This window comes from Spea bombifrons, chromosome 1 (assembly GCF_027358695.1).
Source record: "Spea bombifrons isolate aSpeBom1 chromosome 1, aSpeBom1.2.pri, whole genome shotgun sequence".
Taxonomy (NCBI): domain Eukaryota; kingdom Metazoa; phylum Chordata; class Amphibia; order Anura; family Pelobatidae; genus Spea; species Spea bombifrons.
This window is the reverse complement of record NC_071087.1, coordinates 95713525-95779464: the sequence shown is the minus strand read 5'-3', so window position 1 is coordinate 95779464 and position 65940 is coordinate 95713525. Positions and strand designations below refer to the sequence as shown.

The following is a 65940-nucleotide window of genomic DNA, read 5'->3' as shown; positions in this document are numbered from 1 at the left end:
TTCTGAAAGCCAGCTAATCTGGGATTTGTGTTTAATTTTTTAATTATACATGGAAGACTCAATATTTTCTGGATTGCTGGGCGATTATTCAGATTAGATGTTTTATGAATTATCTTCAAAGTAAATGGAGCATACCAGGATGCACTGCTGACACTGCAATTAGTTTGTTTTAAACATAACACTATGAAAACATGTAACAAAATGAATTAATAATTAAAAACCCAAATTCCATCTGATGTTCTTCTCCACTCCCAAGTGGATGCACTATAGCTTCGCCTGCAGAGCTCAGTCAAAAAACAGGAGGTGCAGGAAGTCTCACACAACATTTGAAATGTGATAATTCCAGTAATGGCGGACACCCGCCTACTACAGATTCCATAGGTCCCCAGTAATCAGCCATTCCTGTGTTGCCTGGACAACGGGGGCGTTCCTTGCTCCTGCGGGCTTTAAAGCCCAGCCTGTTGCTTGCTTCTACGATTTATTCTGCTCCCTTGTACACAGAGATGAAGCGCTATAACCTTCATCCTCGCTCTTGTTACCTTCCCATATCATTGGATTCTCTCGGTTTTGACCCTTGGCTTCCTGTTTTGACCCTACATCTCCATTGCCAGCCTTGACCACAGATTGGACTGAGCACAATATCTCTTACGCCTCTTGTCTGTTACTACGTTCTGGACTATTTTATTTATCTGGTTCTCTGCCACTGGGTACCACTCTTGTTATAGGGAAGCTCCCCTTCCCTATAACCCTTCTGGCTATAGAATAAGACAACTAGAAAGTATAGATAGACACTAAATCTATACCAGAGATTGTATGTAACACGGTGATGTTACTTATTTATACTGCAATAGTGTGTTCAAGCTGAATATCATGTACCCTAATAAATAGCATTTGTAAATGTAAATTAATATATGTGACAAAATTTATATATTGACCAAGCACAAAGGGAGAGGGGAGCAAGTCAAGGAAGTTGGGCTAGCCATGCACCATGGCTAAATGAAATTACCTAACAAATATAAGTAGTTTAAGTAGTCACGTACACTGCTCATATGTGCTAGGTAATTCCAATTACTGACATAGAAAAAAAAACACAATTGATTTCAGACCGTGGTTGACACCATTCTTTGTGATAAGGGTTAAGTAAAAAAAAAAAGAAATTGTTTCGAGGATTTTGTTGACGCAAGATTTTATTTATGGTATAATAATGCAACAATGCTGTCCTTATGCTGTAATTACTGTATATTTAAATAGAATGTTGATGATTTTAACAATTGGAGAGACAGAGGATTTGAAATGATTTGTTATAGAAGTAAAAAGCCCTGAACTTCTTCCATTACAAAGAGTTAAAAGTAAAGACTAACTAAAATTACATTGATTTACAATCGCTTGTAGATCAAAGGGATGATTTTCTCCACAATATAAATAATCATTGCGTGGGTTTAATGACTGTGCTTTTCTTAGTGCTGTGATTTGGCAGTTGGAAAACTAGAAACAGCTGGCAAAATATTCAATTCTACTGGAAAACAACAGCAGACATTAAGAACAGTGTGATAATATAACACATTTTATACGCTACAGAAACAATATGCTCCTCAGAAGTATTTTCATGTAAAGTGAATGTCAAGATGGAAGAATATCTACAGTCATGTGAAAAAGAAAGTAAACCCTCTTTGATAGTTTTACATATCAGGACATAATCACAATCACCTGTTCCTTAGCAGGTCTAAAATTAGGTAAATATAATCTCAGATGAACAGCACATGACATATTACACCATGTCATGATTTATTCAACAAAAATAAAGCCAAAATGGAGAAGCCTTGTGTGAAAAACTAAGTACACCCTTACTACTTCCATAGGAATTAAGATGCTAAGTAGCAGACAGGTGCTGCTGATCAAATGCCCTTGGTTAATTAACATCAGCAAGTGTGACCATCTTTATAAAAACCGAAGTTTTAGCTGTTTGCTCATCTGGGGCATTCAGGTGTGTGCTAACACAAGGACCTCACCGATGAGCTTAGAGAATAACATTGTTGTAGCCCATCAATCTGGGATGGGTTATAAGGCTATTTCTAAACAATTTAAAGTCCATCATTCTACAGGAAGATTATTTAAAAGCGGAAAACATTAAAGACAGTTGCCAATCTTGCCAGGAGTGGATGTCCCAGCGAATTCACCCCATGGTCAAACCCAAGAGTTACATCTCAGACTCTACAGGCCTCAGTTAGCATGTTAAATGTTAATGCTCATAAAAGCACAATTATAAAAAGACTGAACAAGTATGTTTTTTTTAGAAGGGTTGCCAGGAGAAAGCATTTTCTCTCAAAAAAGAACATTGCAGCACTGCTTAGATTTCATCAGAACAAACCACAAGACTTCTGGAACAATGTCCTTTGGACAGATGAGACCAAAATGGATATGTTTGGTCATAATACCCAGTGCCATACTGGGCAAAAACCAGCAACTGTCAAGCACGATGGTGGAGGGCTGATGATTTGGGCTTGTTTTCCCAGAGGAGCTCCCTGCCGGCAACCTATACAGTCGCTCTTACGGGCCTGGCACGATCCTACGGATGCTACATAGGCAAGGTAGGCTAGAGGTTGTGGGAAGAGACCAGGGAGCTTAATGAAGACGAACACGAAGATCCTTCATTTTGTGCTTCTTTGTTCCGTGCACGTTTACCCGCCGCCATAGCAGTTTATTCATATTCTCCTGAATACGAATGCACAAGTCTACTTAGCATTCTATGTAGCCATAGCAGGTGTTGGGTATAAATATATGTATAGTTTTTTGTTTTAACTAAACATGTTTGTTGGGGGATACATAAAACAAGGAAATTTGCATTGTGCACAATGCTGTACATTAGTGCAAGCTCTACCTGGAAAAAGTAAAAGTTATTGATTAATATTTGTTCTAGAGGAAATTACATCCTCTGGATCTACCACAAACTACTTTAAAAAAAATACATAATGTGAACGCATGAAGAATATGCTTATGTTAGTGTCTTCACACACACAAAAAGGACCAGCTGCAGAGGTTCCCCTCTATGAAATGTACTTGTTCCAGCTGAAGCACTATGACACATACCACCACGGAAACTACAAACATTAGATATGTATAGACTATGTTTAAATAAAACCTATATTTATTATTTTAGTTTAAACAATTTGAGGCCTTGCAAGGAACTTTTAGTGACGTTAACTATTGAGATTCCATTCTGAGCAAAATTATTTTAGATGACATGCAGCCAGGGCCGGATTAACATTGGGGCTGATGGAGCTCCAGGCCCCTACCTGGAAATAGGCCCAGCATCAACTTGAGCTGTGGTGTAATGGTTAAGTTGCCTGATTTCCATGGACAAGGTCATGAGTACGAAATAGGCCCAGCCAGGGCCGGGCTGGCCCACCGGGAAATTTCCCAGTGGGCCGGCCATGCACTGAAGTGGCCAATGCGGTTGCACTGCCAGGGCAGTCTTTAATGTAAGGCTAAAGCCCGCAGCAACTGCGAGCAACACAGAGGGAAGCAGTGGCCCCTGCAGAAGTCTGCAAGCGGCATCAAGAGCTCTGCAGTTCAGGTAAGGGGGTGGGGGTGGGGGAGGGTGTATCAATAAGTATGCGTGATTGACAGAATGAATGAGTATCTGAATGAGTGAATATCTGTAAATGACTTAATGAATGATTATCTGTGAATGAGTATATAAATGAGTGAATTAATGTTTTTGAATGAGTAAATAAATGAATATGTGTGTGATAGCATGGATGTGCAGGCTGTTTGGGGGCAAACATGGCAAGTCTGGGTGTTGGGCTGACATGATACTAAAGGGGGAGCAATATACAAGGGTTTTAGGGCATTAATTCACAAGGAGGTGCTTGCTGGGGCATCACATAAATCAGTACTAAAGGGGGGGCTGGGTGGTGGGATAAATATACAATGTAGGGCTGGCTCGGGGCAATTCACAAAGGTGTGGGCCATTAGGGTGACCACATTGACCATGTTTTCCAGGACGCATATAACTTTTACATATTGCTGGGGGCATACATACACATAGTGCTGGCTGTGGGCGATACACAAGAGGCAAAAAAAACGAATGGGGGGACAACGACAGTGTGGAAAATACTTTTTATTGTTGTAGCCTAGCCTGTCCGGATGGGGTCAGTGTGGCAGAGCCTGTCCTGGTGTGGGTGTCGGTGTGGCAGAACCTGTCCTGGTGTGTGTATTTGGGTGTTAGTGTGGCAGCGCCTGTCCTGGTGTGTGTGTTTTGGCGTCGGCGTGGTAGAACAAGTCCTGGTGTGTGTGTGTATGGACGTTGGTGTAGCAGAGCCTGTCCTGGTGTGTGTTTTGGTGTTGGTGTGGCAGAGCCTGTCCTGGTGTGTGTGTTTGGGTGTCGGTGTTGGCCCCATAGCTTCCGCAAAACATGCCTGAACTATACATGTGAGGCATCGTCATATTTGGGGGGATGCAGGTCAACACAATTTGGTGTTTTGATTCTGCGGTTGCACATATGCTGTTCAAGTACACACACAACAAAACGTTGCTGCAAACTTTGACAGACATCAGTGAAGAAATGGCTGCCTGAAAGTGTCAATAGTTTAACACCTTGAGTTGTCTTATGTTCATAAACATATAGTTTCATGGTGGTAAATTGAATTTGATGCTTCCTAGGAGATGGTCTTTTACTTTTCAGCTGCTGTGGCAGCCCGGGACTTTATTTTACTCTATTCCAGTTTTGGCCCCCAAAACATGTCTGACCTATGCATATGAGGCATAGATGTTGGTGAGCACTAACTCAGTTGCGCATATTATAGAAAAAATCCAATAAGACATCCAATACAATATTTGCAAAAAAACACAAAAAAAGAAAAATGCCACACATTTTTTAAGCAATTGGTGAACAAATGGCTGCCTGAAACACATCAAAATGGGCATAAGTGGTTTCCAAATAAGGACAAATTAATGAATATATATTTTTTCCCATTGGTTCCAATTGTGTACAATTCATATACCGGTATATACAAAACTGTGAAAAAAATATGTTTTTCCTTTTTTTCCACTTTTTACAATATTATTCATACAAAACAATGTATTACACATTTTAATGTGCTTTCAAAAGAAAGCACCACCTGGTCCTGAAGGGGTTAAGACTTGTAAAGTTGGCCCCGCCCCCGCATTATAACCCGGCGAAGGAAACGAAAACTACAAGTCCCAGAATGCCGCGCGGCGTGTGAAGCCTGTTGGGAGCTCTGTTAGTGTTCCGGGAATGGCTGCCGTTGTAGATGCGAATGTGCCAGTGTATGAGGTCACTGATGCCAACACCCGGGTAATCCATGTGGGTTCTTTCGGGAACTTGTGGAGGGAGAGGCTGAGCAGCTGTGATATAAGTCTCACTGATGATGCCGGCCACGATCAGCTGCTTAAGGAGGTCGATGTGGCCAAAGAGCTGAACTGTACACTGGAGACAGTTGCTGAGCTGGAGATGCTTTGCAGGTATCAGCACCAAGATTTATCACTCTAAAGCACGAGTGACACTGTATTAGCCTCTATCTCCTCTGCTGGGAGGCTGATCTCTAGTACCCTTTCAGTAACAAAAAAAATAAAAATTAAATAGATGAACTATTAACAAATCTTAAAAAAACACTACAGCTTTTGGGTAATCACACTTAAGGTTAAGTTTTAATACTATGAAGCCATGAGGACATGTTACATGTCATAGGTCTCATGCCCCAGCAGTTTGTTATATACATATATTTCTTTAAACCTTTTAGTAATTAGTAATGTTAATCACATATTTTTGCTATTTTTTTTTTTTAACCAGTACCCATGTGTAATTTATTATGACCCGTGATCATCGTTATTAACATATCAATAAGACCCTTTATAGGTATTGAATGCTTAGAGTGACACTGCATTCCTTTGTAGGGTAAGAAACTTCACCTGTTCCAGGGGTGTAAAATTAAAAATGTAATCGCTTGTACAGTGACTGGTTTAGGCCTCTGACATTGATTAGTAGGACCGATCAATAAGCAGTGACTAATAATAGTTGATAAGCATGCAATAATTATGTATTAAAATAAATCAAATGGTTTTTTTTTTTTTTCTCATAATTTGTGTGTGATTTATTTTTCCTTTCCTTGGATGATAAGCTGTCACTTATGGGAGGGGGGCATCAAGTGGCTGTCAAAATGATCTGGACCTGGAAGCACCTCATTGCTGCTCAAGCCTTTTTTTTTTTAATTTATTTATTTTTTTACTCTTTTAATGCTGGTGGTCCATAGGAGCGATATTGGATCTATCAGTCAGCAGGGGAGGGCTGCAAAAGCCTCCCATCAAAAGTGTTAATACAGTGAGGGAATTTATGGGATGGGCATAAAGCTATCCTGGATCTAAGACAAGACCAAGGACTGATCAAGAGTCTCTATATCAGGAACAACAGGCAGACCAGATGGGGCTGAATGATTCTTATCTGCATCAGATTGTTATGGCTGTTCTACCCGTTGTACAGGGCTGCAGAATATGATGGTGCTATATAAAACAATGAATAATGTGTTTCTAAGTTGAGCATCAGTACTGCTTTTTTTTTATACATATCAGGGATGCATACTTTGAAGAAGAGTTAATTTGCATGTGATTTTAAGTAGCAAAGATAATTAGTGTCTACAGATACAATCAGGTGTATGTGTGTGTGTGTAGGGAAATTTACATAAGGCTTGTGTGTTACTGTAATGCTAGAATAAAAAAGGTGCACCTTTAGTTTGAAGTTGTGAAGTTTTGTGAGTGTCCGGAGCTAGGAAGTTCCTGAGATACGCAGAAAGCCTTTAGTCGAGATGGAGCAGTGAGCTACCTGCTTCTCATGGGGCGCAGAGGATGTGCTGGTCTATGGTGGAACATATATAGGATGGAGAGAAGAGTTGGAGAGTGTGGAAGGTAAAAAGTGTGATTCTAAAGGTGTTAAACTGTGCTGGTGAAACTGTAAAAAGTCATACAGAAGCTGGGGTCCAGTGGTCTACAAGAAGGTCATCTGGCTTGTGAACATCCCCATAGTCCTTTGTTGGCTGGACACATCTTCGGGGGTTATTCATTAAATAGACTTGGAGAATTGTGTTTCTGCTCCTTAACTTCACGCTATTTTACACCTTTTTTTGTGCAAGAAGAGCTTCTCCAGCCCTGTATAATACAGTTATATTTCTCCAAAGTCTCCTCACCCATTGAATTATGAATTATGCTACAGAAACTTCCCATTGTTGACCCTTCATAATGAACAGTGAAGGTTTAAATCACAACCCTCTTGCAAACTCTTCCTTGACTGAAGTCCCTCTGGCCATACTGCCAGCTAGTTGCGAGCATTACTCGTGTTTCAGTAGTTGTGATCTTGTCATGTTCTAATGACCTCTGCTGAGGTCATTTGAGGTTTCTTTCTTTTTTTTCCATGGCTTTGTATTTATATGGACAGTCAAACATTTCAAAACAATTTAGCCACTAGCCAAACAGTTACTCAATAATAAATCAATAGGTGCAAATGGAAAAGCGTCTGTGGGGAGGTTGAGGCTACAGGGCGTTGTGCGGTTTCCTTGTTTGGTGTACGCCGAAGGCCAGTTGAATTGATTTTGTTGATGACGCACTCATATTGCGTGTTGGCGTGATCCATTTTGTTAAGGTTTAGAATTCTGTGGGTTAAAAGGGTTGGATTGAAGTTCAGTTGACAAACCGTACCAGGTGAATTTGTGTGAGCTCATATAATGTACTTCTGATTTGATATTGACATTTTATTGGGGCTTTTTAGCCTAGTGTGCCTTCGTGTTAATAAACATTAATCACGGTTCTTTAAATATCAAAGCCACAGCTTAACGGTTTAGATGGCAGTAAATTTGCAAAGCAACGCTAGTTATGCTGAACTAACGGATTGCATCCTGACAGTGGAAACATTATTTGATTCAAACAAACCATGCCATGTGTTGGATCATATGCCACCAGAAGATGATACGCTTATAGTAATGTTTCCTTGATGCTTTGGACCTCTTTGCTCTCCGGCCACTAGGTTTATCTTCTAGTCAATTGTACGTGTTAAAGGGACACTCCAATACAGTTGCCCGAACACATCTCCTACACAGTAAGGAGCTGGAGATGGGGAATTCATGCATTAGGGATCCCGATGAATCCTTCCATGCATATTTGCAAGGAAAAAATGCATGCGTTTCCCTTTAAGCTGTTTTATAAGGATGAAGGGAAGAAAAAAACTGTTAGGTGAACAAGTTAACCATCACCAAACAGGAGGTTTGTCAACAAATAACTGTTACATTTTTACAGATGTACTAGTCTTGTATTCTATGTCCAAAAAAACAATGCCTCTGCCAGCATACAGGATGGAATCCATTATGTATTTTACATGGGGGGGAAAAGTTGGAGTACTCCTTTAATAGTAAAGTGGCTATTTTTAGAAATCTTAATTCCCCAGTCTGCCGTTGTCTATTTTTGGGGTAAATGTTCTATAAACACTTGGGCAGCAAAGTAAACATGAGTGGCTCTTCATTCACATGTTGTGCTAAAAATACCAGCGCTTCAGCGCCGAGTCGATTGTGTGTCTTAAAGTAACAGTGTGTGAGTAGAACCGATTTCAACATATCCGTTGCATACACTGTATTGATTTTGAATAGGAAATTGTGGATGTACAGAATTGGGAAAACAGTATATATTATACAATAGCCAGAGGTTCTATAGAAGTATGCAACGAGTTATCACGTTATATATTAAACGAAGAGACATCTCGCTAGGGGCTGCTCGCATAATGCTGACCTTCTCTTTGCAGTCTTGTTTGGCTTCTGGTGTGCAGCATGTTCTGTAGGAGGGGAATCGGGTTAGATGGCATGTACTCTTCAGTGTGTGTGTCACAAACCAAAGAACCAAGAGATCATAGGAAACTTAACAAAAAAAGAAACCACAAAATGTAGTGAGACAAGGTTGGACTTGACTTTGGCTTTTCATAAGGCACAGAGAAGATGGTGAGATGTTCAGTTCTCCAGCAACTTCTCAGTTTAGTGAATATAGGCCAGCTTGTATTTTAATATAGTAACCGGTTACTGCTTGGAACTCAGTCACCTAAAGAACTCATTCCAACCTGGTTAAGGAGGGGCTTTATCTATCTCATACGCTTCTGTAATCTCTACATCTGCCTCAGCTGTAGCTGTTTCAAAGCTGACCTTCTGAAAATGCTTTCCCATTTGACAGCTGTCACGTTTTGAATTATTAGAATTCTTTTCTTGGGCTTTCTCCCTTTCAGTGTGGAAGAATTGAAATGTGGAACTGTTGAAGAGGGCGCAGATCCAGACTTTGTGCCAGAAGACACTGACCTAGTAACTTTGGGGTATGTGCTAACACATGATGTATACATACTGTATGCAAATGTATATTCTATGAAAATAGTAAATAAAAACATAAAATGGTACTTTTGTCATTTGCGCAGGAAAACACAATTGAGACATATATATATATATATATATGTCTCTATATATCTATCAGCGCTACGGAATTTGATGGCGCTATATAAAACAATAATAAATAAGAAGGTGAGAAGTCACCTAAGCAATGTTTCTATACTTAGGATATATGATTCAGTCGAAAATGTTGCCAGAAGGGTTTTAATAGCAGTATTTAATCCGATATACATTAAAATACTAATGGTAATCATTGCTTTATCATAAATTGTAATTGTAAAAATAGAAGCACTGAATGCCTTTGAATGACTACACTCGCCGTGCACTAAGGGGAATAAGTAAACCTAGTGTGTGCTGCTTCTCTCTCCGCTGCTCCAAATGCATCTGAAATGAAGTTGGCCATTAACTGGTGAAAGATGAAATAGGTTTCCATGATGTACGTGCAGAGCAGTGTAAGCATTAAATACTCATTAAAAGATTGATCCTAGGATTGTGGGCTGCATCGTTTTTCATGTTTACTGTAAAGTATGTTTCTGTTTTGTAAAATTATTGCTTTGCCATTAAAAAAAGAAAACAAAAGAAAGAGGGGAAAAAAAACAGACTGAATTCAGTTACAATTCAGTTAACTGATAAAGGTACAATTTTATATGCGTGTTATACAGTGTAATAAATTGTGCATTACACTCCTTTAATATATTTTTTCTGACAAGTTGTCTGCTTTTTTTTTTTTGTTTTGTTTTTACATTTTATCATAAACATTTTGAGATGATTGGCATGAATGGTAAAATGACCCTACCGATATATACATTTATTATTTTGATTATAGCTATACCAGAAAAACTGATAAACAGTTCAGCAACAACACATAGAAAGCTACTTGTTGACTACCTGTGCTCTATAACCTAAAACCACAAGATCTCCGAAGGTTATCTATCCCCCTTTAAGACTGCTGCATGTGATAAGGGACTCTTCTGCTTTGTGTCTCTCATTCAGGATCCGCAAAAAAGTTGTGGAGAGGCGTAAAGAAACTCTGGTTTTCAACCGCGTGTGCCGACAAGAGATGTTACGTTATGAGATGGTGATTATCGGCAACTGTATTTTCCTGAAACCCCTAAAGGGGGTGACAAATCGTTTATTCTCCTCTGCGTTTTCTACAGCCGATAAATTGGGTGGATACTGTATTCATTTCTCAGCTTTTCTCTTTACACTGTCTACAAACAAGCAATGGATCTTGTTTAATGTTTTGCCACTTTTATTCCATTGGAATATGTTTTATATGTACTATTTATATTAAGTTTCATGTCTATATTATTGGACATACCCTGTGTTTTTAGTCCTACTCACTATTAGCGCTATCACCATCATTGATATAACGTCATTATTTTTATAACTTTGTTGTTACTGTGGTGGATCCATCATGGGTGATTAATAGTTTGTTTTTAACTTTGTATCAGGGTACTATGAACATTTTAGCACATTAAGATTTTAACAATCTCCTTTTGTTGATTAGGAACATCATTCTGTAGGAAAAAGGCCACAGAGTCCCACAGATTTCGTAGAAGAAGGAGAATTGTTACTCACGCTCAATATCCTATACCCTCTCATATTGTTCAAGGTTTGATTTTTACGGTGGAAAACTGACTTTTTATATTGCTAATAAAATGTTCCGATTACAAGATTAATGAAAGGGGCACAAATATAAAAGCTTTATATGTTTGTAATATCTTATGCTGAGCCAGTTTCGGAATTGTTCTTGTCCATTCTAAAGGTTCTGCCATTTGCTCATGAGAAGCGGTCAGTAATCAGTAATTATGGATATTTCATTATAATTATTAGTGGGTATAATGTGTTCAGTCATTAAGGTTTTGCATATTAAACTTATGTGATGTTTACCAAAGCAAACAATCAATATCTGGTTCTTGGCAACCTGTATTATATTGGGATGATATAGTAATTGCATTATTATTGGGGGCAGTAATCTACCCCTTTGATATATTCCTACATTTTACTGCAAGCTGATTGGTCCTTGCATATATTGGGGGGGGCGCACGGCATCTATAAGTAAGTTAATAAAATGATGCTGAAGGCTTTTATGATAACTTCAGTCAGGAGAAATGGAAAAGGATGAGTTCTAATGTAGAGAAACATCAAATGTTCTAAATGGTATTGGTGTCCCACCAAACCTAAAAAAGATCAGGCAACAAGGCACATGCCTATGCCTTGTTGGGAAGAACATGTTTTATGACAGATCTCGGGATTGTTTAGATACAATTTGTGAGTTTCTACTCGGTATTATTTCAAGAAATAAATATTAAATATTTTTTGTAGCATTCAGGTTAGAAGAAGTTAAAAATATGTTTGTGTTCCCATTGCTTATTGTTTGTCCATTCTTGCAGAGCAGGGAGTATAAGCCTTATCAAACATTATTGGTGCTGGGGAGCCAGAAGCTCACAGAGCTAAGGGATGGCTTGAAGTGTGTCAGTGACCTGCAGATCGGAGGAGAATTCAGCAGTAATCCCGACATGGCCCCTGAAAGCATCTGCAAGGTACCAGACTGGGCAGCGTTCTCTACAAGTCTTAGAGTTCCAACTAGGGCCGTCTCGTGTGGTTGGCAAAATGACCCTGAAATGCCATATACTTCATTTTCATTTGCTTGGGTTCTTGTAGGGTCTTGTTATCAGGGGTGAAATTATTCAAAACAAGTACAACACTACCAAAGCAAGCTTCTTATCGCTCACTAATGGCTCTACATAATTCAATATAGTGAAATACACAGATTTAACTGAGCATTACACAGGTCAACTTTTGTCCTTTTTTATTCTTTCATTATTCATAGTTGGGTCAACGCGATGAAAATATTTCAACTCACTTGGTCAACAAACCCAAGTGTCTAATGGTGATTTGGGGAATTCCACAATGCGGAAAAGTAACATACTTTCATAAATCTAAGTTGAAAAATGTTTTCCAGCAACCATTCACCTTCAATTATACATGTAAACACACGCCTATTAACCTTTTAAGGACTGTTTATGAGGACCTTATTGGAGACAGTGCTCCCCGCATCTCAGGTTTTTACAACACACAAGCCATAATTATCACAAAACCATTATTTGATTATAAAGTTGCGTTTTCCCCAAAACAGCGGACTAGCTGTACTAGTTGAGGATCATGGTTGATCTGTGTAGTGCACAGTTACATCTGTGTATTTCATCATATTGAATTATGCAGAGCCATTCCTCCAGGAGAAACACTCCATGGTTGCCCCTGCATAATACATAGTTTGAAGCAATGCGTAGGTTATTGTGTAAACACCAATGAAATTAAATTTAATTTCACCTAAAGTGTATTGCTTAGTGAATATATCCCGCTGAATCAACCATTTATTATGAAGACAACCTGCATATTTAATTGTGCTAACATTCTGTGTTTTTCCTCTTTTAAGGACCTCTTCAAATCGGCTTTCTTCTATTTTGAAGGTGTGTTTTACAATGACATGAGATATCCAGAATGCAGAGACCTCAGCAGGTGCGGTATTCTTGCTTTAATCTAAACTACAGTCATGTAAGAGTGGCTGAAATTCTCACTCTGTAGTGCATGTACCAATCTAAATAACTGTGTTCTCGGCCGGTAGCAAATATGGAAATTTTGAAAGCTGATTTGCAGATCGTTAGAAGAATATTCTGTAGAAAGTGTATTGCATGTTTAATGTTTATATGTTGTGTCTTGGGCATAAGTCCTTGTTACATCCCTATGTCTGACAGGGGGTGCCACTTATTTGTGGCAAGCATAAATAAAGCTTGGGGAAAAATCTGCACATACAGTAATATCTACTGTATTTTATATGTGAAAAAATATCACAAAAATGTATGTCTTTAAACTGCTGTCATGCCTTAATGCCCATGTAACAAGTGATCGATGATGAATTCTACCAGCCAAGGCATATCAATCTATGTTTAGCAAATTAACTCCTTTGCGAGAATTCTTGTTCCATTTACCAATGAGCTGTTCTTACAGGAGAAACCTTCTTAACGCATAATCATTGCGTTATAACTAAGATATTCTCATTCATTTAGTCGCTGCATTGAGATAAAATTTCAGTTAACGAGTGTACGTATCTATATATGTATATATGGGCGTATTGCCGCTTCTGTGCCTAAACCTCAAATATTGTAAGCATTACTTGGCTGCAGCTTCCTTCTCCTACAGATGTCCCCAAATGTGGAATATTCTTCAAGAAAATCCAGAATCTCTCCCCTTTTTAAAATCACTGAACATTTTTATATTATGCATCAAAATGCCACTGCTGTTATCTGTATAAAATCAAATTACCGATATTAGATGACCCCCCCACAATTTGAATATAAATTTAGAAAAAAAGAAAGCCTGAATATAAGACTACCCTATAAGAAAAACATTTTATTAGTAAATATTAATTCACGTTATCTATTTTTTCATATATAATGAAAACCATGATTGAGAAAAATGCATTTTTTTGTTTTTATTTCCTTTTATTTGCGAACCTGCCCCCTAGTTATGCACATCTGTACCACTGCTTGCTACTCTGCCCCTTGATATGCCTTATACCCCCTATTTGCCAATCTGCCCCCCTGATATGCCCCTATATGTCCCCTCCAACTTACCGATGCATGCCTAGACTTGTCCCTGCTCCAGACTCCCTGGTGTCAAGTGGGGCAGCCGGTGGATGTCTGCGCTCAACCTCTGATGCTATCCAACGCTTCTGCCGGGGCTTCTATGACTGCGCACCGGAAGGCCCATCACAACGGTGACCCAGGTCCCCTGCAGCGCTGCGGGGGATCCTCCTCTCTGGCAGCCAGATGAACGTCTGCGCGATATACGTATACAACCTCCGCTGCTGCTGGCCTATACTTCCCCCGGGGCATCAATGGTGGAGCACCGGAAGTTCATGTTGCACTGGCGCTCTGTCATAGAAGAAGTACCGGCTGCAGCGGAGGTTGTCTGTGCACATTGTGCAGACGTCCACTGGCTACCAGAGAGGAGGATCCAGGTGCCCTGCAGCGCTGCGGGGGCTCTGGATCTTAGTCTTGTAGTCAGACCTCTATTTGAGGTCTGATTATAAGAGGGCCTTGAAGATAAGATGAGGGGTATTTTTCAGAGCATTTGCTCTGAAAAAAACCTTGTCTTATAACCAAGCAAATACGGTATTTGGTATTGTTTTATATATGTAATCTTCTAAATTCTATTTCAACATACTTGAAAACCAACTATTCTTTGTGATGTTTTCTAAATAAATAAAATACTGCTGTTGGAAAACCCTGGAAGTAATCTAACCCCTATTTTAATGTTTAATGTGTTTCTAGAAATACTATTGAATGGGCAGAATCCCGTGACAGAGGTTATGGAAAATTTCAGAGTGCTAAAATGGAAGACTATACATTTAATGACTTGCAGATTAAAATTGGCTACCCGTACCTGTACTGCCATCAAGGAGACTGTGAACACATCGTTACCGTAACCGATATAAGGTAGGATGTGATTAGCCATTCAATTCAGTGCTATTGACAATAGCAGTAACTCAGATGTGTTGGTTCATTAATATTGTTTCTTCCATAACATTTTGGAACAGAAAGTTTCAGTTAAAGCAATCCTAACGATGCAAACATTGGATAAGCACCATTTCACAGCTCCTGAAATTGAGTATTGCGTGTACAAAGAAATGAATATTCATTATCCATTTGTTTTGGTGCTTACTTCACCATTTATCTTGTTAACTAATGTAATAATTTTCTGGTATGTCATCCAACTTATTAGTAAGGTATTTATATAAAAATATAATGTATAAAGTACAGCAGACTGTAGTAGGGAGTAGTGTGTTTGCTTTTGGTATATTTCATCAAACATCCATGCAAAAGCCTGTTGTTGCCAGTCCCTGACACGGACTTAGTATAGTCTTCCCATGCCCAAGCTGAGAATCAGTTTGTGCCTAGCGGTCCATTTTGCTGCTACAAAAGATGTCTGGAAATAATGCCTCTTCTAAAATAATTTCCAAGCTTGGAGCTGACATTTTCTGGTAAGATGTGAAGAGCATACGTCAGGGAAACCTACACCATATGACCAAAAGTATGTGGACATACCCCCTAATTATTTAGGTGTTTGAGCTACAGCCATTGCTAACAGGTGTATTAAGTCAAGCACATACTCATCCCATCTCCATAGACGTGCACTGACCGTAGAATGAGTTGTACTGAGGAGCCCACTGTTGTAGGATGCACAAGTCAGCTCATGAAATTTCTGCTCTGCTGGATCTGCCCCAGTCTGTTTCTTTTATTTGTGGGATAGGCGAGAGGGATGGACCGTTTTTTACGCCGGGACATTGGAGCAATTTCTGCAAGGCCCCTTAAAAACACCCTCCCCTAAAGTAATTGCTAAGTGTGACCCACCATTATTCCTGCCCTTAGCCTGGTGTACAATAAACTCAACAGCAGCAGATGGGCCTGTTAAAGAGACTGGTGCTCAACCAGACTCCATCTACTATTATTATTATTATATTTTTTTTGTTGTTGTTGTTGAAAGGTTGATACATCATGGAGACTGTTTGGATAGGACCCTCTACCCAGTGCAAACCAGGAAACGTTGGTTCCGGACTAGAAAGTGCTACGTTTGTAAATTGTATACTGCCAAGTACGTATCATTGTATGTATTTATTGTGCTTGTCTGGAATTATGCTTCATGAAACAGCTCTGCAACTTTTATCATCCATTTTACAAATGCATACCTGCAGACGGATCTTGGAACCCTGTGCTATCACCAGGTCTGATATACGTGATGATGTATAGAATCTCAAAATATGCATGATTACTGAACATACTTGATGAGGCTAAAGTTTTTTGTTGTTTTTTTTGTTAAATTTTCTTTTTAACTAGTTAGCCCACCATTTGTATACAGAAGGGTGTCCCAAGATCATTTGGTTTTCATAGTATGGTCTATGTACTCGTAGTCAATAATTTTATTGGTGTAGGTTATTTTTATCTATTTATCTTTAAAGATGCTGTTGCATTTAGTCAAAGCATTTAACTATCTCATAGTAAGTAAACAAACCCCTTGCGCATCTACCATTTTATATCTTTTCTCCTGAAGGTTTAGTCACTTAAAACGCCACAAACTGCCATAACCCTATGAAGCTTTGTAGAACGCTATATAATCTATTTTGAGCCACAAACGTAGGTGACATCTTACATATCAATGCCTAGAATATTAATATAATCTAGCGAATACAATATAATTTAACATGCCCCCCCCTTATGGTTAACTTTTGTATCTTAGTATTTGCCCTACTCTGTCTTGAAGTATGCATGTTTTTGGTGACAATACTTCTTTATACAATGCTCTGCGTACTTTAGTGTACAGCTGTGTACCAAAGGGTATACTTTAGTGCTGCTGTTTTTATATACTCTCTCTACAAGTATATTCTTATATTTACACTGAATTCTCTAAATAAATGTTTTGCAACTTTTCAGGTGGGTGACCAATGATGACAGTCTTGCTCCAGATGACCCTTGTTTTTTCTGTGATGTCTGCTTCAGGATGATGCATTATGACACAGAGGGCAATAAACTAGGAGAATTTTTGGCATACCCTTATGTTGATCCAGGGACCTTTAACTGAAGACTGAACACTTGCATGCAGCCAACTATGTTTTATGAAGCATGAACTAAAAAAGCAACCTGTATAGAGTCAAGATTCTCTGCTGGCGTCAAGTAGAGGTATCCACTTTGGATTTACCTGCATCTGAAGAATCGCGGGAGGTGTACTTCAACTTGCACCTTGTGTCACTATTCTTAGTGGGAGAATACGATGAAAACGATATATAGATCTATTTTTTTTAAAGACGGTTTTGTAAGTTAGTGATGTGATTTCAAACTCTTGTAAAATGTATACATTTAGCAAATGTTCCTGGTCATGTAAATATCTTTGCGGTCTGGACTGCACCACGCACAGCAGAGACTATATAGTAGCAACGGCTACTTTCGGACTACTCCACTCACGCATCCAGATTCTCATGTTCGCTACAATTTACTGCGGACACTGTAGTACAGTCACGTGGACCATGATGCACAGCTTGTCCATTACAATGTTGTGTGGACCATGCTATGTGATAGCCATTGCTAAGTGGAGCTGTTCAACATATTACCTATGTCAGGAATGGATCATAATAAACCCTTTTTTTTTTAGTGCACATGTTGCTGTAAAGTACTGGCTTGTTTGGAAAAGCAGCTTGTGTGATCTTTGCGGTTTTACATCACACTTTACCAAATAAACTGCAGGTATAATGCTAATGATTGTAGGACTAGGCAGTCACATAATGTGGGTGGCAGGGCCGGCCTTAGGGGTGTGCAACCTGTGCAGGCGCACAGGGCGCCATGGCAACAGGGGCGCCGTCCGGGACTTAAGTTAAAACATAGTTTGTTTTTTTTTGTAACTTTATTTAACATCCTCCATGTTAAATAGTTTTTTTTTTTTTTTTTTTTTACTTTATTTAACATGGAGGATGTGAAATAAAGTTAAAAACAAACAAACTGTTTTCATTTAAGTCCCGGGCAGGGGCGCCGAGCGGTTGGTCGTGAAGTTTTCAGCAACCGCTCGGCCCCCCTCACTCTCCGTGACTCGGTTGCGGTGCCAGCGTTTCGTGCTGAGCGCCACAATTACTCCCGCTCCCACCACAGGACTCCGGCAGCAAGGTAAGTAAGGATAGGGGGTAGATGCAGTGATAAGGGGCAGGGGGGGGCAGTGATAAGGGGCAGAGGCGGTAGATAGTGAGATTTTTTTCCTTTTTTGGGGGGGATGGGGGGGCGCCAGAGGAGTAGTCCGCACAGGGCGCCAGAACACTTAAGGCCGGCTCTGGTGGGCGGATATGAATGAGATGGGGTAGGGGACCCAAGCTGGCCATGAGCCCATTCGTTATAACAGTGTTACTGGATCAAGACGCCCCTGGAATATATTCTAGCAGTAGGTGGATAGCCAATCTAAGCAGAGGTTGGCTAGAAACCATGAGGTGGATAGCTAGGTATTTGTATTTACATGAATCTGTGAAACCCTACCACTTCTACATGTCAATGGGTTAATTAACAATGATGCAGTTCAGAAAAGACCAATGAATTTGAAGTGAGCGAAATACGTTACAGGCCGATACTTCTTATATGCACTTCTGTAAAACTAATAAATCAGTGCTAAAAATGCCATACACATCTTACCTACAGGCACCAAAGAGGTGGCACGGGTTGGGTCTTTACGGTTTACTGCTTGGCTAATCATAGGTTTATGATATGTAATGTGTTTGATAATGAATCATTGTGCATGTAAAGCACCCATACCTATTAGGTGTGTTTTTCCCCCCGGGTGAAAATGGGTCAAATCTGATGTATAGAGAACCATTAATACATATGAAAAGGTGATCAAGGAGAGGGAAATATTTCTAATATATATTAATTAATTAGTGTACTTGAAGATATGCCTTAAACACTCCTCAGCAAAGATCCATGCGCAAACTACACTGATCACAGTATTGTACTGTGAACAGAGCAGATTATCCTAAAAAGGGTTTCATCTGAACCACTTTATTTTGTTAATATTTCTAACTGTCGACATTGCGCATTCTTCTTTAGTTGGGTTTAATACATTCTTGTATTTCTATGTTGACCCTGATGTTGCCATCAGTCATTATACTAAATCTTTTCAGCATTCTTATAAGATACAGTTATGGTCAACATCTAAAATATTAAATACAAAGTAGGAACATTTCCAATCATGATATTTTATTAGTATGTTGAAAAGGTATAAAACAAAAGCAAGCCTTTTCAACTGACTTAGTGATTTCACAGAAGAAACCTAAAATACAACCTGAACACCGTAATATTTGGCAACAGCCTCCTTTAAGCTTCCCACACCTGTCTTCTGGCAGTTTCTCCCACTCTTCAAATGCAATGTGTTCAGGTTCTTGAATGTTTGCAGGATCCCTTTTCCCCCAATGGCAGATTTCCACGCTTTCCAAGGTTTTTCAATGGGATTGAGATCAGGACTCGTTAATGGCCAGTCTAAAAACAGTTAATTGTTTTTCTTTACTTTTCAATTCTTCTTTTAATTGCCATGCCGTAGGACCCATGATCTTCAACCCATATCTTTTTTTCATGCTGGGGAGCACTTTTTGCTGGTAATGCTCTGATTTCATTAATTTACTTGATCCATTCAAGGTCTCCAGTACCATATTTAACCGTAGGTAAAGTGTTCTTTTCTTTGTAAGCTTCATGTCATTGTTAATAAACATATCACTGTCTACTGGGAGGTTGAAACCATCACACAGTTTGATAAAGAAATATAAAATTGTTGCAGCAACCATATTCTATAATCATTTTAAACAGTTTTATTTGAGCCTTCAATACAAAAGCACAAGAAAATAAGTTTGACACAGAATTCTATTTACATAGCAAGCTTACGTTCCACTGCAAATACAAAAAAAACAAGCCAAAACATTTAAATCCACATAACACCTTTCACTGCTATATAAAAAATATACTGCCTCTAAATTATCTCCATAAACACAACATAGAATAAACCAGTAAATGGGTAAAATATTAGTAGCACTGTTAGAACACATGAAATCCCACACTTTTGCTCCAAAACAGTCCCCCTGTAGTTGCAGAGAAATAGCCTTCTTGAAGCCGTAATGAAAAAAAACAGTTTTTTCCCCACCAATGCCACTTTTCTTTTCACACACAAAAACTTACCTCCATAGGTTTTGTAAGATTATTACGCCAGAGTATACAATAACCTACCCTAAAATTACATTTGCTACTCCTTCCATAGAGGAAAGATGTAGCCAAAAGAGGGGAGGGGGGGAACCCCAAACAGTGGGAAAAACTGGAATGGCACATTTGTAAGGATGCAAAATTCTTGCAAATAGAGGGACTCCACCTAGTGGCTAATTGGCAAACTTTTGAGCACACAACTCGACAACATAGTAGCCATAAAGCTCATTAGATTCTTTGACTAGAAAAGGGATATTGCAATGGGTCTGAGATCCAGGAACATACATTATGAATTTGCATTGTGCGTCTCGGATCAGTGTTCTTGGAGACAATAACAGGCACACTAAGCTTTGCTATTGTTGTCGTCTACAGCCTCATGACAGGTTCACGATGGACATCAAGTTGAAAGTGCTCTGTAGCAGCTGTGTCTGAGACAACAATAAAACGGACTAGTATTGTGGACTTTGTAAGCCTAGAGGGAGTAAAATACTGAAGAGCAATTGCCCGAAGGCAATAACAATATAATACAAAATGATGATTGGTTAGGAGGCCCTTTGTCCCAGATCTAAAAATAAAAAGTGTTCAGATGTAAACCCAGCACAGAATAAAAACTGAAATAGGTGCTAATATTTCCAAAGTTCCTCCAACATTGCCGAGCAATTTAACAAATAGGCATTTTGAAAGTATTTCTTGTTTACATTTTGGACAGCAAAACACTATTATAAAATGATTTAAAAGTATCATCAGTCTAAAACGAACCCGCTGGCAAACCGCCACATCAGCCCTTTCCAAAGTTAGGTCTTTCATCCATCAGTTGTCCGAGGCAGAATCATCACCTGTGTGTTTGTTGGGCTCAGTCCCTTTTGATCCGCTAAGAACACTGTGTATGAGAAAAAAAATGTTAACGGGAAAACGCTGCTACATTTTTTAATTGCTCACAATATACACATTTGATACAAAATGACAACCTCAACAACATGGACTGAATGGTGTCACTGCTTTAACCCCTTAATGACAAAGCCTGTACATGTACGTGCTTCTTTATGCACCCATTGTCCTTAAGGGGTTAAAGGGGCTCTCCAACCTGCAGAATCCCCCATATGCAGTTGCACATCAGCTCCAGTACAGGCTTGGCAACGTGGCTGGTGGAGGTGGGGGTCTGATTTCAAAGGGAGTACTTTCCTGCCGATGATTGGCAGCTTGAAACAGGCAAGCAGTCGTGGCAAATGTTGGCCCACATAAGAGGAGGGCTGTTTTTTCTTTTGGAAGAATGCATATTACTCAGAGTACCTTAATATATATTCTTTTTTAGAAAGGGTGTCAGGGACATTAGGCTGTGCCATTAAACAAAAAAAACAAAAAAACCTTGAGACCTGTACCAAATCCATTTTCCTCTAGGAGGGTTAACCTTGCACATTAGCCTGCTGAAAGCACTCTGAAATGGGCAGGACTATGCAGCTTTGCTCTCACAAGGAGAGATTGGGGGAATTCATATGAATTTCTATTAAAAGGAACAAATATTTGTTAATAATAATTTGACCTGACTGCTTCTGGTAAGTTGCATTAATGAAGTCTAGCAATCACAACAATGTGTAAATAAAATCTATTTATATGACGGACAATAGATGTATATTAGAATGGCAAACACAAATTACATATTTAAAGCAATAACAATCCCTAATAATTGCCACAGTTTTGAAGTAGAAAGTGTACGACTGGGGTGGTTAGAAAACAGTTCGACACTAAAACTTGTCTGTATAAGTATTTACGCTTGTCGGATATACTCTCCTACACAAATAGAAGTAAGACAATACCATACTGCGAAGGTCCATGCAAGCACAAGCTGCTCCTCTACTACAAAGCAGAGCTCTGAATTAGATTATTACTACTGTGACCTGATATTATATACCATGCTGGAGAGCGTCTCTAAAGCTAGACTCACACAATCGGTTTCTAGCGCACCTGTACGATGTACTAAGGCATAAATTAATTAAAAGGGACATGAGAGACTGATGTTAGCAAAGGAAAAGGGAACTAGGAGCAATGCCTGAGGCTTGGAGGGCATATTTTAACTCACATGATTATACGTGCTTGTTCCCAATTACCCATTGCACTGAGTCTCATGAACTGAGTCTCCATTGGAATCAATTGAATGTTGAAGTTGCTTGCTGAATTAAGTCACTAAGCAAGGGGTGACATATCCTGAGCCTTAAGGACACGCAGATCATTGCAAGGCTCTTTCCACAATACATGACACAAAGATGGACGGGAGCATGAGATCTAGCTAGGATGTGCTTCTCCTCTCCAGGTACATATCTACCCTAGTTCTAAATTACCAATCTCTCTAAATAGATACAGAATATTCAATATATATATTCAATATACAAAATGCCAACTCAACAAAGAAATATAGTTGAAAACAGCAGGATTCCTCACCGTTTTTCTGTCTTGTCTTTGCCCTCACTCTCTTCACCACTGTCCCCGTTTTGTTGTGCTTGGTCTTGGGATTCTTTGCTGCCATTAACAGCTTTTGTCTCTGCTCGCATATCAAAGAAATGATGTTAATGGTGACACTTACAGTAAATCTCGGCACATATGCTAGATTAATTTAAAGACTTTATACTTAAATCCCTTGAATTCTGTCTTCAGGAAGGAACATGCCCTGTTTTGATCTCCATCTACCAGAAGCACCATGACCAAGATACAGACTAAATTAATTCTCAGCACAAGACTGCAATTAAAAATTCCTGATGGCATTCATACACACAAAAAAATAAATACTGGCATCTTTCCAGCTTAATCACCAATGAATAAATATTCATACGTAGTCAGAATAGAAGCTCTCATAAGCCAAGCACATTTCTTTTCTGATGTGCACCAGAAAAATGGGCGCTCTAGTCTTCCCGTCACATACAATCTGGTTCTGAAGCAGCTTCTACCTACATCATCATTATGTAGTGACAAGCTGCTTATTTTTGAGGGGTGGAGGCAGATTTTGTTTACCATTTCTTATTTTACTGGTTTTTGTTTACCATAATGGCTATTTAGTACAATTATCGCAAACTTATAGAGGCTATGGCTGCATGCATTTCTTTATACATTTCCCTACCTCTTCTTTGAAAATATCATTTTAAAGAGTATAATCTGGGTACTGTTGTTCACAAGCTGCAGAAAAGGACAGTTTGTGCTAGTACGACGGAAAAACATTTTTCCTCCTTGAACTTAAAATACAGTGGTATATTCAGCAATGCAGGTTAGCATTTAAAAATCTATTTCATGTTGCTCCAACAAACATCTTTTATCTGCAGACATGAGGCTGCTAATGTTATCCGTTATATTATACTTTGGGTGAATTTGCCTGCTCCAATACCACACTGAGCTGATTACATATGGCAACGGTAGTTACGTTTTGCTTGTACAATGAAATCCTTTCCTTCCTAGGATTAGTCAGAAAGTCAAACTGGGTGATTGAGATCAAGCTATTGTATTTTATATACCATAGTCAGTATTATAAAAGGAGTCTGGGTGTTTTATAGTAAATTGGACAAATATAACAGAAAACCTATAAATGACTAATATGAAGTTTTGCAAAAAAAAAAAAAAAAAAAAATGTAAAACTCAGGACCTGCGTCCCAGTGCAGTTCTCTACTCCAGAGGACTGGAGGTGACGAATGCCATTAACTCAGACTTTAAACGCACCTAGTTTGAATACAAGATGTATATCTGTATGGATTGGCCAGCATTCATTGCAAACAATCCTATCTGGCTTACCTGAACTTTGGTCCTTTTCTATCTTCTTATGAGGCCCTCTCTTCCCGGATTCCTTGGCTTTGTTTGCCTCCTCATGCTGCTTCTGTTCTGCTAGAGACTTGTTCAAAACTTGAGTTATAACAGTGTCACCTTCACCAACCAGGAACATGTTTTTGAACTTGTTGTACAACATTGTAGCTTTTTCCATAACCACTTGGCTGGCTTTGAACCGTCGAATCTGTCAAGAGCAAAACTTTAATTGTATGTGGAAATCACATTCTCTCGCTTTAGTACATAATTAACCACACTGACAAATGACTCCTTTTCATCATATGCATTTTAAGACTGGAGTGTCCCCTTTGAATTATTGTTTCTGGTTCCATTGGACACAAAGTGCTTGTGCAGAACCCCCCATGCATTGGCACTATTTCACTGCCCCAGATCCTTGGCTTGCAGAAGTTCTGAGAGTGCCATCGGTTCCATCCCCATAAATAAGCATTCTTATTGCTTGGACCACACAAGGTTGTAAGCATTGGCCGGTCTTAAAAATCTCTTTGATACTATTTTGAATTTTGTCCAATAATGGAAAACAATGGTCTACAACACACCCAATTTACATATTAACAGTTTATTAAAAAAAAACATACAAATTCACAGGGGGATTGTGGAGTATTCACTCATAAGCAATTTCCCCCTTTTGCCACTCTTTTCCATGCAGAAGATGCGTTCGGCCAAACATCTCCTGACATGGTAAACTCACGGCTACTCAGCTACACCACTGGTTTGGCATAGGTCGTTGGGACCATGGAGGATGTAGGCAGCTCCACTTTATCCCTAAGGAAAGTATTTATAAATAATATTTTTCAAATAAAGTATTTTAATATGCATTTCTTTGGCATAGCTCCCTGAGACATTAAATTGCCCTTTTAAGTGTATCAAGTTTAAAATGTGTGTTTACATTCAAGGGACCATTTTATTTCAAAGTACGCTTCGACTCCTGCATTTTTTTTTGTAACAAGGCATGACAAGTCTGGCTCCTACCTTTTTTAGTGTAGTAATCATTTCTGTGTGCTTCTGAGCTTGCTGCATCGTTACTTGGAGTGAAGCCAGTTCATCCAAGGCATTAATGCATCTATTCACATCCTGCGTTTTAAAAGGACAAGCAGCAAAACTGTAGTTTACATAAGAGTACCGTGTTTTAGATCATACATTCAATAATAGTCTTCATAGTATTTGTGCTTTAGTCTTTAGTTTTTATAATATTAGTTTTGTTGTGATAACCAAGGCTACAAGATGACCCAAAGGTTGACAAGCAGTATAAACATGTAACACTTGACAGCCCGACAACCAGATGAGAGAAAATCCTCCCCAGACTTTTGTTATGACAAATATAAGTCTAATTTGCGATATAAGATACAGATGCTGGCCAATGCAAGAATTTCTATAATAATACCAGGTATAACAACATACCAGGTGGTCAATCTTTAAGGAGCTTTTAATCTCTGCGTGTATCCGTTGAAGTCTGGCATCTGTAGATGGTTCTGTGGGAAGGAAAGTCAGCAAAAGTGTAAAAATGCCAAAGTGCATAAGCTTTCCAACTTTGGGTGTATATGGTATAACAGACCAACCTTTTTTCTTGTCCAGATTTTTAACTTCAAGTTTCCTCACTTCCTCTTTGCTGTGGCTATAGGTGACAAAAAATAATATTGTAACTTATACAATACATGAATATTAGCAGGGTGGACACAGACAAAAAGATCGAGACAGCGAAGAAAAAAGGAAACAATGACATTGTTGTCAACCTTTCTGTCTTAGTGGCATCATCCACTTTATGCTTTTTAACAGCTGCTTCTTTTTCGGGCTTTAAGCTGCGCTTCTGGGTCACTTGTTTGCGTCCTTTGCCCTTCTAAGTGACAAAAAAGAATTGGCTCAGTCAGGAAAACCAAACAGAAGAAACGCCCCTCAATTATGCTTCATGTGCCACCTTGACAATATGCTTTATTTCTATTTTCCCTAACCAGGTCACAGACTAGAGAAGCAGCTTAATGACTTCCTGATGTGTGAAATAACAACATGCAGGGTGTTGGGTGTAATATGATTGCTTAGATACAGCAAAACTGTGGCCTTCACCTCGTGTTCTTATGCTTTATCATCAGTGCTGCTGGTGTGCAACAAAACTTGACAACACACAGATCTAAATATAGGGGATGATAACCAGAAGTTCACAGTTACAGAAAACACTAAGGTTTAGTGAACTCTGAGCTTCTCCTGTAAGAAGGCTTGTGCCAGCTCTGTATAATGCACAATTCAATTTGTAAGATCTTCCACAGCCCTTCTAGTGGGAGAAACTCTGGGGCTGGCCCCTTATGATGTATAGTAAAATCAGCAAAAGGAAACATGAAGCTTTTCTTAACATACCTCATTGTCATTTCAGACTATGGTCATTTGTATTGAAAGAATTTACCAGGATGTATTTAGCATGCTAAGAAACAATTCTCATTTCATGGTTATACAGCATACATGATGTTTAAGACAAACTAGAATAGCAGATTGCTGGGGGACAGGTAGGGGTAGTTATTAGGTCCCTGCTGTACTCGTGATGTTACTATACAACACAACTGCAGTGAGCTCACTATTTTTAAAAACAATTCACAATTTTTCAAATCATACTCTCACCTTTCCTTCTTCTTGATCCTCCGAGTCTGAATCAGAGTGAGAAGGGGAATCAATCTTGCCTGTAATCTTCTTTTTAGATTCAGTCTCTTTTTTATCAGGCTCCTTCCTTTGTTTATCAACTTCCTGTTTTGCACCCTCATCATCCTTTTTTTGTAAAAGCTGCTTTTGCGCTTTGTTTTCTAGTGCTTTTTTATTGGCCTGATCTTCTTCACTTGTGCTGTAAAATAGGTCAAAATTAGGGATGCACCGATATATCAGTGGCAGAAATATATTGGTCGAAAAGGGCATTGTCCGTAAAATGCCGAAATAATAATTAAAAAAAAAAAAAAAGGCCCAAAATAATTGTCCGCAGGGGCCAGGCTGCTTACCTGTGCGTTGGTGGCACACAGTGTGCGAGCAGTGTCTCTTGTACCGGCCAGGAGATACAGGAACTCAGCAGAGTCACATGAATGCACATCACATGCCTGCTCAATTCCTCCTTCCCCTGGAAGGGCAAGAGAAGTTGCTCACACAGCAACATAGAGGGAAGCAGCAGGCCCCCTGCAGAAGTCTGCGAGTGAGAGATCTGCATTTCAGGTAAGGGGGTGGGGAGAGTATGAGCAAGTATGCGTGATTAAGGGAATGAATGAGTATATGAATGAGTGAATGAGTGTGTGATAGCATGGATGTGTAAATGTGGGGGGGATAGCATGGCATAGGGAGCCTGTAATCACTGGTCTGGCGTTTAACCCCCCTCTGGGGCATCGCAGGCTTGCCCCTCACCAGATTTGCATCTGTCTCAGGGGCATGTTTAACAGACCAGTGATTTGCATTCACAGGGGGGGGGGTCATTTTTGGTTTCGGCCAAGTGAATCCTGAACTTTTGGTTTCAGTCCAGAATTTTTATTTCGGTGCATCCCTAGTTAAAGTATCAACTAACAAATCCCCCAAGAAAGTCAGAGTTCCTGCTCCAGGAATGCATTAAATCTGTTCCGTTTTTTAATACACAGACATTATTCAAGTTATTACTTGAAGGATTACTTATAGATGTCTTGCCACTGAGTTTACAGTTTTTACAGAATTAGTTGTTTTTCATTGTGGCATGGGTACTGCGAGCCTTTGTTTAATGTAACCTAGGTGATTCAAATCATTCGTTATGTAGACATGAACACTTACACGCCATGCCCTGGAGAAGGAGGTGGCTTGATTAATCTTGGTCTTCCTCTTGGTTTAGGAACCTTGACTTCAGCTGAAGCTGGTATGGGAAGAAAAGTAGAAAATGTCTGTCTAAAATCTAAGTCTACAGTTCTCACCCTGCTTTTTTTTCACAGTTTGAGCCCATATGCAGGAAGGTGCACAAGCTAAATTTAGTTTTGCATTCTGCATAGTCATTTCTGAAACAAGTCATCACGGTTTCCTTTACTAAGAGTATAAAGAATAAAAATCAGCAGCACACAAGAACTCCACAGATCAATTATGTGAAAATGGGGGGGGTTGGTGACTTGCACTACTGCCGCCAAGAAGTATATACTCACATTACTAACCCACAACAACTACAACTGATCATGGAAAAAAACTTGTTTGTAAAAGCACACCAAACTTGAGAGACTTGTTTGTGGAAGCACTCGCCCCCCCAACAATTTAAAATTGTTCAGGTCCTCTGCTTACATAGCTGTATGCACACATTTCACATGGCGTTCATTTTGCAGAAGTAAAACAAATTTGATCTGCTTTGAAATAATGACCAAACACTGGCATACATTACTGCAATGGAGACAGGATGTCCAAAAAGCAGCCTTGTGTTTTAGGGAGCAGTCCCAAACACACAAGATAGGCCTTTCTACACAACATGTCCTATATAAGAATTGGGATAGGAAAGCATTGATTGCCTCTTTTGTCAGAATCTACATATGTGAAACTGGAGAGAACTATAGAAGTAATAATCGCCACTCTTCCAAACTACAACAGTTTCCAAAAGTTTGGGTATTTAGCACCCCTTACACTCCCATTTCAGCAATTACCTGGTCTGCCTCTTTTGGGACTTTGTTTTGGTGGGCTCACAGGTACAGAGGCGGAATCCTGGTCCGGCTCTACCAATTTATCCGCCTTCGAGACAAAAAAAACCATTATTTGCAAGACCCCTTTATATGTCACATACATATATATTTGTACCATCTATTATGCTTGGTCCTCTCTCATAACATATGTAACTGAATAACACAGAGCAGTGTGTTACCTTTCTTTTTCTCCCTCTTTTTCCTTTAACAGGGGACTCTTTTCCCAAACCAGACTGCTGACAGAGGACAACACAAGAAAAAAGGCAAATGTTATTTAATAACCAGATACCCATGGAATATGATGGCGCTGTACAAATCAATATTACATTAAATAATATTAAAATGATGTTCAAAACAAGTGTTTATGAAGAACAGATATAGGAAGCTGTATCAAAAGCTCATACATTTTTAATTGCCTACAGCACATACTCATGGTGTTCTGTAGCTAAATTGGAACTGTCATCTGCTGATTGGAAAATGCCTGAACTGCTACAGGTACACTATTAAAATAATGAGCTGTACACTGCGCTGATAGCCGATTTATAGATCATGTCCTTTTTTCTATTTAATTATTTCTCCTGTGCATGGATTGTATCTGCAATCTGCCATTGTCATGCCACAATGCACCTCAGGTACTCACTGCTACTTGAAGTGTTTAGTTACATCAGTGTCACTGGCGCTTAAACAAAAATAATTAAACTTAGCAATATATCTTGCACAAGGTAAAGGCCAAATTATTTTCATTAAGGCAGCAACCCTGATAAGGTAGGAATGGCTCACTTCGTTTGCAGTTTGCTCAGAGAAGCTGGTGTCCTCTTTTGATGTGCTCAAATCTTTTTCTGGAGATCCAAGTCCACTGGATGATGTGTCAGATTGTTTGCTAGAAATCTGAAATACAACCATAAGCAGTCTAGTTTTAAACACAATTTAAACAATGATCAAGCATTAAAAAACAGTAGATTTTTTTTTTTTACACTCAGCTATACAGTATTGCTAGAATTTGATGCTAAACAAAAGAAACAAACAAAAAAACCCTTAAAAAACCTTTGTCTACAGATCCACACTGTTAACCATATTACATTTTTAATCTGTGTCAGTTCAATGCACTAAGATCATCCATCATCCAAATGTTGGATGGCTGTATACATTTATATTTTGGACACCTTCAGCCACCCACCAGGACCAACCTCAAGGAGCGTCTCTTCCCCATGCTGTGCATTCCCTGTGCTGAGTGCCTAGACAGGACATCATACACAATATTGTTCGAACACATGCATATTCTCTGTTCAGGTCATACAATATTTTAAAATAAACTTATCCCTACTAGCAAAGCAGCAGAACAGTGTAGTCAAGAGGTGTCATTGATGTATTTTCACCCTCAGTATCTTATATAGAAAAATCATGAGGCAGAAAAGATAGTGCCATTAAGATGCATCAGCTTCATAAACTCTGTGATGATCAAACTACCAGTTTAAATTACAGGAACCTGGCATACACAAGATGTCAGAGGAATAACATACAATCAGGACATGGAATGACCTTTGCGTTTGCCAACAGCGGCATAAAAATTACTTTATCCGACATAATATAACTGTATGATTTCACTTTCTAATATTGTATTCGTCTTTTGTCAACAATCAAAAATACAAAACATTTCATCAAATTGTCCTCCATTACCCACGGTTTCTCCATGAAGATCACACAACAATCCTCCTGTCAGCACAAGTAGGAAGTTGTATCACACTTCCAGGGACAGCAATTTTTGTTTGTTTTTACAGGACAGCGTATAAGCCTCTAGTTCCCACATATGGAATCAGTATTTTCTTTTTTATATTAGTAGTTAAGTGGAAAAAATCTGCTTAAAAGTTTCAGAAAAGACAAGGTTGAAACAGTTCCAATGTTTATTGAGCAGCTTGCCAACATATTGTCTCTTATTGTAACAAAATTATACACTTACACACAAGGCTGTCTTTAATGATAACTGGCCCCTGGACAAGCACCCCCCCCCCAGTAGGCCTTCCTAGCCACCTTCACATGATGTGCTGTGGATGAACATGTGCACAACACCAGGGGCCCAAGTGACATCTGCTGGGCGCCAATAAGATAAACTAGGGCAACTGGCTCTTTTGCCCACTATCGGGCAACCTTGCACACACCAACAATTAACCGGTAATGCACAGAGAGGCTAGTACACTCATTTGCAGTCTATAACGTATATGTAAGGGACCAGGTAAACAATGTTGTATATGTATAGTAGCCCCATTCAGGTATATATTCTATGCAACTGCAATTTTGAACTGTCAACATTTTCTATGCCTACAAAAAAGGTACCTTTCACTTTTAAACATAAGAAATTCTATGAGATTCCTTACTTTTATGTGTGGTGTATATATACAAATGTAACAGTTACTGAATTTACTGTATTCATACCTTTGATGCACTAGATTTCCTTTTCTTTGCACCTTTCTCCTCACTTTCCTCAACGCTTTCCTCCTGCGCTTCTTCTGCCTCTTTCAGTGCAGCATTCGTAATTGCCAAAATATTCTACACCAAAAACACAACAGTGGCTATATCACAAGTTGTGAAAAAAGGGCTATGCAAATTGACTGGGTAACTGGGTAAAAAAAATAGAGTATAGAGCAGGGGTTTCAAACACTTGGAAAGAAGGCTGATTTGGGTCTACAGACAATTATCAAGGTCTGCACATTTCTAAATGCAATTGGCACAATGTAGAATAATCCCAATCAAACACAATCATGCTTCATGATATGATGCATTTTCAACCCATCAGACAATCACATGGCCGATTCTTGTCACAACTCACATCACGTCATAAAAGAACAAAAATTCACAGCACTCCCAGACACACACAATCATACAACTCTGAGCCCTCACAGAAGAGTACAACTGACTGCATGCAAAACTCAGCACTCTCAGCACTCATTAACCTACATGTCATCTGATAGCTTAAGGTCTTTAACACTGCTCCAGGACTGGTTCCTCCAACCTAGAGTAGAGTAGTTTCTAAAGTCCTGGGATAAAGTGTTTGATCATGCCACAAAGTGCTGAGCACAACTGACTTTGGAAGCAGGAGGAACTGAATAATCAATCACCTCCAGCTACTAAACAGAGTACTCACAAAATCTGTAATGCATTCTTGTCAAGGGTCCACTATGAATCGTAACCACATTTATCAAACATACATCCTATAAGAATGTGGGATTTAATTTATATCACATTGCAAGCAAGAACTTGCATAGTGGCGCCTTCTTCAAATCTAGTAGTTACAGACATACAAAGCTTGTTATGTAATCTTACTTTTTTAACCAGGAAGGCAAAGGCAGCAAAGCATCAACTAAGGTGATTTTATTGTGTTTCGAAAGAAGAGGCGGTATATGTAAAGAAAACCAATACAACTAAGTGCACTAGATGACCAATAGTATGTGGCCACCTGACCATCACACCTACATGAGATTGTTGGACATGCCATTCCAAGACCATGGGCTTTAATTTGAAGTTGGTTCCACTTTACGGCTATAACAGCCTCCACTCTTCTGGGAAGGCTTTTCACAAGATTTTTGGGTGTTTCTGTGGGATTTTGTGCTCAGTCAGCCAAGAGCATTTATGGGGTCTGGCTTGCAAATAGTGTTCTCTATGAAGATCACACAACAGTCCTCCTGTCATTCATCCCAAAAGTGTTCAATGGTTTGAGGTCAGCTTTCTGTGCAGGCAACTAGAGTTCCTCCACGCCAAACCATGTCTTATTGGGCCTTGTGTTGCAGACAGGGGCACAATCAGACACAATCAACTCAATAATTAGGAGGGTGTCCACATACGTTTGTTCATATATCATTGAAATCATAGAGAGCAACCACATGATTAAACCTATGTTAAACAATAAAAGCACGGCAGATCGTTAACTAGAAACGTATTATGTTAAGTGTATAAGCTTTTATTCCATACCATACGTCAGATGGCCATGATGTACTAAAGCCATGCACTCTAGCCACCATTGCTTTTAAGCTGAGAAATATGAAGCACTGTTATGGCCAAAGTAAAAATATGCTCTTATAAACAGTAAAACATCCCATAAACGGGAGACTGTATTTCAAATAATTGTGAGCACGAAAGTGCCTAAGCAAGTTAATTACCTGTGGACTCGAGAATTTTACTTTAGGGGTGTTATCAATTTCCCATAATCCTTCATTAAATCCCTTCCGCTTATTTGGTTTGCCATACTTCTCCTTATTTTCCTCATAAGGGAATATGTCCTTTGGTCCCAAGAATGCCCTTAAAAAACAAAAATTAAAAAACAAAAAAAATAAATAACAAAAGTTTCACCTTTTTTGGAAGGGTGGGGTGATCTTGCTTTGTGTAGAAATTTTTTTTTTTCCAATTTACACCCATGAGAAATATACCAATTCTTTGGGCCGCACAGACCAATTCCCAGTTATCCTCCATAATACTAATTTACTGCTACACATACAACAACCCACAACAGTGGATCAAGCGAACGCTTGTAAAGGTTACAAATAATCACATTATCGAATCAATCTATAAAATATGTGCTCAAACGCTGATCTACTCAAAACCTCTATAGTGCATATTAAACAATCACAATAATTAGAAGTTAACTATTTGCATATTTTGCAAGAGAAACACATATACATCTTTGTTATTGTAGCCAACGGAACATTAAGAGTCTAAAGAGATGAACCTATGCTTATGTAGATTTAAAAACCCCAGCATGATATGCGTACAAATATGCAACATGGCAGTATTTCTAGGCGTGTTGTACCTTCATGTATTCTGCTTTCTTTAAAATGTAAGATGAAACAAAGAAGAAGTCTCATCATTCATAAATAAGACATCCCTGACTATGGTCCAGCCTGGAAATTACATCAGTGCACATAATACAGAGAAGTGTGTTCACTAAAGAATGTATTGTATTGGAATAAACCGCTAAGTTACTAGCAAAGGCCTAGAGAGCTATCAGACACTTCAGAACGATTTGCCTAAAAAGATCTAAAATGTAATGAGGCAAATGCAACACAAGAAAGAAAAAATGAAAGCATTGAAGAACACCCCCCAAAAAACATTGTTCCTATAAAATAAAAATCATAACTGCCATTATCTTATTTGGTTTAGTGAGGTGCTTCTCAACGATTTCTAAGTGCTTTGGATCCGATACATGATTCATGCTAAACGTTATAAATATATTATTACCTTATAAAGTTAAACAAGCTTTGAGTTAGTCTATGGGGTTCATTTCCTAAAGAGGGAGCAGGGAAGAGAGTTGCACTGATTGAACTATGCATTATATGGGGCCAGCTCAACCTTTCTTGTACATAAATCAGCTAGTGATAGCACACAAAGAAGCTCCTTCTAAAGTAAATGAATCTCTATACGCAAAATGAACAAGAGGTTTAAAATACTATTTAAGGAGACCCTCCTGTACTGAAAATACACTCAAAATCAAACTTGTCATGCATTAGCAGGCTATTTTTGTGTATTTGTTTTTATGGGATGTATCAGTTACTTAACCACAAGCAGCGCACTTGAGTTTACCCACTCATCTGAAGAGACACCTGGATGTTTAACTCAACTTGCAAAATGTACTAAATACAGCAAATCTAGATTCAATGTGTGAAATCATCTCCATGCATTATTTACAGAGCTATTTCTTTGGTTTTGTTTTACCGTACAACACAGCAAGATTATACTGGAAATAAAATAATTACAATGTTTTTGTTTTTAGAAGCAAGCCCACACGAAGATGTCCATGCTTTGCCTCCCACCTCAGTACAATAACAGAGACTGCCTTACAAATATCAGAATGTAAATACAAGCACCTCTGTTACTCCAAGATAAATTAGAGATCAAAATGAGGCTTAGCAAAGAGCATCTGTTGGAAAATGGACTGTAACATTTTGGAAACGTATATTTTTTGAATGCTTAGATTTGGATAAGGGGGTTGGATGTTCAATTTTGGCTCAGTGTTACATGGCAGATACGGTTCAACAGTTTTTTGTTTTTTTGTTGAGAAACAATAAAAAAATAAATTGTAGCACTCAAGCTGTGATGAATGTACCTGGGTGCTGACGAAGGAAAGCATCTCATAATCTCTCTGAAAACCATAATTACTTGACAGATGCACCCTCTTGTTGGAGAACTAGCTGAGCTCCGTGTCTCTATGAGTTGCCCCCTGGAGCTCCACAATGTAATAACAATTGCCAGCTCTTGGCACTGTTCATAGCGGCAAGCCAAGTTTCTTAATGTACTTAAGAGCACATATTTCTCCCTACTTGAGGGCTGCCCTACATGGACACTAAGATGGTACCATCCTATGCCTGAATGCGCCACGACTCCTGGCAAGATGCAAAAATTCCCAAAGGTCGCTTAAAAGATTATCTTTTCCCATCAAAAACAAGGAGTTTGCATTAATGCATCGGAGACATTTCATACTCTGATAGTACTAAATATACTTAATGATCTTATTTGAACCATATAATCAAAATGTGTATGGAAAATAAGATCCATAGTCTCCACTGACCTAATATTTGTATTTCCTTGTTCCACTCTATTCAGAGGGTGGACACAACTACATTCCATTTTCCATACAAGAAAGAGAAGGATACACTTAAAACTGTATCACATCATAATTACAAAATGAAAACTAAACAGTTGACTAAGACACTTACGTTTCATGAGTGCCGAAAAAGAAAATAGGCATTTTATTGGTAGGAGGCTTTACAGCCCCATCAGGAAGTTCATCCACCTGTAAGTGCAAATTGACAAGTTAGAGAGATTTCTTTTTTCTCTCATATGTATCACATATCGTGACTACTGTAGCCAAAAGCTGGTCATTTGCAGTTGTAAGCAACTAAATATTGCCATTCAAAAGGATGTAAAAATCTGTATAAAGAACATTTCCGATTATTATAATTATGCATTAAGGAGAGCAGAATAAAGAGCAATATTCTACTGGTTTGCAAAAAAAAAATCTCAGCAGAGTACAATGGATACTAAGTTTGACAAGATGGATGTTGTTGAGTGGAGCTAATTTTTAATGATGATCAATTTAAAGTTGCAATGTGACAAAACTTGTTTGGATATTTTCCACTATGTCTGAGTTGTTGTGGAGATTTGTGCCCTTCAAACATTCTACAACCATTGTTAACCGAGTCTCACTCTTGCTAAACGTGTAAAAAAAACAAAAAACACCAAAATGTTGGGTGTCACACAAGGTTCTGCTGCTTCGTGCTGCATTTTAGGCAGGCATCATCACTCTCTGATGAGTTAATACACAGGCATTTAAAAAATTCACGTTAATAAACCAGCCCACGTACAAAAGATGCAGGGCATCAACAAAAGCTAGAAACAAATTCATAAAGGAGAAGTTACTCAGAGATGAACCCATCTCTCTCTCCATTAACTTTTCAATATCAAGGACCGTTTGGACGAGTGACTCTCCAGTACTTCTTGCAATCTCATGCATATACACACACAAACAAAAAATGGACTATAACAACAAGTTAGGTTAAAATGTTCTGTTGCTAATCAAGTGCTTCCCAATCACACATACATACGCATATGGCTCACAGTAGTTGTATAAGGTGACTTGGAAGTAATGCACAGACTGACAATTGTTTTATATAAAACAAAAAGCTTTTGTCAAAATAAAGATCAATATATCATTAAAAAGGCCATACCCCCACTTAATTAACAAGGACCTAACAGCACCTAATGGTTTGGATGGCAGCATCCAGCAAACATTGAATGAAGATTTTTTTTTTTTTATTTTATGAGACAATAAATACAGTTAACGATCACTAACCAAATTCTTTGCCACAAGAACTATGCAGAACTTCCTGGACCATCAACGCATAAGACAGATGTGTCAGAAGGGGAATATTTTATTTATTTATTTTTACTTACTGCTTCATTTCACCAACTGGATTGAAATATAATTAACACTGTTTTTTTCCCAGGCACTAGTGATGCAAATAGTTTTTTGCTTCAATTTTGCCTTTAATTCAAGTAAACAACTGTTTTTTTTCCCTCAAAAAGTTGAAAAGCAGCTGCTACCTGCTGGGTACTAATCATACTAATTCAATTGGGAAAATGACGGGGCTCCATGCTAAAAAGGCTAATGTGCCATCAGCAGGGACAAAAAAGTCCACAAGCAGCACAAAGCAGAGTAAAAGGAGCAAAATATGCTTGCTAAGGGGAGAATTCCAATGTAATTGCTCCAGGACCCATAACTCCTAAACTCCTTAATCTGGCCTTGACCATCACACCAAAGGCAGCAGAGCCAAGCATAGCACAGAGGAAAGGATGATTTAATATAAAGGATACTAGCAAGAAGACTGTTTCATTGGCTGCTACAATGATAAGGCTACTATTCAAGTTTTGCACCAGAAGGGATTTTATACATAACCCTCAATTCATGGAGAGTTGTGGATCCACCTATTAATAGAAGGACACTCCTGTCATCATATAAAATTATTTGTTCTTTCCCCTTTGCAAATGCATGGAAGCATCCATCCATGTATTTACACTATTTGGCCAAACACACCTGCTTGCCCGTACACATGTGTGGAAGGTGCATCCACCGATTTAAAATCAGAGCACTCTTCCGCTAGTGACTGCTGTTCCAAAGACTGGGAAGACTGGACAGAAGTGGCTTTTATCCTCCCCCCCTCCCTTAACAAGGACAGAATGTATATTAAAGTGCTTATAAAGTACTTTAACATTATTTACTGGTAAGGGCTGCATGGGACATTAAATTGTCCTTTTAAAGGAAGGCTTTGAGGAGGACAGGATAAAGAGCTTCCATGTCCACTCTGTCAAACTCTAGCCCATTGAATTTCTCCAAATCCATATTAAAAAGTAGTGCACAACGTAACTTATGTTCTGTTTGCCCAGTGTACTATGCTGTGGAATGACAGCACTACATAAAAGAATAATAATATTTTACCCCAGAGAATAATGCAGCCAGAGGGATTAGCATCCACCGTGTCATTATCCTTACTGATAATGGAGCGCAGCACCTTCCTTCCAGCACCAAGAAGAACAAACACCGTAAGAAAGAATGTTCCACCTGTCTCAAAAGCAGCCGCTCCACATTTCCAACCCATTCCCTAAGAACTAACTTACAATAAGAACGATAAGGGTTTCGTTTTCTAAAAATGCATACACTATGCCGCCCTCTGAGACCAACAGCTAGATGTTCTGTGGCATCTCCCTTAATCTTTGGAGAGCTCAAGTCCAAGAATGCCTAGCCAGAAGGCAATGGATGATCCAAGGTTTGCATTTTCCAAAAACCTGGCGCTCCATTTCACTATGCATCCAAGGCAACGTTCAGATACAGTACGGCGATGCGCATAGATGAATAGCATACAACAGAAATGAGACATCTTGGACACATCTGCGCCACAAGACTATAAAGTATCAATGTCAAGTGTGTTACAATGTGTCATGCTCACTACTAGCTAGTAATTAGTAGGCTTAAAGTCTCTAATTTCACTGGCACTAAAAGCCATCATTAGAACATGCACTCACCCTAGCCGGCCAGTGAGGGTAGCCTTTCATCTTGGCAAAAATCAGGTCTCCAGGCTTGTAATCACGGGTCATGACGATTGCCCCCTTTGGCTGCAGTAGTGGATGAAGAGTAGGTGGTGTGTGTGAACGCTGCAAAGGTGTTTGGATATTCACAACTATAACAGAAACAGACAGCAGTTAGGTACAAAACAATATGACACGAAACATCGATTTTGACTAATGCTCCATGCGCTATCTGCGATTAGGACGGGCATATACGAAGGGTAAATGCACTGACGCTAGGTAGCCTGCATTTCCCTTCACTAGCCCACAAATACCCACACACACCCTTACTTTGCCGGGCCAGCAGCACAGTACATGCACGGGGTTGGTGCAGCAGTTCTCAAACCTTATATTTTTTTTCTTTTTTTTTTTCTTACGCCTCCTACGCGTGCGTTCTTGAACTTCCAACTACGCCACGGCGGGGCGTTGATGTCATTACGTAAGCTCGCCCGCCAGACCATCCCACAGACCCAGCTTCCCGCGTTTTAGGTAGGAGGTTGGAGACGCGAGTCGCTGGTTGAGGAAAAAGTGTCATAGTCGGGGGTGATATGAAGTGTATAGTTTTATCCAGCGGGCTGGAATGCTACACGGGAGGGGGGGATTTTTTTCCCCCTCCACTGCATAAAAAAAAGCAGGGCAGTTGTGCAAATAGTCGAAGTACAAAGGTAATTCTCACAGGAATGTATTTTGCTTTACGTATTAAATACGTTGCTGCATACAGTGATTCAGTTTATCGTCGGTTTCATAAATTCTGTTCTTTTATCCGAATACCTGTAACGTCGCCATTGTAGGCAGTCATGTAGTAATTAGGGTCAAATAGGAAACCCCAGTATCTTATTTGAGGCGATGCTATAGGAGGAATGCACATTGTGTGTTATTAGCATTCCATTAAAGTAGGGTCTAGATATAGGCTTCTGTTTAAGGCAAGTTATGTTTTAGACAGCTTTGTACTTTTCATAACTATAATCTTTAGAACAGCGGGATTCGTTATCACACTGCCTTGCGAACAGAATAAAATGCCTGCATAAGGCCTAGGATTTATAATGCATATTGATTTAAGTCACATCCCAATACCAGCCAGATGCTACCCAACAGGTGGCTGTCGGCCTTAAGGTGCCAGGGACTATTCCTTGAGTTGTAAGGAAATGTGAAATGTTTGCCCTGAAAAAACGACCACTATGTATTCATCAACCAGCTCCCTTTAGTTTTATCGTGTTCCACACAAACACTTTGATCCGCAGATATCTGAGAAAGGTGGATTTTACTTACTGTTTCAGTTCCTATATTTAATGCATCCTCTAGAATTAATGATATCTGTATGATCCTATTAATTTTTAACATTTGGTCTCCCCAAATGCATGGGGGAAATCTGCGGATGTTTATTGCGATTATGGGAGGTTACAAAGTATTGCCATGTCGGTACTTCAGGCTGTTACTTTTTTATTCAGTATTTGCCTGTTGCTTATATTCGTATATATTTATATATTATGTATTTTCATGTTTCATCATACGTTAAAGGGAGTTTACCTCACGCTCGTTCAGATACAAAATAAAGTTTGGTTGCAGCTCTCTTGCTTTTGATATAGTTGTTTGGACCCTGTTATTGAGGCAGTGTTTAACTCATTGAGGGTGTGAGGATGTTCCATGTCACGAGATCTTATTCCTTGAGATCGACAGAATGGAACATTCTAAGTAAAGGTCTTGAACATGATCAGCATCTGGTCATTATGCCATCGTTATTGCTGTTGCTGGGTTCTTTAACCCCTTAATGTCCATTGATGGGTCAGGCACGTCAAAGGTTAAGTGACCATTTTTTGTGACGTGACACGTCATTTCATTAAACAAGCTTAGAAAGTGGTCATTCTCTTTGCTTAAACTGTGCTTCGACATTGAGGCATTACAGCAACACCGAGATCTGCATCATGTCTGGCCCCTTCCTGTGGGCGTCAACATCCGCCATACACTGTAAGCGGCGGGCGCCCATTTTAAAAGTTTAGGAGGCGATCAACAATTGACTAAATTGCTAAAATGCCCTGATAACGAGGCATTCAGCGGCACCGAACACTCACCCCAGGATGCGCTGTGATCACTATGTGATTAGTAAAATATATATATATATATATATATATATATAAAAAATGGTAACATTTAAAAATAATTATGCATCAGAGGAACCATCCAGTAAAAAGAATAGCTTATTATGAGCAAGTGCTAAAATAAGCATTATCTTCCCAAAAGTCTTGACATGGAAAGAGTTAATGTGAAAGCATTTTAAATAGCGAAGGGGTGTCTAATTTTTTTTAAAAAATGAATGGGGTAAATTGGAGTGGTCAGGCTCAAAGATAAGGCATAGGCACAAGCTGATCAAAATGGGGGGGGGGGGTGCACTTCCCACATGTGGCCTTTTAGCCCTCAAACACAAAAAAAAATTACTACCACAAACTTAGGCATGCATGGAAAGGGTTAAAGTATTAGCATTTGAAATACCTTGGGGTGTCTGGTTTTCAAAAATATATGGTTTGATGGGGTAAATTGAATTAGTCAGCTTCAATGATACGCAAAATAGCACATGGGGCAGAATGACCAGCTTTGGGAAAAAATGCCTTTTTTGCCCAATAACTTGCTGAAAAGAACATAACATTGGGTATTTCTAAACTCAGGACTGAAGGTAGAATCTATTTAGCAGTTTTTTTTCCCATTAGCTTTTTTTGGATGAGTAAAAGAGTTTTCGGGTAAAAGTCAGAACATTTTTATTTTTTCAATGTTTTATCATATTATTTTTTTCAAATGGTATCTAAAGAAAACCCTTCTTGTCCTTAAAAAATCAATGTATAACTTGCTTGGGTACACTAAATGAGTGAGGAGAAAATTACATCTAAACACGAGCCCCGCAAAAGTGTTAAAATAGCTTTGGTCCCAAAGATTACAAAAAGTAAAAACAAAAAGTCTGGTCCTTAAGGGGTTAATGCTGTGGCAGTCCAACAAAAGCCAATTGCTGCATTTCTGCCCACATGGTCGCTGTTATGGCCAGTGATCACTCAGCTTACATGAAAAAGCCAATGTTTTGGAAACACTAGCTTTGTCTCCAAGCCCTGCCCTTCTCTAACTTGCTCTTCTTTGTAAGAAGAGAAAAATATTCTCTCTGACTGTGTAGTGCTACTGTATCACTGGTGTAATACACAGTGTATTAACCCTTGGATTCCCTGCTGATTTTGTATGTTTGCACACTGACAGATATAATCAGTCTAGAATTTTAATGGTAGGTTTATTTGAACAGTGAGACAGAATAACAAAAAACTCTAGAATAACGCTTTTCAAATAATTTATAAATTGATTTGCATTTTATTCAGTGAAATAAGTATTTGATCCCCTCAAATCAGCAAGATGTCTGGCTCTCAGGTGTCTTTTATACAGGTAGCAAACTGAGATTAGGGAGTGCTTGTTACTTCTATAAAATACACCTGTCTACAAGCTCTTCACCATAGCCAAGACCAAAGAGCTGGCTAAGGATGTCAGGGACAAGATTGTAGACCTACACAAGGCTGGAATGGGCTACAAGACCATTGCCAGGAAGCTTGGTTAGAAGGTGACAACAGTTGGTGTGATTATTTGCAAATGGAAGAAACACTCCATGCAACATCTCACCTCGTGATCATGAGAACGGTGAGGAATCAGCCCAAAACTACACGGGAAGATCTTGTCAATGATCTCAAGGATCATGATCCATAGTCACCAAGAAATCAATTGGTGACACACTACTACGTGAAGGACTGAAATCCTGCAGTGCCCCTCTGCTCAAGAAAGCACATGTACAGGCCCGTCAGAAGTTTGCCAATGAACATCTGAATCCATCCAGTCCTCCTCTGAATCAAAGTGTTGTGGTCAGATGAGACCAAAATCAAGCTATTTGGTATTAAGCCAATTTGCCGTGTTTGGAGGAGAAATGCTGCCTTTGACCCCAAGAACACCATCCCCACCATCGAACATGGAGGTGGAAACATTATGCTTTGGGGGTGTTTTTCTGCTAAGGGGACAGGACAACTTCACCGCATCAAAGGGGATGATGGATGGGGCCATGTACTGTCAAATCTTGGGTGAGAACCTCCTTTCCTCAGCCATGGCATTAAAAATGGGTCGTGGATGCGTATTCCAGCATGACAATGACCCAAAACGGCCAAGGCAACAAAGGAGTAGCTCAAGAAGAAGCCTTTGTCCTAAACCTTTCAACATGACCAGTGTATCCTGGTCCGGAAGGAGTTAAGAATCTTACTTGACGGAAAGGAGTACCTAGGCCTTGGGAGTCTACAACCCAGGATGTCATGTAGAGCTTTGTGCTCACATGCTACCAATTGGAGATGCCAGGGCAAAGGAAATGATGCCTGCTATAAATGGACTTATTTTATTACTGTTTAGCATAACAAAAAAATCTAGAAATATTTCCATAAAAACTTTTAACTTTAAAAGTTAAAAAAACAAATACAAAATTTGTAGACAAATGTGCAATGTGAATTTGGAGCATTTTAGTATTTGAGCAACAGCATTTTTGCCATGATTGTCATAGCCTACATAATACTTCTATATGTAAAAATTATTTTATCTTAAATTATTCATAAAACATGCAGTTTATTATTGTATATTTTTGTCAATGATGCCTGTGAAAATGCATATAGTAAAATACAATGAAAGCAGATGTTCCCAGACTGCGCTGACACACCCCCTCCAGCAGCTCAGATCCTGCCTTCCCATTGATGTTTACACGTACGAATGTATTAGAGAGAGCAAGCATTCAGGATCTATAGAGCATTAAACATGTATGTAGCTGCAGGTCCTCACTGAAGGTTAGAAGATGTATAACTCGGCAATCAAAACTGGAAGGGTAAAAAAATAGGACAGCTGGCATTCATCCACAAAGTTAACAATCTCGCATTTTATTCACTGACAAGGAATATACCTGCAGACTTGTGATAACTGTATTACATACAATACAGCAGTGAGAAGTACATGAATAACAATGTGTTTAGCAGTACTCCTGTGTACACAGTAGGGGGCTGCCATGTTTAAATGCCTCTCTCCCCAATTGCAATGAGAAAAAAAACAAGGTTTTAGGACGCAGGATGAGCAGCAAAATACTAGCATAGGAAACAAGCTCATTTTTACATTTTAATAAGCTGTTAAATATCGGTGCTAGAATCATTATTTGGCATGAACAAAGATTAGTACAGTAAAATGCGCTGCATGCAGTTTCCACGCTGCTGGATGCAGCAGAAACCCTGTCTCTATTAAACTCAATTATATTTAGTAGGTATGCTTGTCTTTGTACAAATAATAGGGGAAAAAACATATCCTGGATAGCCTAATGTATTCTAGTGGTTAAGAGTGTGTTGGGTGTAAGAATAGGAACCTTTAGTAAAACTACAGCGTTGATGGTTTGCATGCACCTTGTGGGAATTATATAGTGGATATAAAAGTCTTACCTGGTGCACAGATTTTTCAGCTGCCTGCAGCATTGCATCTCATGGACATGCACAGTGTACAACTCCCTCTCCAGCCTGCAACCTGGTCTAATTCAGATTACACTATAACACAGTATAGGGGAGGATTTGTCAACCATTTCTCCTGCCGATATGCTGCTGCTTCATTTATAGGACATTAGGAGAACTCACCGCCAGTACGAGACCTGTATCAGGTCAACAAATTTAAGGACCTTAGGTTGTAAATCAATATCGGTAAAAAGCATATCCTATCTATCCATACACACAATGTCCCCCTCTTGTGCTAAAAGTGGTGCAGCCCATTTTTTTTCTTCCTGAAAAGCAGGCAGCTTGGCTGGTTCACTGCTGCTGCATTAAAGGGTCTTTTATTTTATTTTTTAACAATTTGCTTAGACACGATTTCAATTTTTTTCTAATCTTTGTATGCATTATTTTGCTTTTGGAGTTAGCAAAGATATCCCTTGTCTTATATTCAAGGTCATCTTCTAGTCAGACCTCACATAGAGGTCTGACTACAAGACTAAGATCCAGATCCCCGCAGCGCTGCAGGTGACCTGGATCCTCCTCTCTGGCAGCCAGTGGAGGCGTGACATGACCTTCCGGTGCTCAGTCATAGAAGCCCCGGCAGAAGTACTGGCCAGCAGCAGCAGAGGTTGTCTGGGAACATCGCACAGAACTCCACCGACTGCCCCCACTAGACACCAGGGAATCTGAAGCACGGGGACAAGTCTAGGGATGCACTGGTAAGTCAGGGGTTTAATGGTTTTCTGGAGGCACAGTGGCATATAGGTGTATAAGGAATATCAGGGGGGGGGCAGAGTCTTATATTCAGCCCCCCCTAAATTAATCAATTTAGTGCAGTCATGTTCATATGGGCTGTAGCACGCTATTAAAATCTGCAGGACCAGATGTGCATAACTGGGGGGGGCAGGTTGGAAAAAAAGGAAATAAAAACAAAATAGTTTTCTCAATCATAGCTTTTATTAAAAAATAATTGTTCACATAGTTTACATGAATTAACATTCACTGGTAAAACTTTTTTCCGATAGGGTCGTCTTATATTCAGGCTTTTTCTTTTTTTCGTAAATTAATATTCAGATTTTGGCATTTAATAAAGAATGAGAATAACTGAGGCCCACACAGCAGTCTTCTGGAGGAGTAATGAAATAAAGGATACTATTGTTTTTCATGAAGCTCCACAAGACCTAGAATCTTGTCTTTCTTAACCCCTTAATGACAATTGACGGTCCGGGCACATCACCCAAAAACGAAGGGTTAACGACCATTGACGTGCCAGGACCGTCATGACTTTAAAGGGGTGCAGAAAGCGATCTCCGTCCGCTTTTTGCACCCAAACGGTGTTGCTGTAATGCCTCGACCTCGAGGCATTCAGCAATGCCACGATCGGCACTAGGGGCTAGGTCTGGCCCCTCCCCGGGGCTTCAACATCCACCGTACATTGTATGGCGGCGGACGTCCGTTTTAAAAGCGTTTAGGATGCGATCAACGATCACCTCCTAAACTTAAATGGTGTTGCTGGAATGCCTCGATCAGGAGGCATTCAGCGAGACCAAACACTTACCCCAGGTAGAGTGGTCACAGCCGCCGCTGCAAGTGATCTCCGCCATCCGCAAGATGGCGGCCGTCCGCTTAAAAAAAAAAAATAAAGATGAAAAAGTTTGCTAGATGGTCTCCAGACACTCTAGAGAACTCTGGCTTTCTAATCACCTGATAGGGCAGGACTCAAACTTTAAAAGGGCCCTCCCCTCCTACTAACACCAGTTTTTTTTCCTGCCCTACCAGATAGGGGGACTCGTCTACCTTTTCCCCGGGCTAAGCCCCCATTCCTGGGGGATACCTTGCACCTTAGCCGGATGGCTGGTGCTGCGTTGCCCAGTGCTTGTCCTGGTCCTGGACGCTGCTGAGGTGCCGTCGCCCCGGCGGTGATCGCGGCCGCCGTCCTGGCGGTTAGCACAGCGTTTCCGTCGGCTGTGTTTACGGAGTTGCCAGCTTGTATGCCGGCACCTCCTATGGCCGGGGACGCCTGCCGGTCTGAGAATTCAGCGGCAGGACGCCACTGTTGCGGCTTACTGGCATCGGCCATAATGGCGTCTGCAGACTTCCGGTTCGGGCTTCTGCACTTCCGGTTGTGCGTTCCAAGCCTCGTTTTGGTCAGAATTCTAATTTTTGGCGCCAAACTCTCTGCTGTTGCAGATTACAGCCTAATTTCAGCTCCTTTTCACTGTATATATAGAAGGTAAGTGGTTTGGCTGCTATGTGTGTTCCTGCTGTTTTCTTTGGGTCAGGTGCTGTTGCATCTTTCATTATGTCGGCCCCTGATAATTCTGAGCCGCCCTCTGTTGAGGACAAGCCTATGAAAGCTGTTATGAAGTCTAAACATGCCCAATGCTCCGGGTGTCACAAGGCTTTGCAGGATTCAAGGAAGAAGCTCTGCTCCGCTTCCCTGAGATCTGTAGCGGATTCTAAGTCGCCTGGGAGTAGGGAGTTTTTGACCTGGAGGAGATGCAGTCTACCTTCTCTGCCTTCCGTAAGACTGTTCCTGTTCCTGCCTATCATCACCTTCCAGTGGTACAAGACCCCGCTCTCCTGGGGCGTCAGCCTTTGTTCTCAGACTCTGAGTTTGACTATCCTGAGGTAGAGGAAGGTTCCTCAGAGGAAGGAGAGATCCGGGAGGAAAGTTCATTTTTGTTCCCGGTGGAAGAAATTGAGACTTTAATTTCTGCTGTGAGGTCAGCTATGCATTTGGAGGAGGCCTCTACCCAGAAAAATGACTCTTTCTTTGGTGCCTACTTCTCCAAGCAGTCTGCCTCGTTTCCTGTTCATCCTGCGCTTTCTGACATTATCAAGCAGGAATGGAACCACCCTGAAAGGAGGGTTAACCTGTCCAGACGGGTTAAACACATGTTTCCCTTTGATGAGAACTTTGCTGAGTTTTGTGCTACCCTGCTGGTGGATACTGCTGTTATGAGGGTCTCTAGGAAGACTACTCTGCCGCTTGAGGATGGCTCTCATTTTTCTGACCAGATGGAAAAGAAAGCCGAAGCTGCAGTTAAGAAATCTTTCGAGGCTTCAGCTGCTGTCTTTAAACCTGGAATTGCTTCTGCCTCAGTTTCCAGAGCTGTCAAGATTTGGCTCTCCCAGATTGAAGAGGATATTGCTGCCAAAACCTCCAGGGAGACTATCCTCAAGAATGTTGCTGCTGTGCAATTGGCCGTGGATTTTCTTTGTGATGCCTCCATTGAAAACATCAGAATGACGGCCAGAGCTTCGGTGCTTTCAGTTGCAGCTAGAAGAGCCTTGTGGCTTAAGGCCTGGGCGGCGGATAATGCCTCTAAGAACAGGCTTCTTAATATCCCTTTTAAGGGTAAGACTTTATTTGGGGAAGAGCTGGAGTCCCTTTTGGAGAAAACCACAGGGGACAAGCATTGGATGCCTCAGCGAAAGCCTCCTTCGAAAAGACGGCAGTCCTTTCGGCCTTTCTTCCCGGGACAATCTAGAGGCCATAGTTCTAGATTCAACCCCTCGTCCAGAGAACAAAACTTCCGAGGCAGATTCCCTCGTGGAAGGGGGAGATTTGACAGGCTCGCCTTCCCCAAAGCGTTTCAAGACCCCAAGAACCCTGCATGACGCCTCCTCCGTTCCGGTGGGAGGAAGGCTCCGTTTTTTCACCGACAGTTGGTTCTCACTCACCCGAGACCCTTGGGTGAGAGCCGTTGTATCGCACGGCTATCGACTTCAATTCCGGACCAGACCTTCAGACCGTTTTTTGATCTCCCACCTTCCTCCAGACCAGGCAAGGCGGTCGGTCCTGTTATCCACCATTCAACACTTGTCAGACCTCAGAGTCCTGGTTCCTGTCCCTTGGGTGGTCTTCGCCTAATCATAGACTTGCTTTTTTTGAACAGTCACCTCCAGTTCACCAGGTTTAAGATGGAAACCGTAAGATCCACCCTCGACACCTTATGCCTCAACGACTTCATGGCGTCATTAGATCTAAAGGATGCTTATTTCCACGTTCCCATCCATCTCATCAAAGTTTCCTGAGAGTGGCGATTCTTCGGGGTTCAACTGTCCAGCATTTTTAGCTTCAAGCCCTTCCATTCGGATTGTCGGTGGCCCCAAGAGTCTTCACAAAACTTTTGGCAGTCGTGGCGGCCCATCTCCGAGTTCAGGGAATCTCAGGGATTCCTTATTTGGACGATTGGCTTATCCATGCCCAGTCGGCACAGATTCTTCGGGTTCACCTTTCCACGGTGGTCGACACATTACAAGATCTTGGCTGGATTCTGAACTGGGACAAATCCTGCACCGTTCCCTCTCAACAACTAGTGTTCCTGGGTCTTCGCCTGGATTCCTGTTCCGGGAAAGCTTTCCTTCCGACTGCCAGGATCGAGGGGATTCGATTCCTAATACGCAGGATTCGCTCTGCGCACCGCAGCTCATTACGGTTATGTATGTCCCTGCTGGGCAAGATGGTCTCCGCAAAGTATGCAGTGTCCTGGGCTCTGGCCCACATGAGAGTACTTCAAGGATTTGTCCTCAACCATCTGGAAGACAACCCATTGGCTCTGGACAGGCGTGTCTGTCTTCCTCCGCAGGTCAGAGCTTCCCTCTCCTGGTGGCTCCAACAGAACGTCCTTCCCGCAGGGAGAAAATGGTCTCTTGTCTCCAAGGTACTTCTCACCACCGACGCCAGCATCAAGGGATGGGGAGCTACGTATCAAGACCTGTTTGTGCAAGGTCTCTGGTCCCCAGCTACGAAACTTCTTCCCTCGAACTGTCTGGAGTTACTTGCAGTAGAAAAAGCTCTGCATCACTGGGAACATCTGCTCGCCGGCAAGGACATTTTGCTTCGTTCCGACAATCAGGCAGTTGTAGCCTATGTAAACAGACGGGGGCACAAGAAGTCCTCGACTTCTCCATATATCGCTCAGGATTTCCTTTTGGGCAGAGTCCCATCACATGACTCTGTCCGCCGTCCACCTCAGAGGAACTTGGAATTCTCAAGCAGATTTCCTGAGCAGAACTCCTGTGCTGAGCGGCGAGTGGGCTCTGCATCCGGTAGCCTTCGATCTAATCGTCCAACGGTGGGGTTTGCCCAAGATCGACCTGATGGCATCCAGAGACAATACTCAGATTCCTGTCTTCTTTTCCCTCAGGCCTCAGGATCATCCCTTGGCAATAGATGCTTTCTCAGAGGAATGGAATTTCCGTCTCGCATACGTTTTCCCTCCGTTTGCTCTAATCTCCAGGGTCCTACAGAAGATCAAGAAGGACCACGCCTCCGTGATCCTGATAGCACCAGACTAGCCGAAGCGAGTCTGGTATTCCGACTTGATCGCTCTAGGTCTCTCTCCCCCTCTGAGGCTCCCAGCTTGGAAAGACCTTCTGCATCAGGGTCCGTTCCTACACCCAAACCCTTCCGTGTTCCACCTGACGGCCTGGAGATTGAACGCGAACTGCTGAGAGCGCAAGGTTTTTCTTTCCCTGTGGCTGAGGCTCTTCTGCAGAGTAGAAAGAAGGTTACCTCTCTACGATACATTAAGATCTGGAGGAGATTTCACAGTTGGTGTTGTTCCAGGGGGATTTTGCTGACTTCCTGTTCCTCTGCCTCTATTCTGGACTTCTTCCAGGAAGGATTCGACTGTGGACTTCAGCCTTCTACGATCCGGGTGCATATTTCTGCCATCAGTGCTCTCCTCGGGTTCGAGCTTACATCTCTGCCTGTGATTAGACGTTTTGCCAAGGCCATCGTCAGAATGCGTCCTCGTTCTGTCACCAGGATGGTTCCGTGGGACCTGAATCTCGTCCTTCGTAGACTCACATTACCTCCTTTTGAGCCTCTTCAGTCGGTTTCTCTGTATTTCTTATCGCTGAAGACAGCCTTCTTAGTAGCCATTACTTCCGCTCGTCGGATTTGTGAACTCCAGGCTTTGTCTATGAAGGAACCGTTTCTCAGTTTTTTTCCCGGATAAGGTTATTCTCTCTCTACACCCAAGGTTCAGTCGGCTTTCCACAAGAACCAGGAGATTGTGTTGCCTACCTTTTTTCCTGCTCCTGGCTCAGCTGAAGAAGAAGTTCTTCACACTCTGGATCTGAAGAGATGCCTCACCATCTATTTGAAACGGACTCTACCCCTGCGTAAGTCCTCTCGTTTGTTCGTGGCCTCTTCAGGGCCCAACGGGGGTGTCAGCATCTCCAAGTCTTCCATCGCTAAGTGGATTGTTGCGGCCATCAACTTGGCATATTCTGCAGCCGGCCAACCTGCTCCTGTGGGGATCTGTGCCCACTCTACTAGGGCAGTCTCCACTTCCTGGGCCGAAAGATGTTGTCTTTCGCCCGACCAGATCTGCAAGGCGGCTACTTGGCGGACTCTCCATGCTTTTGTGCAGCATTACCGTCTCGACCAGATGGCTCAGGAGGACTCTCTTTTCGGTCGGAAGGTCCTTGAGGCTGTTTTGTCTCCTTAGTTTGCCCACCCTTCTGCTTTGGTAAATCTATCCTTAGTGTCACCTGGGTCTCTTGTCTCCAAGGTACTTCTCACCACCGACGCCAGCATCAAGGGATGGGGAGCTACGTATCAAGACCTGTTTGTGCAAGGTCTCTGGTCCCCAGCTACGAAACTTCTTCCCTCGAACTGTCTGGAGTTACTTGCAGTAGAAAAAGCTCTGCATCACTGGGAACATCTGCTCGCCGGCAAGGACATTTTGCTTCGTTCCGACAATCAGGCAGTTGTAGCCTATGTAAACAGACGGGGGCACAAGAAGTCCTCGACTTCTCCATATATCGCTCAGGATTTCCTTTTGGGCAGAGTCCCATCACATGACTCTGTCCGCCGTCCACCTCAGAGGAACTTGGAATTCTCAAGCAGATTTCCTGAGCAGAACTCCTGTGCTGAGCGGCGAGTGGGCTCTGCATCCGGTAGCCTTCGATCTAATCGTCCAACGGTGGGGTTTGCCCAAGATCGACCTGATGGCATCCAGAGACAATACTCAGATTCCTGTCTTCTTTTCCCTCAGGCCTCAGGATCATCCCTTGGCAATAGATGCTTTCTCAGAGGAATGGAATTTCCGTCTCGCATACGTTTTCCCTCCGTTTGCTCTAATCTCCAGGGTCCTACAGAAGATCAAGAAGGACCACGCCTCCGTGATCCTGATAGCACCAGACTAGCCGAAGCGAGTCTGGTATTCCGACTTGATCGCTCTAGGTCTCTCTCCCCCTCTGAGGCTCCCAGCTTGGAAAGACCTTCTGCATCAGGGTCCGTTCCTACACCCAAACCCTTCCGTGTTCCACCTGACGGCCTGGAGATTGAACGCGAACTGCTGAGAGCGCAAGGTTTTTCTTTCCCTGTGGCTGAGGCTCTTCTGCAGAGTAGAAAGAAGGTTACCTCTCTACGATACATTAAGATCTGGAGGAGATTTCACAGTTGGTGTTGTTCCAGGGGGATTTTGCTGACTTCCTGTTCCTCTGCCTCTATTCTGGACTTCTTCCAGGAAGGATTCGACTGTGGACTTCAGCCTTCTACGATCCGGGTGCATATTTCTGCCATCAGTGCTCTCCTCGGGTTCGAGCTTACATCTCTGCCTGTGATTAGACGTTTTGCCAAGGCCATCGTCAGAATGCGTCCTCGTTCTGTCACCAGGATGGTTCCGTGGGACCTGAATCTCGTCCTTCGTAGACTCACATTACCTCCTTTTGAGCCTCTTCAGTCGGTTTCTCTGTATTTCTTATCGCTGAAGACAGCCTTCTTAGTAGCCATTACTTCCGCTCGTCGGATTTGTGAACTCCAGGCTTTGTCTATGAAGGAACCGTTTCTCAGTTTTTTTCCCGGATAAGGTTATTCTCTCTCTACACCCAAGGTTCAGTCGGCTTTCCACAAGAACCAGGAGATTGTGTTGCCTACCTTTTTTCCTGCTCCTGGCTCAGCTGAAGAAGAAGTTCTTCACACTCTGGATCTGAAGAGATGCCTCACCATCTATTTGGAACGGACTCTACCCCTGCGTAAGTCCTCTCGTTTGTTCGTGGCCTCTTCAGGGCCCAACGGGGGTGTCAGCATCTCCAAGTCTTCCATCGCTAAGTGGATTGTTGCGGCCATCAACTTGGCATATTCTGCAGCCGGCCAACCTGCTCCTGTGGGGATCTGTGCCCACTCTACTAGGGCAGTCTCCACTTCCTGGGCCGAAAGATGTTGTCTTTCGCCCGACCAGATCTGCAAGGCGGCTACTTGGCGGACTCTCCATGCTTTTGTGCAGCATTACCGTCTCGACCAGATGGCTCAGGAGGACTCTCTTTTCGGTCGGAAGGTCCTTGAGGCTGTTTTGTCTCCTTAGTTTGCCCACCCTTCTGCTTTGGTAAATCTATCCTTAGTGTCACCTGGGATGGCAGGGAAGCAGGAAGTTCTACTTACCGAGAGCTTCTTTTCCCTGTCAATCCCTGGTGACACGTTTTTGTTCCCTCCCTTCCTTTCAATAAGTTTTGTTGCATCAGATTGCTTTGCCTGTGTGGTCTTTGGTATTTACTGGTGTTAGTAGGAGGGGAGGGCCCTTTTAAAGTTTGAGTCCTGCCCTATCAGGTACGGAGGAGGAGTCTATCCTTAGTGTCACCAGGGATTGACAGGGAAAAGAAGCTCTCGGTAAGTAGAACTTCCTGTTTCCACACCAAATGTATCCAATTATGTCGTTATGGACCTTGCTTTGTGCACAGGGGCACAATCATGCTGGAATAAAAAAAGGGCCTTCCTCAAACTGTTCCCACGAAGTTGGAAACATAGCATTGTCACAAATGTCTTTGTGTGCTGAAGCATTAAGATTTCCCATTCTGGAATTTAGGGGCCTAGCCCAACCCCTGAAAAAAGCAGTATACCATTATCCCTCCTGCATTTAAACTGGGCTTGAGTCAAACCCAGGCTCATCCATCAGATCACTAGATTGCCAAACAGTGAAGCGTGGTTTGTCACTCCACAGATTCCACTGCTCTGATGCTGGCAATGTATTTGGTGATGTGAGGCTTGCGTGCAGCTGCTCGGCCATGCGAACAGATTCTATGAATGCCAGTGGAGGTTTGGAACTCTTCAGCTATGGCATCAGCACAGTGTTGGAGACTTTTACGCACATGCGCCTCAGCACTCAGTGACCCCGCTCTGTGACTTTATGTAGTCTTCTGCTTTGTGGCTGAGTTGCTACTGTTCCTAAACACTTTTTTTTCATTTTACTCACTCTTATTCACTTACATTTTCACTCATGCTCTTATTCGCTCACTCTTTCTCACTCAACTTCATTATTATTCTCACTCTTATATTCTCTTAACTCTCTCATTCTGTTGTACTCTTACACGCGCTTTTATGCTCTCTACATTCTCACCCAAATCACTCGGACTCTCAGTCAATCATTCTCACTCATGCTGTCACTAACACACTCTCAATATCTTCTTCCTTCTCGCTGGTTGTTTCCACGTCCCTGTCTCTTTTCCTGGAGCTCCACTACTTCTCTTGCCTTTTTCATCTTCTGTCTTCTTTCTTCTGTCCTTACAGAGCACTTCCTCAAAAGGGCAAAAGAGGGTGTTTGTGCGGAGTAAACACTCCTGGTTAGGAGAAAGAAGAGGCGCATGCACATTTCAGGTACATCTTCACTGTGCCTCAAAGACTCTTGGAGGACCACCGCCCCAGCCCATCTCTTCTGCAGCGGTCTGCCAATCTTTACTGAGTCTCTCCAGCTCAGTGAAGAGAGTCAAGAGGCAAACAAGATTGGAATTATAGATCATCTGAATAACACATGCAAGCCAGCATCTGCAGCCTGCTAGCCACTGGCATGGCAAAGTCCAATTATCAACACACAGTCTGCCAGCCACAGGTGTGGCAAATGCAAGTTATATCCAGGTTATGTTTACAGGGTATCAAAAATGCCAGGTGGAGACTACAGCTCCCATGATGCTTAGCCAGCATGCTCCCATGATAATAGCTGGGCATTACAGTATGATGGCCCGCACCCGGTAACGATTCATATTCAAACAATCATCAGCTCCTTGTGACAATCATTCTCCTCAACCATAACCCACCAACGTAAATATATAATATTACAATATACACTTGCTGGCCACTTTATTAGGTACACCTTGCTAATATAGGGTTGGACCCCTTTTGCCTTCAGAACTGCCTTCATTCTTCGTGGCATCATTTGTGCAAGGTGCTGGAAACATTCCTCAGATTTTGGTCCACATGGACATGATGACATGAGGCAGTTGCTGCAGATCCATGATACATATCTCCCGTTCCACCACACCCCAAAAGTGCTCTATTGGATTGAGATTTGGTGACTGTGGAGGCCATTAGAGTACAGTGAACTCATTGTCATGTTCAAGAAACCAGTTTGAGATGATGTGAGCTTTGTGACATGGTGAATTATCCTGCTGGAAGTACACTATGGTCATAAAGGGATGGGCATGGTCAGCAACATACCACCACCAGCATGAACCATTGATTCAAGGCAGGATGGAGCCATGCTTTTATGTTGTTTATGCCAAAGTCTGACCCTGCCATTTGAATGTTGCAGCTGGAATCGAGACTCATCAGACCAAAATCAGAAGAAGACATTTGAAGCCAAAAATGCTGCAAAAATGGAGCTTTCCTTGATTGTTGGTTGTCAGGTTTGCATGCTGACCCTTGCTCTCTCTCTCACCCTTCTCACTCTCCCCTATTTATTTGCGTCAAGGTTTGACATGTTATGCATTCAGATATGGTATTCTGCATAACTTGGTTGTAACAAGTGGTTATTTGAGTTACTGTTGCCTTTCTGTCATCTCGAACCAGTCTGCCATTCTCCTCTGACATCAATTGCCGCTCACTGGATATTTTCTCCCCTTTTCGGACCATTCTCTGTAAACTCTAGAGATGTGCGTAAAAATCCCAGTAGATTAGCAGTTCAATGCCAGTTTCATGCCACGTTCAAAGTTACTTAAATACCCCTCTATTACTATTACTATATTAATGCACTAGTCCCCACACCTCCACGTCTGCATAAATACATTACAATATATAATTCTCTCACCCCAGCAGCCCCCTCCATTTAAAGTTCCTACCCCCCCACATAAATATAATATTAAAATATATAATGAATATACACCAATCAGCCATAACATTATATCACTGACAGATGGACAACAGTGATACTCTTGTTATCATGGCAGGTGGGATATATTAGACAGCACGTGAACTTTTCGTCCTTAAAGTTGATGTGTTACAAGCAGGAAAAAAGCACAAGGATCTGAGCAACTTTGAAAAAGGCCAAATTATGATGGCAAGACGACTGGGTCAGAGTATCTCCAAAACTGCAGCTCTGGTGGGGTGTTGCCAATCTGTACCTATCAAAAGTCGTCCAAGAAAGGAAATGCTGCGAACCCGTTACAGGGTCATAGGAGGCTAAGGCTCATTGATACACTTGGGGGTGAAGGCTGGCCTGTGTGGTCAAATCCAATAGACAAGCTAATGTAGCTCAAATTGCTAAAAAGGTGAATGCTGGTTCTGATAGAAAGCTGCAGACCCGCCAGGGTGCCCATGATGACCCTGTCCACTGCTGAAAGCGCCTACAATGGGCACACAAACATAAAAATCTGGACCAAGGAGGAATGGAAGAAGGTGGGTTGGTATGATGAATCACACTTACATCGCGTGGATGGCCCGGTGCATGTGCATCACTTACCTGGAGAACACATGGATGCGCTCTTGGTAGATGGCAAGCCGGTGGAAGCAGTGTGATGCATTGGGTAATGTTCTGCTGAGAAACCTTGGGTCCTGACATTCATGTGGATGTTACTTTGACACGTACCAGCTACCTAAACATTGTTGTAGACTATGTATACCCTTTCATGGACACCGTATTCCCAGATAGCATTGGCCTCTTTCACCAGTATAATGTGCCCTGCTTCAAAGCAAAGATGGTTTAGGAATGGTTTGAGGAACACAACAATGACTTCAAGGTATTGACATCTGTGGGATGTGCTGGACAAACAAGTCTGATCTATGGGGGCCCCACCTTGCAACTTACAGGATTTATAGGATCTGCTGCTAATGTCTTGGTGCAAGTCCATGCCTCCACATGTCTTCTGACTTGGACCTAGACATTTTAAGGGCTAATCTGCCTACTACTTCCACAGGGAAAAAAAGACTCGTCCACAACTTCCCCTTCTTCCTTGATATTACAAGAGACCTTTCTCCGATGCCAAAGAGAGCTCCTCAGGATAAAGCTTGTGCTCCTGGTATGTGGCACAAGAGGATGGAGCTGGTACAGTCATCTGAGATGAAGAAGTAGATTGCTTTTCCACCTTCATCCAGTTCATTTCTCCTTTCCTCAGGAGCTTCCTTAGACTCACTGTGGTTGGCTCTTTATTTTGTATGCAAAAATGGTGACTCCCTTTAATAGTATATTAATATATTAACATTTTAATGGGAAAAAGAAAAATTAATATAAGTTATGTATGTTAGAATAGTGGGAAAGTTCCTTCCTTTTAATGATCAAACAAGAACTGTCTTTGTATGTCTAGGAGTCAGAAAAAGATTAAAGCAAAAGAGACAATATTTCTTATTTAAAGACAAACTTTTTAATACCTTGAAAAAAAGATTACAAAAGCATGCAGTAAGGAATGGTTTTGAAATGCTCTTCAGTGAAAAGCTTTCCATGGTAGGTTTACTGGAATGGAAATAGAAAACTACTGGACCCATGACAATATAGAATATTAAATATTGTGGGTGTTACGCTACTGACACCGGAGCACTCACCCAGTAAAGCTGCAGCAAGAGGTAGATACGGGGGTTTGGTAAACAGTGAGGAGGCCCTGGGGAAGGTTACTATAGATAGTACTCCTAAAGGAGGAAGGCAGATCAGGAAATACACTTTAGTAGATAACTTTGGTTTAGGGCACGATTCGCTAAATAAGGGGTTTTCCACAAACCGCAAAAAATACCAAACCGATCACCTGAAATGTAGAGGATATAGACGAGCAGGTAAGTAGACAATCCGGCGTTCATAGACGATGCTTGTGAGCAGACAAGCCGGGTTCATACACGGAGCCGGGAGGCAGACAAGCCGGGTTCGTACGCGGAGCCGGGAGGCAGAAAAGCCGGGTTCGTACGCGGAGCCGGGAGGCAGAAAAGCCGGGTTCGTACGCGGAGCCGGGAGGCAGAAAAGCCGGGTTCGTACGCGGAGCCGGGAGGCAGAAAAGCCGGGTTCGTACGCGGAGCCGGGAGGCAGACAAGCCGGGTTCGTACGCGGAGCCGGGAGGCAGACAAGCCGAGTTCGTACGCGGAGCCGGGAGGCAGACAAGCCGGGTTCGTACACGGTACAGGATACAAGGTACAGAATCGTCAGACAAAAGGAAGGTCAACAACTAGCCAAAATCAATATACAGCAAAGTAGCTCCAAACAGGATACACAATAACCTAGAACACACCAGGGTATCAGTGGAAAGGACTTCTGGGTAGAGGATATAGACGAGCAGGTAAGTAGACAATCCGGCGTTCATAGACGATGCTTGTGAGCAGACAAGCTGGGTTCATACACGGAGCTGGGAGGCAGACAAGCCGGGTTCATACCCGGGGCTGGGAGGCAGACAAGCCGGGTTCATACGCGGAGCTGGGAGGCAGACAAGCCGGGTTCATACGTGGAGCTGGGAGGCAGACAAGCTGGGTTCATACGTGGAGCTGGGAGGCAGACAAGCCGGGTTCATACGTGGAGCAGACAGGCAGACAAGCCGGGTTTATACGCGGAGCTTGGAGGCAGACAAGCCGAGTTTATACGCGGAGCTGGGAGGCAGACAAGCCGGGTTCATATGGGGAGCTGGGAGGCAGACAAGCTGGGTTCATACACGGAGCTGGGAGGCAGACAAGCCGGGTTCTTACACGGTACAGGATACAAGGTACAGAATCGTCAGACAAAAGGAAGGTCAACAACTAGCCAAAATCAATATACAGCAAAGTAGCTCCAAACAGGATACACAATAACCTAGAACACACCAGGGTATCAGTGGAAAGGACTTCCGGGTTTTTAAATCCAGCGCCTAATGGAGACACCCCTCCCCCGCCAATCACGTAATGGGAATGCGCCCCCTGGCAATCCTTAAAGAAAGTGTCTGCTGCCTGAAGCCAGAGCTGCGCAGAGAGCCCCTACCTGGCAGCCTGGTCTCAGTAGAGGGATCCTTTCCATGCTGGGCAATGGTAAGGGATGTATGCCTGCGGGTCCCCAGGACCCGAGGGGCACATGTGACAGTGGGAATAATATGACTTTGAATGAAAAGAACACTCAAACAAGGTCACTGGTAGGTCGGTATAATGGAAATTAGAAACTATTTATCTTGAGAACATCGTTGCTTAGCTTTGGAATAAAACACCATAGATCTCACAAAGAATAAAAGGTTTGTGGTAAAGAGTCTGAAATGATGCTCTCAGTGAAGATCCATTTTAGAAATTAAAGAGTTAAGACAGGCCTGAAAATTTAAGTGCAAATTTTATTTCAGTACTCATGAATTGATCACTATAAAGTGACCTTTTTCTAAATTCAATCTGTGCCAAATGCAAGAATATGGTGATGCATATTAAACGGGAGACTACAAATGTTACAATTAACAATATACACAATTAAGAGCATGTATTAACATAATCCAATCAGTAAAAGTCAACGTGGATTTGTGAAAGACCGGTCTTGTCAAACCAACCTATTAGTATTCTATGAAGAAGTTAGTAAAAATATAGACCTGGGGGTGGCTGTAGATGTGATTTATCTGGACTTTGCTAAGGCATTTGATACGGTCCCGCATAAAAGGCTACTCTATAAATTAACAGAAATAGGCTTAGGGGCAAATGTCTGTATGTGGATCAGAAATTGGCTAAAAGATAGAATGCAGAGGGTTGTTGTGAATGGATGTTTCTCAGCCTGTACGCAGGTATTAAGTGGAGTGCCTCAGGGGTCTGTCCTCGGTCCTCTTCTTTTTAATTTATTTATAAATGATCTCCCAAGCTGCATTAAGAGCCATGTTACAGTTTTTTGCTGATGACACAAAACTAGGCCGGGTAATTCAGACTAATCTTGATGTTTCTTCTTTGCAGGAAGATTTAGACAGAGTTGGGGACTGGGCGTGCAAGTGACAGAAGAGGTTCAACATAGAGAAATGCAAAGCTATGCATTATGGTAAAAATAATAAAAATGCGACCTATTCTTTAAATGGAATATCCTTGGGGGAAACTACCAGTGAGAAGGATTTAGGAATAACGGTTGACAACAGACTTGACAACAGTGCGCGATGCCAGCAAGCAGCTGCGAGGGCCAATAAGGTTTTGGCATGCATAAAAAGAGGTATTGATTCAAGGGAGGAGGATATCATCTTGCCTCTTTACAGATCATTGGTAAGACCTCACCTTGAATATGCGGTACAATTCTGGGCACCGGTCCTCAAAAAGGACATTATGGATTAGAAAAAGTGCAAAGGAGGGCTACGAAATTAATAAGGGGTTTGGGTGATACTAGTTATCAAGAGAGACTAAAAATGTTAAAATTATATACGCTAGAAAAACGGCGTCTCAGAGGGGATATGATAACATTATATAAATATATGCAGGGCCAATATAAAGAGCTCTTCGGTGACCTGTTCATTAACAGAAATATACAAAGAACAAGAGGTCACCCTCTGAGACTGGAAAAGCGCGGATTTCATAGACGACAAAGGAAGGGATTCTTTACAGTGAGGACAATAAAGGTATGGAATTCACTTCCAAGGGAGGTGGTGTTATCCAATACATTAGATACCTTCAAAAGGGGCCTCGATATTTTCTTAGAAAGGCATGACATACAGGGATATAAATAGAATAACATTAATATTTAAGAGCTTCTTGATCCAAGGAGAAATCTGATTGCCTCTTGGACTCAAGAAGGAATTTTTCCCCCTGATGGCAGATTTCGAAGTAGCTTAATTAGGGTTTTTTTGCCTTCTTTTGGATCGAGAATAGGAAGGTTAGGTAGAAGGGTTGAACTTGATGGACTTAGGTTACATACTGGTATAGAAGGAAAAAGGAAGCAGTGATGAAGAAAGACTGCATACTTGAGCATATGGTGTTAGTGTTATGTGATTGTGTGCATAGTGTGCCTGGAAGAAGAGGGAAATTGTTTTATGCTGCCCATAACAAGCTAAATATATTGACAAAAATATTTTATAAAGTGTGGCATGAAATGCATATTTTTTGTCTAAATGCTAGGCTTAACCTGATGTTAATAAGTTGCTAAATATTGCTAAAGAGAAATATTAAACAGTTCATTTTACAAACTAAAAAAAGCAAAATAATTTTAAGTATACTGTAATTGTTTGGTCCAGTGCTGTCTTTGTTCTGCTTATTTTTCCTTGGTCGGTCAAGTTCAGTATTGTGTTTGATTGCTGTTGTTTATTGATTAAAATGGAAATATTAACACAGTTATTTACTTACAATCTCGAGAAATGTCACAAGCATCAGTTGTTGTCTCAGCCACTAGATGGCAATGTGGTTTCATTTATGTACTGCAGATCACAGAGGCAGCACAAAATAGAATACTTTGGTAGAATTGATAAGACAAAATGAAAGTGAAAAGGATCATCATAAAGCATACACAATGCTATGTTACAAAAGAGGGTCCAGAAATTTCTTTAAAAATTCAATACAATCAACATTCTTGGAGAGAGAGAAATGTTCGACCCTATGGAGTAAATGGATTTTTGGATTTTCAGCTCTATAATTTATATTCTTGTGTATATTTTCTCATAATGTAGTAGAGCAAATGAAGCTGACATTTCCAATTAGGAGAAAAAAGTGGAAACTAGTTTGAACATATGATGCTACTTTCAATGAATTGCATAAATAGCTGAAATGCAAAGTGGAACAATTGCTGAACAGTAAAATAAACCAGTTTTAGGTTTGTCCACCCATACAGTCCCTCTAAGACACTCAACTTGAGCAATTTAAGGTTACCACTTATCATTGAGAATTGTTTTTAACAACAGGATGTTTAATCCACGCTCTTGGTAGCTTACTCTCCAAATGTTGGCTTTCTAACCAAACATCCATATTTTGTCACCACAAAAGGTTTCAGTGTGTATTTATAACCTATATGCATGAAATGAAACCTTGCTATAAAATGTGTACAGCATCTTCCAGGTTTGTCAAAATGTTTTGACCTGGAAAGGAAAAACTATCCAATATTGCCATAAAATAGAACATTGCATATCCAGCTTGGTTGATATGTTAGATTACATTGTTGTTGCATGAAAGATTGTCACATGTCAATTTCAATGGATCTGACACTTTTACAAAATCCTCCCTTCTTTTTTGCAGTTCACTAAATGCAACAGTGTAACATTATTCACAAGAGTGTCTGCGTGATGAGGGAGGAACATGAAATAGATGAGATATTGTTGATTGTACTAAATTTAGGATGTCAGGTTTCATGAAAAGGGAGTCCAATTGAAAAATAAATTCTCCTTGAGCCTAAAATATAGTGCTTTATATTGTAAAGTAGATTAGCATTGACAGTGGAGAATCGGGGAGAGTGCTCCACAGGAAGCTCCACCATTTTGTGGTACGATAACCTTGTGTAAATTTCCACCAACATGGCAGAGCTTCTGGTGATGCCTTCTCATAGGATTGGAAAATTGGGGAGAGGATGCCACCAGAAGCTAGGCCATTTTGCGCTATGATAAACTTGTGTGAACTTCTGCCCCAATTTTAGAGCTTCTTTATCCTTTCATCCTCTTCCATGATTGTAGAATTGGAGAGAGGATGTCACCGAAAGCTCCACCATTTTGAGCTATGATAACCTTATGTGAACTTCCACCAAAATGTCAGTTTCTGATGACGTCCCCTCCCCTGATTGGAGGATTGGTGAAAGCATGTCATTGGTAGCGCCACCATAGAAGTGGAAGTTGTCAGCAGAGAAGGTAGGGAGAGACACAGAAGCAGAAGTTGTCAGCAGAGAAGGTAGGGAGAGCATGAGAGAGTGAATGGAAATGAGAGTCTGAGAGAGCGAGAGCAAATATGGAGTCAACAATGAATTTTGTTACAGAAATTAAAATGTGCCCTGATTTTCATCTGAAAAGGACAGGCAAGAAAGGGAATTTGTTGTCCAATAAGAATGGGTCAAAAACTAAAAATTTTGTCCAAATCATTTTTTAAACATTTGCACATGTAGTAGATTTATAAAGATTCTAAAGGTACAATGTACATGTGTTTAATATCTTAAATTGTCTCCTTCGCTGGTCATTCACTTTCAACCAGATTATGCTGTGCGAAAATGATTGTTGTTTCTTCAGATTATTTTCCACTTGTTACGTCAGCATGACTAAAACAAAACAAAACAAACTATTTTAATGAGGATACTGTTTAATATAATATTATTCAAAGTAAGTAATTAAAATAAATGTATGAAATATACAAGGTTCTTGGATATATATAAACAAATGTATGCTCTATAAACATTCTTGGTGTGAGTGCCATGGGCTTTCCATTACATACATAAGGGACTTTACATTACATACAAGAGCATCCTGTGTTCTCCATGCATCTAGCGTGGGAGATGATTTTTAAGGGAGTCAGGGCTCCAAGTGTGGGGACTTATTATGTATAATACTTGTGTTCATGACTCATGATGATTGCTCTATTAAAATCCCTTTTACATATAGTACAAAGACCCATTTTCTAAAGTTATTGTTAAACTATCATTAACTTTTCCCACTCTAGCATCCAGGATTTCACCTGTGCTGTACACCCTTCTCTGGAATTCCCTTCCCCATTTTGTCAGATTTTCTCCCACGTATGCAAATTCCAAAAGTTTTCTAATAATCCACCTCTTTTGCAAGGCATACAACCTTTCCTTGTAACACTCTCAGCCAGCATCCTGTCTAGGCCATCCTGACTTGACCAACTCATCCCCATCCAAGCAGTTCTTTCTTACTGCTTCACTTCCTTCTCAACCCACTGGATTGTAAGCTCAAAAGAGCACGGCCCTCTTGACCTTTTGCACCAGTTTGTAATTATTTATTATACCTACTCAAATTGTAAAGCGTTATGAAATCGGCTGGCGCTATATGAATAAATGTAATTTTAATAAATTTTAAAAATTGGGTTATATATATTTTAAACATTTTTCTCGTGTTAAGTGAATATTACGAAAGCCAAAGAAGACCAACATCCTATCGTTTTTGTGTTCCCAGCAAATAGTAAGAACTAGGGAAAATTGTGAAGAGTTTAGGTATTGGGAGTAATACTAGGAGTAATATTTCTCATGCTACATTTAGTTGCAATAGTGTGAAATTTAGGAGAGTAAGTAGAACAGCACTTGCCTACAATCTCTATGGATTCTATTTCACAGTATGACTTACTTGTTAAATATAAGGATATTCACATTGTTAATCTTTCATTTTCTTGTCTGCGTAAGCTGTGTTAAATATTTTGATCTAAATAGAAGTAAAAAGTACAAGTATGATATCTAAATTTACAAAATAAATCTTCATCTGTTGTAAATAGTAAAACAAGAACAACTGTCCATCATGTATTTAATGTAATTTAGGTAGGACACAATGTACAAAATTACAAGAATAAAAACTTAGCCCCTGCATGATATTGATCTGTACATTTACACTAGAGTCCAAATAATGTCTGTGATTACCACACTATGAAAAAAGTCTATATTTATATATGTTGTCTTTTTAGGCTGGTCTAAAAATGCAAGAATTGCTGTGATTTACAATAAAATGGTTTCTGCCCATTATTATTATGTCCACCAAATTAAAATTTCTCAGAATTAAAGACCACCCATGGCTGTTTCAAATAACATCTCCTCCGATTCAGCTTGTGTTCTTGTTTTACCCCCCCTATTCTATAGAGTGAGCATCAATAAGACCGCTGATTTCATACATATATTTTGAATTCTTGAAAGCCATACATATGAGTTTCAATCTGCAAGGAATGACCCTGCGTGCATTCTAGTTGCACCACTATCGTTTACTTTGATGTTACAGACAGGGTGAAGCTGAGAGTAAGCATCAAATCTATTTTGCTTCACTTTGTTCAAATAATATGCTCTGTGTGATGTCCTAAATATTAAGAGTGTTGAAAAACAAAACAGGCACGCCATATAGTCAGCAGCAGGGCCTTTGATAGAGATAGTTTTAGAAAGCAACCTGAGAGACTTAAAATCATTGATCTGTCCATTAATCCCATATTAACCCACCTACTGACACCAAACAAGAGGCAGGGTATTCAAGCAGATCGACAATAAAAGCTCAGTACAGCACTTGGACTTGGACTTGGACAAATGGCATTACGTGCTTTGTTATTTGGCACTGACAGATATAACCATGTAGCTGTTTTCCCAAGCATTTTATAGAAAGAACACACCTTTTCATTTAAAGCACAAAGGAGAGCAGATCACACAGAGAAAAAGCTTAGTTAGCTGACGTCTCCTTGGTTTCTCCTTGAGCGCTCCAGCATTTAAATATCTGCTTCTACTCAATTCTTGTTAGCGGTTTAGCACAAAATGATCTGAAAAGAAAGGATACATAGCAAACTAACAGAGCACTCAGCTAAATCTGGAGAAAGCAACATCGTAATAGCAGAGCATTGAACTCTTGGTCTTGTTTTGTTTTTACAAATGTGCTTTCAATGGCAGCTCCTGAAACTGACAGAAGGATACATTATTTGAATAAATAGAAGTAAAAAGTAGGTGAATTTCTGAATTTAACCCAAGAGTGCATGGCAGTAAATGGTGTATATATTCTGGGGAAGATGGCAGTGTTTACACAAAATGAAATCTTGTTTGAATGGAAACTGTCACATAAAATAATTATAATGCAATAAAAGCATTAACTGAATCGATTCCGACTTACATATTCTGACATCTCCTTCCATTGAACACATAGGCATTTTCTTTATCCCTCATGGTCACACTGAAATAATTATGTCAAATAATAAGGTGCTATACCCTTCTTATGTTTCATGAGTATTGTTTTTGCAGACAATATCCTTACTTTACTCTTTTTAAGTCTACTTGTTTGTGTCATTCATGCTTTTTTGGGAAGAAAAATAAAAAAACCAACAAAGCTTACTATACAGACATTCATGTCTGATCCTTCCTTTTCTCTCTCCCTTGAATTCAGCCTATATTTGCTGAGTGTCTAAGCAATTTTTCCACACTCAAGTCTCATATGTAATCTGAATAATTAATTACAATGTATTTGTATTAGCAATGTAATTGTATGTTCGTATTGCCTGATTGTATAACCATCTTTGCGTAACAATATTTTTTATGCTACCAGATCTTATAAAGCAGCTAAATCCCAAATCTGGGAGACTGTGGAGAGATCTTGGGCTGGGTTATGTTAAGATACTTCCCCTTTTACAGTGGGCAGGGACATATTACATGTCAACTGTCTCCCATCAGTGAAAATGGATGTTAACATGACAGTTATAAGTAAAATAAGGAAGTTGACTAAACATCCTTTATATCATGAAGGATGACAACATTAAAATAAATAAATGTCCGCTTCTTTCTTTTACCAAATGCTCTTGCTGGAAGCTCTCCGACAGGCCTCCCCTTAGCCTTTTACCTTTCCCTGGCTTCCAGGTCTGTTCCTGGAGTGCAAAGGCAGGTTGGGTGCATCTGGCAGGGAATAATCTTGATCATGCACTTGCACACATACATCTTGTGAAAGTGAGAACACCAGACTTAGTGAGCCAGAGCAAGGAAGGAGCATTACAGGTGTACAGCTTGAAACAAAACACTTCAGGAATGAAGCAAGGCACAAGGCAAACAAAAAGAACTGTAAAGGTGCTCTTAGACATCAAACAAGAAACCAACAGCAGACAGATAGGACTGATACACCAAGTATCAGTAGAGACAGGAGCATAATCAAGATAAGCAATGGGTCAAACCAGGATTTGTCAGATATTGGAGACACCAGAAATGAGTAGGACAGGGAAATGAGGGAATGTGCTAAATAGCTAGAGCACATGACTCCCAAATTCAGTGTGGCTCCTTTGAGAATCCTTTAATCTTTGGAAATTGGTATGACTACGAGCTGGGGCAGAGTGGCAGTACTCTTTGTTTCCCCCAATCTGTGGTAACCCTTCCTTAGATGATGGAAAAGTTTC

At 40.8% G+C, this 65940-nt stretch overlaps 2 protein-coding genes across 5 annotated transcripts; one reads left to right on the top strand and one right to left on the bottom strand.

Moving 5' to 3' along the window:
- The first annotated feature begins 5238 nt into the window (after positions 1–5238).
- On the top strand, positions 5239–17073 carry SNAPC3 (small nuclear RNA activating complex polypeptide 3). The gene is made up of 9 exons (XM_053465936.1): positions 5239–5484; positions 9272–9355; positions 10419–10503; positions 10936–11040; positions 11822–11971; positions 12868–12950; positions 14765–14929; positions 15978–16085; positions 16922–17073. Exons 1-9 carry the CDS (start codon positions 5258–5260, stop codon positions 17067–17069), a joined length of 1155 nt encoding a protein of 384 aa, XP_053321911.1. The 5' UTR covers positions 5239–5257; the 3' UTR covers positions 17070–17073.
- A 2725-nt stretch (positions 17074–19798) lies between these two features.
- On the bottom strand, positions 19799–38334 carry PSIP1 (PC4 and SRSF1 interacting protein 1). Of its 4 annotated transcripts, XM_053465935.1 has the most exons (16): positions 38233–38334; positions 35370–35446; positions 32820–32958; positions 31099–31212; positions 29449–29556; positions 28848–28904; positions 28633–28717; positions 27788–27866; positions 26633–26849; positions 25759–25862; positions 25585–25640; positions 25427–25497; positions 24998–25099; positions 23978–24194; positions 22643–22742; positions 19799–21086 (listed from the first exon to the last, which is right to left on the bottom strand). In XM_053465935.1, exons 1-16 carry the CDS (start codon positions 38302–38304, stop codon positions 21017–21019), a joined length of 1668 nt encoding a protein of 555 aa, XP_053321910.1. In that variant the 5' UTR covers positions 38305–38334; the 3' UTR covers positions 19799–21016. The 4 variants fall into 4 exon arrangements, with proteins under 4 accessions (XP_053321910.1, XP_053321907.1, XP_053321908.1 ...); XM_053465932.1 differs by lacking the exon at positions 19799–21086 and having other exon boundaries at positions 22504–22745; XM_053465933.1 differs by lacking the exon at positions 19799–21086 and having other exon boundaries at positions 22504–22745; positions 28848–28901.
- Positions 38335–65940: the final 27606 nt, after the last annotated feature.

Bases quoted from the DNA above. Each gene is read 5' to 3' on its own strand.
- SNAPC3 (XM_053465936.1), top strand. From the start codon at position 5,258: ATGGCTGCCGTTGTAGATGCGAATGTGCCAGTGTATGAGGTCACTGAT. The intron at 10,504-10,935 runs GTGATTATCGGC...TTTGTTGATTAG, and splicing joins AGATGTTACGTTATGAGATG to GAACATCATTCTGTAGGAAA. The intron at 11,972-12,867 runs GTACCAGACTGG...TCCTCTTTTAAG, and splicing joins CCCCTGAAAGCATCTGCAAG to GACCTCTTCAAATCGGCTTT.
- PSIP1 (XM_053465935.1), bottom strand. From the start codon at position 38,304: ATGACCCGTGATTACAAGCCTGGAGACCTGATTTTTGCCAAGATGAAA. The intron at 28,718-28,847 runs GTAACACACTGC...TTTGTCTCGAAG, and splicing joins AAAGAGGGAGAAAAAGAAAG to GCGGATAAATTGGTAGAGCC. The intron at 22,743-23,977 runs GTAAGCCAGATA...ATATGCGAGCAG, and splicing joins AGAAAAGGACCAAAGTTCAG to AGACAAAAGCTGTTAATGGC.